Raw genomic sequence first — 72,089 nt, forward strand, 5'->3', positions numbered from 1 at the left:
TTTGTAAAAATGTGGCCAGGAAATTGAGTTGGCATAATTAATCGTCTATTAAGAGGCTGGGAGATTGTAAGATGGAAACCAAAACTGAATGTCAAAACACACAACAAAGTGAAAAGTCAAAAGAAAAAGTTCCAAATTTAAATTCTGAACTCTTACTATTGTTAATGCTTTTTTGTTTTAGAAATCATTCCAAAGCTCAGCTCAGTTTCAGTTTTTGTAAACCTTTCTTAAAACATGTTGTCTCATTGTCATTATGGGTTTTTGAGTGTAACCTAAAGGGCAAAAATGGCAAATTTACCCATTTAAAACTTCATCTACAAAACAATAAAATGTTCAGAAAGTGAAGGGGACTGAATACCTTCTGAATCCACTGTATAGTTACTTTAATACTAGCTGTGCTACCCATGTAAGATGGGTTGAAATCTAAATAATCAATGTAGACCTCAGTATTAATGTTTGCAGTGCACAATGCAATGCATATGTGTCTGTTATTTGCCATTTTGTATGGGCTTCATAAAAGCAATGTTAAGGTTTGTGATGTGCCATCTTTTGGAATGCCAGAAACATAGCAGCCGGACAGACACAAAGACAGACACACAGACACTTTTCTTTTTATTACGGTAGATTATAATTTATCATCAATGTTATAATCAATTGTAAAAGTGCATACAGTCTGAAAAGAAGATAAGACAGCATGTGTCCATGATGTGGTAGTGTCTTCTGATTATTTTTTTTACTTAGTTTTCAAATGAATTATTATAGGAATTGTGGTGTATATGCATGATAAGGTTACTGGCTAGACTGCAGTTTTTGTTTCCTTTTCTTCATATCTCTATTGACTCACCTACATGTGGACATAGTCAGCAGTGTGTTCAGCAACACTTGGGCCTGATACTTATTTTACACACTTGTCTTAGTGGCATATACATCTAACTTTTAGGGTGTCCAGATTCTCTTTTTCAAAGAGGAAGCCAAGAGGGAGGGATATAATCAAAACTTGACATATCTTCATATAAAACCTGCGAACGCTAGGGGTCGCTGTTGCCCCTTTAATCTCAACAGACAGACGCTCAGGACACTAAGTAAAAGCACCAAGAATTTGTTTATTAAATATTTCTTCTTCCACAGTGCTCCTAAAACCCCACAGCCACCAATACACAATCAATAAACACAATAATAAATCACTATTCTCTCCTCCACACCTCCCAGCAAGCTCTGTCCTCCACCTCCTGACTCCGGCTCACCTGCTGGGTTCCCATCAGTTCTTTATATAGCACTGACATTTTTTTCAGCCTGGAAATACTTTGGATCTTCTGACCTCGTGACTACCTCGTACTTCTGGGCTATAAGGAAAGAATGAGTCCCCAGGATGTCCTGCGGGAGTCCGGGGCACAGCTACACTCCAGGAGAGCTTCTATCTAGCATCTTGAGGGAGGCGGTGTCCAAAAATATCTGCCTTTCCCCATCCTTCCCTTCTTTGGGCGTCCCTGCAAAGTTAAGCTGCCAGCTGTCCCTTACGATCTTGATTAATACATCCACTCACCTACTTATGGCTCTATTTGTCCATATGTTAAATTGGTTGTATGTTGGTCACAAAGTGTTTATAGGTCATTGCAATTTTGGTTCTATGGGTCTGGTGTGTGTCATGGGTATGCATCTTTACCTGCCAGTGTGGAGTAGCACAAACGGATCTTTGCATCTCTGCAGTTGCCCGTCAGGTCTGTGTAAGGTATTGTTTTTCAACTATTGGATCGTGCTACCAGTGGTTTGTGGGTTGCCATTTTTGGATCACAAGTGGGTTGCCTAAGTCAGAATTTCTCAACCACTGGGTCATGACCTGGGTGGCTTTTGGTGGGTCATAGGTTACCTGCTTGGTTTGCAAGTGGATCAACTTGTAGTGGTGCTACATGATTAACGTTGTCATAAGCATATTTTGTACTGAGTCACGTCTTTTGTTGTCCTGTTTACATGGTGTTTGTGTCTATGTAAATATGCTGTCCTGGGAAACAAAGGGGGAAGGATTATACCGTGGAACCGTGGTCCCTCATGATAATTTGTCCTGTCAATCCCAAAATCTGCTTCTGGGACATTCACTATTTAAACAGGAGGTCAAAAAGAAGAAGAAGAAAAAATAAGAAATCATGTTCTACTATACCACCAATTCTTTGCAGAGCCAGGAGAAAGCAGCGATCCAGATCATTACACTTTTTTGTACTTGCCACTTTCAACGCCTTCAACAACTTTACCGTTGCAACGCAAACCGCCGGGGTTCTGGAGTATGCCGACATACCAAGGATAAGCAGGTCGAGACTGTTTCTTGTTGTTTGGGGAGAGGAGCAAGCCATCATTTTCATCCGTATATAATTGCCGTAGGACACTTTTTCCAGCTGAACAAGGTTCACAGATGTTATTCATTTTAATCTTCTGGATTTGTATGCGTGTTTTGTGTTTTCTGTGTGTCTCATTGATTTCATGTTTAGTGTGAGGCCAAGGGAGGGTGCGTGTTGTATATTAACTTTTTGCTGCACCTTTTTATTATTGCATTCTGCTAGTCACTTTTAGAGTTGAGTGTTATGTTGGGCCTGGTTGGGGTGTGATAAATATTTATTGTTTGGAGTTTGTTTCATTTCTTACTTTATTAATACAGGGGGCCCTCGGGTTACGACACAGTTCCGTTACTACAACAGTGATGTAAACCGAATTTTGGTGTAAGTCGAAACTCACCTTTAGCCTAAGTGACTTACCTATCCTAGCACATTTGCAAAATTATAATCTAGAACATTAAAACACAACTAAGCCACAGAAAAAGGAAAAGGACATAAATATACTGTATGCCTACTGCACACTGTAAAAAAAATCCTTACCTTTATTCCTTCTCACGTCTCAATTTTTTAAAGTTTTTATGGGAGTGAGCGTTGTAAACTCGAAACATTGTATGTCGAGACGTTGTAACTCGAGAACCTCTTTATTATCTTATATATTGTTTGTCTTTTGGCTTATCTTTGATCATCGATTGAGGAAGTTTATTTGGAAGAAGTACGGCTTGTCAGATCTAACGTCCTCAGTTTGCCAGGCCATGGGTCTTGGTGGTGTAGCTGCTGGTTAGGCAGAGTGAGTCAGCCGTTACAAACAAAGCTGCCAGTTAGTGAATTGGCAGCACTACATAATATGTTTCCCCATTTCTGATTGAACGTGTTTCACTAAAGGGTACACCCAATTGCTCTTGGTTAACCGAGGGGGTTGTTTGTAATTGCTGCTGGTGGATCATCAATGAACTTAAAAATGAAGAACTGGGGTGCAGGACCATAAAGTTTGAGAAACACTTTTGGAAGGAAGGTGGTGCAGGCCGAATGATTAAGGATTATTCATGTGGAGCAGCACAAACAAACCTTAAAGGACTCTCCAAGAATCAGAAAACATACAAGACCTTTTGAAATAATAATAATAATAATAATAATAATAGTGAAATAAATATGTACTGTGGCTGGTTTTGGCAATTTCCAGAACATTATTACCCCATTGCTTTTCTATGGCCCTCAAAGTTGTCAGCCATAAATCGGCACATGACTATATTTCTAATCAAGCAGTTCGTTTATGTTGAACTACTTAGTAAACTTTTTAAGGACGTACAGAGTTAGTATTTCTCTTTCATGATAAAAAAAAAATTGGAAACAAATAAATTTAATATTAATGTTTTTTAACATAGCAGATACCTTAACATTTGAAGTGGAAATGAAGACAGCTACACACATCATAACTTATAAGATGTTTTCATTGGTTCTAAAAATGATCAATTTCAAAGGAACACTTTGCAAACGTACTGAAACTACTCCCACCAAAAAAATCAGTTTTGTGCTTTTCAGAGTGCACATGAGCTTTAAGTCACATATACTGGACAATTTTAGGCATTTTATATGAACTCTAGCCAGACTGCTGGCCTGGTCACTGTAAATCTGTTCATCCCTCTATTATGTTTAAAAAATGATAGGAATAGATCAACCCTGACTGCATTGTAAGAAAGAAAAAAAAAGTCACAAACAGATTTACTAACATCTGTTTGATTTTTTTCCCCTTATAGATTCTTTTGTTGTAAGAATCCCCTTAGGACATGTTCTTAATTTAAGTGTATTTTAGAGAGGAAAGCAGACACACGCAGAATAGAACATTCCGAAGGAGCGGGATGAAACTTTGACAGGATGAGTTGGGAGCAGGACTGAAACATCAGTACCGCACAGATCTCCGGCCTAAGTGAAGGGCAATCTTTTAAAGCATGCCTGTTTGGACAGTGGGCCATTTAATACCCTCTTCATCTCTGTTACTAAGGCAGCATATTGGACTGGGATGACCAAGCAAAGAGGCAAATGTTAGAAGAGATGGTGATGGCTGAAAACACTCTGAAATGGACTGGCCACTCCAGATGGCCTATCTACAACTCTTTAATGGAGAAATGGATGGATGGATTGATTGATTGATTAAAGAATTAAACCTGAATGATGATATAGTGCCAACACAACAGATAGGCCATTTTATGAAGGGTGTCATTGTCACTTTTTTAGAAAGTCATACTAAATTTTAATATGAATACACCAAACATCATAAAAAGGTGTCCAAAATATAACTTTTGAGATGTCAAAAAATATAACACTTCTATGGGATAAAACCTCGGAATAGATACAACCTGCAAATTTCAGACCTGAATCCTCAGAGAAAAGACTTCATTCTATTCAAAGAAATGACAAGTATGAAATTGGGAAATTTGTGAGATTATTGCTGGATGAGAAGAGCTACAGATGGGGAAATGTAAAAGATACTTATCTGGAGGATTATGACTCTGTAGTCTTATTTATTTCTTAGCCAACTGAGCTCACTAACATTATTTCCGAGTGCTTTAGGAGGCTCATTTTCTCCCTGGACAAAGGTGAAAAAATCTTCTTAGGTATAATAATTGAACATTTATGCAGATTGATTTCACAGCTTATAAACTTTTGGAAATAAACTGCAGCTAAGTTCAACATATCACAAAACCATATTTTCATTTGACTAAGTGAAATCAGAAAATTAATATCAATGAATTATATGGAGATGGAAAACTCTCTCTAGAGTGAAAGAAGCACAATGTCATCCTGCAATTAACTTTAATCAGGATCCAAAAATTGCGTATAGCATTGCAGAGCTCAAGTGCTGAAATTGTTCAGTCCTGGTATACTGTATATGTAGAGCTATAAGAGCAAACTGATAAATCTCTGAGGAGGATAAATGGACTCAGTAAGAAAGGCCATTGATGGGACTTCTTTAAGTGATGCCTGAATTATCTTTAACCCTACAACTCAACCTCTATATTCCTAAAGAAATGACAAGTCAAAAGGCCCGTGTCAGCAATGAGTTAATACATTTTCATAATGGGTTTCTAATTTTTATTGCTATTTTAGTGATGTCATTTCATCACAATTTGGGTGTTGCACTAAATGATGATTATGGTTGCAGCCTGGGTTACATCTCTAACTCAAGTGCTTATTTAATCTTTTTGTTTTTTAAATATTTTTCATTTTATGCTATTCCATTTTTAAGTTTTGTTCTGTATGTCATTCATTTATTTAATATATTGCTGTTTAATAGCTATATTTTAATTTTGCATCATATATCAAGTATCATGCACTATATCTCTTTAGTTTTCGCTTATCTAACTTGCCCCATGTATATGTAGCCAAGGGAGGCGAGGCCACCGGATAGTGCAAGTAAGGGACTCCTCCAGCAATACAAAAGGAGAAGCCATAGGTTATCCTGAAGGTTTCGTGTTGCATTTGACTTCTGGAGTTCTCATCTTGTTTTTGAAACTCCCTTTCCTGGTGAGGGTTGCAGTGACAGCAGGGCAAGCAGGTTAGCACAAAGTTTCCTGTACCCAGCTACACATTCCAGCTCTTCTTGAAGAATTCCCAGGCCCCCCGAGAGACATAATCCCTCCAGAATATCCTGGGCTTGCCATAGGGTGTCCACTCAGTGGACCTCAGGAACAGGTCTAGGGGGAGTTGTCTTGAGTGAGTCCTTATGGCAGGCCCAAACCACCTCCACTGGCTCCTCTTGATCCAGACTGTCCTTATGGGATTTGTTCATTCTTCCTGTGTTCACAGTAGTATTGTTCCCACATCCATGAAAAGTAAGTAAATAGAAAACTCTATAAGTGAAAATATGTGTTTGTGTGTGTCTATGTCTCATCTGGGGTTGCTTCTTGCATTACTTTTGATACAGTTGAAACAGGACCTAACCACGATAATTCTGAACTGGATTAAGCAGGGCTGAAAATGAAAAGTTGGATGAATGAATAATTATGGGTGTGTAAGGATGTACCTTGCGATGTCTCAGCATCTCATTCACAGGTGGATCTTGCCTTGGATCCTTTACTGCGGATGCTGCTTTGCCAGATGTACAAGTCAGGCTACAAAGACTGAAAAATACTGACCAGAAAATGAACATAATGAAAATGCTTAAACTAAAAACAGTGTGGTGGAATTCAGCACAATAAACAATTGAAAGTTAAAAGAGCCTAGCGAAGGTTCAAAAACGGAGAAACCTGTCAGAAACAAACACTAAAAAACTTTTTATGAAAATCCCTAAATATCAGATGCTGTTTAGTGGATGGTATCAGTTTTTATTTATTTTTTTTAACTTTATTGAATTTATTTAAAACATGCAACATTCCATACAATCACATCAAACTTAACAAAACTAAATTCAATTCGACCCCCACCAATTAGAAAGAGAAGAATGTAGTAAAGAGGGAAAGGAGTCCTTCTCCCCAATGTAAGGGCTTATTCTAAAATGTTACTGATCAGATCCTGCCAGGTTTAAAAAAAGTTTTGAACAGATCCTCTCCTTTTAAAGCATCACGTCCATTATGTCACAAAGTGTGATTTCTGGAAGCCTTGTCCTTAGCAATGAAATGTCATGCCATGGAAATACTAATGAACAAACAAAAATTCGATGGTAAATGTAACATTACGGTACTTTAGAGAGAAAATCCGAAGGCAAAAAAACAAGAAATTCAGAATCCAACAGGTTCAAAACCTTCAAATAAATAAGAAGTACAAGAAAAAATTATAGCAGCTACATTTTTTTTTAACTTTGGCATATTGTAACAGCAATGGACTTCAGTGCCCACAAGTCCAACAATAATATGACACTGTCAGACATACTTAATCCAGTTCAAGGCAGTAAGGAGGCTGGAATCTATAATGGCAGTACTCTCACAAAGATTTGGACAAGGTGCCATTCTAATCGCAAGATTCTACTCAACGACAGATATGGCACAATTAAAAAAAAAAAAACAAAAACAGACAGATGGCTAGTCAAAACAAAAATGTGGCAATGTTGACCTCTAGTGTATGAAACATGAATAGGTGAGGTGCTGATTATACACGAAATGTACAGTCACTTGAAAAAGTAAGTTCACCCCATGGAAATGGTTAAATTTTTCAACATATTTGAACAGCAAAACATTACGTCAACATGCAAACAGTGACTACAGATAAAGGTGATATTCTTGAAAAAAATAGCCTTTTCAGTCATGTATTCAACAAATAATACATCAGTACTAGGGAAAACGTTAAGTACATCCTTAGCCTCAGTGGCTGGTATTGGCCCCTCTGGCAGAAATGACTTCTTGTAGGTGTTTTTCATAACTTCCCAGCAGTTTCTGGGAACTCCTTCAATTCCAAGATGTTTGTAGGTTTCCTTGCATGTAGCATCCATTTCAACACGCCCCCCCAAAGTGCAACATTTCAGTTACACTCAATTCATGTCTTTCATTTAGGCCAATGCATAATCCTTAATTTCTTTTTCATGAGCCATCCCTTGATGGGTTTTCTAGTGCGCTTTTGATCATTATTGTGGTGAAAAGTCCAATTCTAGTTAAACCTTTGGACAGATGACCTCACATTCTTCTCAAGCACACTTTGATATGATGCAGAATTCATAATTGACTCTGACTGCAAGCTGCTCAGGCCCTGAGGCAGCAAAATAACCCTAAACCAATTTCATTTCCACCATCATGCCTCAAAGTTGAGACGAGGTTCTTCTCCTGAAATGTTGTCCAGGTTTTGTACTTGTTACTGTGGCCAAGCAACTTGAATCATCTGTCCAAAGTCCATCATTCCAGTAGACCTAGAGTAGAGCTTTTCAATTACCAATTCAGTTGGCCCAGATATTCAAACCAAGAAATTTAACTGGTCCAGACATATTCAACAACTGGTAAGCTGCAGGTAATAATTTTTAGGCCAACACAAATGAATGTATTGAAAAAAGAAGTAATGTTTATTCATTGTTTCCTTTTTAAATTTGGTCACATCTGACACACTGTAGCCTTGCTTTAATGATTTTTTTTTTTTTTTGGCCAACAAAGGCTTTTTCCTTACAAACCTTGCATGCAGGTCTAATTTCTGCAACCTCTTTCCAATTGTAGATGTATGCACTTTGACATCAAAAGATTTTCAAAAGTTACCTGCAGATCAACTAGTGAAATTCTGGGACTCTTGGAGACTTCTTCTGGTATCAAAATATTAGCTCTTGGGAGGAGTATGCAGTCCCGGACAAATTAGCAGTTGTTTGAAATCAATGCCACTTGTAGATTATTTTTCTTTGCAGTGGAATAATGGACTTTAAATAATTTGGCGCTTTTTTTTAATCCCTTGCCAGACACATAGGGATCCACAACCATCTAACTATAACACATTTTTCCCATCATCTTCTGTCTGTTTGTATTCTTTTGCCAATTGTTAATATTTATTTTTATTTGCCAGATTCAGATATGGCTTTTTAAATTTAAGGTATAAAGCCAGCTTCCTGGAATTGTTCTCTTTCAGATGACACTTGTATTTGATTTGTATTTCAGGAGGAAGCCAACTGAGGCCCTGTACAGCATTTGTTTCTCAAACTACACACTCTGATATTCTCATCTTCTTGTGAAGTTGTGCATCCGGGCATTCTGTTTCTTTTTCTATACTCGTTAGATCCAGTTTGTCCTCTTCTCTCAAAACAAAACTATACGTCTGTACAAAATCTTCAGTTTCTTGGCATTCTGTCACACAGAATAACCTTCATTTGCAAAAAAAACAAAAAAACAAAGGACTGACATATTTCTTAAGAAAGCAGTTTCATGTTGGCCACTTTTGAACCCACAACTGAATTTAGTAATGCTAGTACCTTGCAAACCAACATAAGACAATTAAGTTACTTTACTGAACAGAATAACAGGTTTCACCAGTGCTAACTTACTTACCAATGTTTCCCTAATATCCAATAAGCATTTAAACATGATAAATTAAGGATAAGAGTTTTTACAGGACATGTAAATAAACGCTGCTGAAAATGGTGCTTTGCAGCCATATGTGAATAATCTCTATATATAATCTTCATTTGGATCTTGATTTTTGTTTGTCCACGAATGAATTAGAAGAAGCACTAGATGGCAGTAGAGAGACAGCTAAAACATAGGCATTGCATTAAGAATCTCCTCCAGGCTTATACTACTGAAGACTGTAGTACTCCACTCACACCTCAAAACACAGACATTCAAACTAAACAAATTGTTGTGCTTTAAATTAACTAATCTTTATATATAATCTTCATTTGGATCTTGATCTTTGTTTGTCTGCGAATTCCACGCATGCGTAGACCACATTCCAGTTTAGTACGTTGTTGTTACTCACGGCTGTCAACAATGTGCCGGAATAACGAAAGGGGTGGTGGACAGTGTTACGCTGGTTAGCTCCTGAGGCCTGGTTAGAGAATGAGATTGCTGAAGATAAAAGGTACGTGCCTACGTAACAAATGAATGAAAGAAAGACAGTGGGTAAAATGAATGACAACATAACAGCACGTTCTGGAAATTATTATTGTTACGTTGTAGCCGGCGAGTGCTGCGCGTCTCACAGTCGTACCATGGCTTGCTCACATGTCAGTGAAGTGATCCCTATTTATGCTTTAAAGAGCCTGGATACCTATGTGTCCCCCTTTTATAACCATTGCTCCGTGTATATTGCCTTACTCTTTGGATTGCCACAAAGCAACCTGCGAGATTGGAGAAAGGTTGAGAACAGATCGTGAGAGGAAACGACAGCATCGTGAAAACGAGACGGACTGTGAACAGAGAGAAGCAGAAATGCTCCTACACCACCACATAATTACTATTCAGACAGTGATTCCGAGTAGGCTGTTCCTATCGAATCAATGTCCATGGGTTTTCTTTTGTAATTTTGTTTCCCTTATAAAAAATCATAATGCTGTGCGACGAAGGGCCCAGTTCACGACTGGCAGCCGCGTTTAAACAGGGAGCCCTTCACAGACAACTTTAACACGCGCAACGTAGTTGGGCGCACATGGCTAGTCTATATATATAATTCACTAAGGCAGCCGACCATGGCAGGCAAGACAGAGACCATGGGATACGCACGACAGAGCCCCACCCGCCAACAATTCACTAAGCAGCCGACCATGGCACGCAAGACAGAGACCATGGGATACGCACGACATAGCCCTACCCGCCAATTCTAACCCTCCTTCCGTGTCCACCCTCGCTCTCGAGGCATGCACACTGCCTGCTCATGTGCCAGCACGCAACACCTCACCAAACACCACCTTAGTCGCTTCCGTCTCTGTTACAGTCCACATGGACCTCTGAGCCACGTTGACTTTTCATTGTTCTTTTCGGTTCCGGCTGCTTTTCTATATATATAATCCACCAAGTCACCTGACCATGGGATACGAACGCACGCAAGACAGAGCCCCACCCGCCAACTCTAACCCTCCTCCTGCATTCACCGCAATGTACTGGAGTGTAAGACTATTGCAGCTGCTACCTCACAAACTGTCCTTATTCCCCGGATATCCCGGACCCCATCAGATTCAAATTTGCCTTTTACATTTACACGCAATTTCCTGTTAGATTGGCCTTTGCAATGACAATTAATAAGGCACAGGGCCAAACTTTCAAAAAAGATATGCCAGTGTCTGCCAAAACCAGTTTTCAGTCACAGACAATTGCATGTTGCTCTCTCCAGAATTTTCATTCACTCAAAATCGTATCCTCAAACCCACCCCATTTGGACAACTGTGTCTTTCAGGTAGTGTTCACCCATCAATAAATAATTATGCGGCGTATGCTACGACGCGAGTTGGCTAGAAAATTATAAATCAGTTATTTCAAGCAGTAATGGCCATTTGCAACACTAGTAATATGTTGGGTGCATTTTTATATCAATTTAATGGCACTTTGATAAAAAAATAAATTAAAAAGTATCAATTTCTATCAAAAACAAACATGTCTGGATGATACCAAACATTTGAATGCTAGTTTACAAATGAGAGAAATCTATACATACATCTTAAAGATTAAGATTACCAAACGTAATGTAGTGCATGGACTGTATGACATGCACTGACACAAACAAGCGCCTCCGAGCATCCCACTCCTTCAGTCTTACTTTTACTCTAGTTTTGCCAAACTTATTAGTAAAACAGGAAAGACGGATCATTGAAGTAACAGCTTATTTATTCATTTCACACATATTGACATTTTCAGCAGCTGGCTGAAGATGACTTACCTAGGATGCACTTAGTGACATTGCAGAACACAATTTATTTATTTAACTATAATAAATCAGTGAAAAACAAATCAGATAAACTTCAGCACCCTGAGCAGGTTACACTTCCCAACAGGTTTTTGCAGTCTTTATCGCCAACTTCTTTACCATTTATTTTTCTCAAAAAGGATATGTGAAATAAATACATAAATGAGGAGGTATTGCATTCTTAAAATTAGGACAACTTTGATTTGAATAGCACCCTCCAGTCCTCTGCTTCCTTCCATACCCCAAAGTGATGACTGACAGGTTTGAATGGCCACACTAACAATTTCAGGGTCTAGTATGCAATGTTTGGCATTATCCACTAGCTGGCAGCAAAGGTTGTGCCCTTCAAGCATTCAGTTTTGTCACTGCACCACATGGAGGGGGAAGAAAAAAAAGGGGAAAAGAAACAACTGCAGAAATGTTATGTATTTTTGGTAAGTTGGATCCTACACTGTCATGAAGATTTTGGGCTGTTTGAAAAAAGTGACAATGGGAGTGCTGCTGAAGTGTCCCCAAGCACAAGTGGGAGCAATATTGCCAAACACATTTTCAGCCACCTTCGAGAACAAGAAACACAAGTCTGACTCTACTGTTTGTGGCAATGGCCAGAAAACAGAAGGAATTACTAAAGCAGGTAACCTGTTGCTCTGAACTGTATGGTTTACATATTTCAAACTAACTAACTAACAGGTACACAGTGTTCTTACATTTGGTAGTTGTGTATTTTCCACTTTTTATGTATTAAATAAGACTTGACATTTTCTTAAAAAAATAAATAAAAAAAGAAGATTCAATCTACAGTTATAGCTAGGCAACATATCAGCCACAAAAGATTTAAAACAGACGCTTCCTGGGCAGATGTAGAACTGTCCCATTTCTTTAGGCAGGTTCCTGGCTTGTGCCCAGCACTGCTGGTAAAGGCTGTGGTGCATCATATGCCCACACCTGGATTAAATAGCTTTAGATGTAAATAAATGTAGTACTACTGTCACATGTACAGGGTACATTTATTTCTTAATTTGTATGTATGACCAATATACAACAAGCTGACACTCTCTGGCATCATTGTAACAAAAATGTATTACCAAACTGCCTTAGTTCATTTTTGGGTTGCCTGGAGGAAAGGGGAAAACACCTCTAATTAAAATGGCAAAATGTAAAAACTAGGTTGGACAAATGTACATAATAGATTAAGATGAACCCACCCCCAGTATTGTTAGAACTATATACTAGGATATAATCATCAAGCTCACTCACAAAAAATAACTGCTGAAATGGAAAATTACAAACAAAATGGGAATTAAGATAATACTGCAAAAACGGACACAAAATTTTCAATAAATAGATATTTTATTCACCACCATTATTACATAGTTTAGATAACATAAATCATGATAAAAAGTTTGTGTGCATACTTATTTTTTAAACATACAAAAATTTTGTTCATCATATTTATTGTAAGAAGTGTGCAAACTAAAGGAGATAACATCCAAGTAGTCCTTACTGTATAATTTGGTCATATAGAATATGTACATGATTAGAGTAAAGTAGTTCATTAGAAGAAGGCAGTTTCATTGTAGCAAAATGAACAGACATTATGACAAACTGCAATTTGAATGTTTTGAATCTTGATTCTGGAAGAAAAAAAAAACAATTTGATGTTGACCATTATCATATATAACAAATGAAATGTACTGTAATAATCTTTATACCACTGAAAATTTCAGGAAACAATGTGTTCTATTTCTGCACCTACTAATCAGTACATTTGGAGCTCTAAAAATACAGTATACCAATTTAAATACTTTATTTGGTATGCATTTATTTGGTCTCCTCAAATTACAAACTATTTTGTTAAATACTGCTTAGTTGAAGTAGATTTAACACCAGTAGATAGTAAATATAATAGGTTGAACATGGCAAGGTTACTTTAAATATGAGGTCTGGTATACAAGACACAAATTTAAAATGTAAAAGGCTATTTACATATGGTTTTTGACCTACAGGTATAAAGAGTTCCCAGCTGTATACCCAATGATAAGGTCATATGGCGTTTTTATTTTGATATAGATCTTACTAATAAAAACTCAACACTACAGTGATATTAATCAGCATATGATTGACATGTGCAAAGAATATAAAATGGACTGTTTAAACCTCTAATTATGTGAATTTATCTAAATAATTTGATAAAAAGAACAAACATTTAAGAATAGTAATCTATAGGATTAATAATGAAATATGTTAAAAAAAGAAAGTACTTTAAAAATAACATTTCTATCAAGAATTGTGTTGCTTTTTGAGAAGCTTAAAAGGGAATGTGTACAAAGCCAATCTTGAAGTATGTGAAGTTTATCAGTGAAACTTTAGCCTGTACAGAAGTTAAACTGCTGAGACGAGAAAGGCTGAACCTGTCAGATCGCTATTTGGTATTATTAATAAATTTCCAAAAATATCACCTACAGGTCTCTCTGTAGTATGTAAGAAGGTATATGTAACACTAGGTTAGAAACTTAACCTGGCCCAACAGATACCACAAGGGATTTCTCTGTTTATATACTGTATTTCTGTAACAGGTGTTAATCTAGATATTATAAAATTTAAATAATTTTGGTAAAGGCATAAGATAGGGGAAAAAAAACTGATCTACCCATTTAAAAAAAATAAAAAAACTGCTGTTTTACTTAATTGTATAATTAGTACTACGACCACCAGTTTGAAAGGCCTTATTATTAGCTTTATTAGAAGCAACACAAAAAATCAACGAGTCGTTTCCTTTACAGTTAGGTAGATGGATGCCACAAATGACTATCAATAATACACATAGCGTTTCTCTCTGCTTCTATTTTTTGCCTGATTAGTCATTTATAGATTTCAGTCTATCAATAAAGTGAATTTTGCTCTTCTGAGTTCAATGTATTCTTAAAACAAAAACAGTAAATGTTTAATTTTTGTTTTGTTAAATGGCATATGGTAAATATGTAATAAGTAAGCAAGCTTGGGACCTGGTCCTAAGGAAGGAAAATGTAAAGCGTTGATATGGCTTTTATTGGCCTGAAGTCTCTAATCTCCTTATATGTGTATACTAAGTTACAGAAAGGTACTAACTGAATATGTAGTAAAACTACAATACAGTCATTTTATTCATCAGAAACCAAACCCTTAACTGCATATTTTCTTTCAATTCTGTACCAATATTATAGATCAATTTTTGTAAATCTCTGCCATTCAGCAGTACTTACAACCAAAAAAAGATAAAACGTTTTTCAATGCAGAGGAAGTACCTACTTCAAAATCCTTTATCATGCTATTGACTGGTAACTTTTCTGGATACCTGTTGTCTCTGCTGCTGCTGCTGCCGCCGTAAATATTCTTCCTCGCTAGCAGCCAATGCTTGAGCCAAAGCCAAGTCTTCTTCTTCCTGAGGGCTGAGCAATTAAGACAGACATAACAAATGTATAGTGAATATTCTCCAACGGCTTTAAGGATATTAAACTTTAATAAAGGGTACTGTACAACTAGCTATGGAAATAAAAACTCTACTATAATACGAAAGATCAATACAGCTACATTTCCATTTACAGCACTTTAAATTAAACAAGTAAACTCCTTTAAGCCCAAATGTATTCCTAGCTGAAAAAGCCAGGTAAAGAAGACAGAAAAAAAAAAAAAGCGAGTTTTACAGCTCACATGAAACTTGGCCAATTTGCACTTCAGGGAGCTCATAGATGATGTGGAACAGACAAATATCCATAGATCTTACAAGGATTTATGTGCTTATTTTTTACTCTATTAAGAAGAGCTAAGCAGAAGCATGATGCAAAATAACAACCAAACTTAAAGAAAAAATTCTATTGATTAGTAAACCCATGTTTTTATCATTCGCTTGGAATGAACCATGCACCATTTCTAAAGCATTTGCATAAAGCAGTGGAAGACCATTGTTGATTGATGTGTACATCGTGGTCTCAAAAACAAATAAGAGCCCTGAGCTGTGTTTTCAGCCCATTTCCTGAATAAAATGGAGAACAGCAGCTCCTCTCACTGCTTTATCTGTTTGGGGAGGTCAGCACAGTATGACAACTCCTCCTTTACATTTTGTGAATATTCCTTTTTTTTTTTTAGTGTGGCTAAATATTGTGGTAATGAATATAAACAAGGGGAAGTGACCATTTGTGAATCATGAAATACCACTGCAAATTTAGAACATTTGCAATATATGCAATATCAGGTGAAATGTAAATACAGTATAATCATGTCTCTGAACTATGAATGCAGCATATCCATTATAGGTCTTATAATTCACTTTGTATTACACAGTGCATTTTTAATTATGTCACCGATATTATAAGCTGCAGTAAAAGTTGTTTTAAGATTTGGGAATTTTGGGGAGATATATATATGGTTACTGTTAAGGATTTTTTAGTTTGTGCATGACTGTTATTTTGTTCAGGGTAACCCAAAAGCGCTTACAATGAGAAACTGAGATTTTATTTTTAGTAATTAGGCAACTTCATAATAAACTCTTAGTTTAGTTAACATGAATTGATTTATTCTTTCCAAAATGCTTTAATGTATTTAAAATGTTTCAAAATTTTCTTTAATCATATGCTGCAAAAAGAAAAAAAAAAATCAACTCATGTGCATTCAATTTCAATTAATTTCATCAACTAGTTAGACTCAATCCAAGTTTAAAAATGTCACTATAGTTACATGTGGACTCATATTTCAAACAGTAAAAGTATGTTTTACCCCAAATTTTTAATATGTAATACTTTTTGGGAATGCAAGGAACTGTGTATTTGGTTACAATTAATTAGGTGCTAAATAACAAACAAACCAGAAAATTATACCTCGGGGACTGTTGCTGTCTTGAAGTTTCTGCCAAAGACATTTGTAAAGCTCTTTGCAAAGCCTGTTCTTCAGTCTGTACAGAGAAAAAAAAATACAGCTATTACAGTTAATAAGGACCGATATCTGGCTTGAGAGCACAGAAGAAAAAGTCAAGGTCTGGCAAATTTAACAATTTATATTAGAAGTACAATGTAAAACACAAAGCAAAACCTGAGTTAACCTTATTTTATGAAATGTGCTGGTGTTTCCAATCTACTTATGACTGATCATGCTACGTAAAATAATTTATTCTCCATGTTCTGTGTAGGGGAGGGGTCTCAACAAAACAGCCAGTGAACTAACTGCAATAAATCTTACGTCATGTGTAAATATGAATGTGAGCAATTTAAAATAGTAAATTCAGCTGCACTGCTTTATGACAAGTATGTTTATCTTTCAAAAGTGGTATAATTTAAACTTTTCCTTCTTTTCACATAATAAGCAGTACAACTTTTTGTAAAAGAAAGCCACTAGCACGCAAACGTCAAGTACAGTATGCTTAGGATCAGGAGAAATTTTTTTTTTCCCCCCCACACAATAGTGTACTTTGGTGAAATATTCAAAACGTTGGACTGCAAAAATATAATAAACATTATTTCTCATTAATTAACACTATGAGTTGGTTCAGGGTCAGGGAAGTTTAGCTAAGATACTGACAGCCCTAGGTCACATGTAAAATATGGAGTAAGAAGAAAAAAAAAAAACACACACACAAACGCCACTTTAATTATTTTTCATACGTTTTGGAAAAACCTATGCTGGGAATGTCTAAACCTAAACTGCATTTGTGAAAGGACATTTACTTTCCTCCAGGTTCTCTCTCTCTGTTGAATTCAACTATTGATTCAACCTCTCCCCCACTCCAAGGAAAGCAAAAAACCTCATAGATTTTTTTTTTTGTTTTTGTTTAATTACGTCTGGTTAAGTCACCCAAGCGTATGAAGGAACTGCAGTTGTACCTCCTTTTACAAGCAATTATACCATTTCAGTAATAGTTTATACAGTAACCTTTGGCAAGAATGATATATAAGATTATTAAAGTGAAATCATTAGATTAACTTGTTTGCTTTTCTTCTGCTTTACAGATATTATGAGATGCATCACCTTCAGTTTATGAACTACACCACAAAACATTCCTGCCTAAGGGTGTGTTTGTGTGCGCACATAAATGTATCCTGTGAGACAGGCTTTGCCTCTAATGTTACCTCAAAAGCCACTACATGTCTGCATCCCTGAACTAATTAAACAGGTTCTGAAAATAAATGGACAATTTATACTGTAAAATAAATGACTCTTCCACCTTAATAAAATGACCAGTATCTGTGTATGTCCGTCCAGTTGCTATGTCTTTGTTATATGACATTCGGCATGGAGTTTATAAAAGTAGTACTAAATGTTTGTGATACTCCTTCTGTTGGAATGAATGCATTTTAGTACTACATACATTAAAAACACATTCCAATATATAGTGCACTACAAACATTAACACTGAATACACGGATGTCTAATTGATTACTGAGATTTCAACCTGTCTTAGAGAAGTAGTAAAGCTAGTATTTGAATAAAAGCATAATTTAACAGTGTTTGCATATAGTATTGCAATATAGTCTTACATTGCTGACCAAATATAGTAAATCCTTAGTCCCTGTGCAGCCACTTTTCCTACATAAATTAAAATGAACTTGTTTCTTGCCTTGTGTAATACATTCCTCTAGATACAAAGTATATGTTGTTCATGTGCACAAATCAATCACATATTTGGGGCTAAATTTTTGGACAGTATAGTCATATTTTGTAATTCTAGGTAAAAAAACAAAGTAAAACAAAAACCATAGGCAGTGAGATAGGAACCAAAAAAGTGGCATTCAAGGCATCGTTTTTACTCTTGCACTATCAATGAGTTTTCTATAAATGAACAGGCAATTATTTTATAGTGCACAAATCTCATTTTAGAATGCATGACATCACAGCAATACAGCTGCTATAATATATTCACACTTTGGATTGTGTCAAAAGTAACCTGAAATCAATGGATGGTTACTTGCAGGCTGATGTAAGTATCAGGCAGCTACTGTGACACTTTTCACCAGCTTTTCATGGGTTGTTTTTTTCCCTTCTTTATTTTTATTTATTTATTTTAATTAAGCTTGGCAACACTACAAAGAAAGGCTTTGTAAATCACACTCTTTAGGTTACTTCACTACTATCTACATTGCTTTATACCACTAATCCATCTCTTAACAAGCAACACACACAATATAAAGCTCCATACACTATCATCTGCTTAAACTTTATACTTGGAAGAAGAAAGAAATTGGAGGTTATTTGTTGCTGCATTGTCACCACACAGCAAGATGTTTCGGCAAATTGAATTTTATATGGGTTTTAACCACACTGAGACAATTTAAACAGCTTCCCCTATTTTCCTAAAATTTCTAACATAATTAGATAATCGTAAGATAATTAGAAATTTTACTAACATTGCCATACACTACTGTGTAGTTTCACCGATACAAAACACACATGGATTAGATGTCAATCTTTCGCAGATCATTCAGTCATACCAGCCCAAATGAGGCATGCCAATAAATCAAACATACACACTTTCCTATTGGATGTGGAAGGAGGGAAGGAGAACCGAAAGATCCACATATGCACATCGTCAAAGTCAAGTCATAGCCAAAGCGAACTTTATTGTCATCTCAACCATATACAAGTATACAGACGAAATTGCAAAGCTCAGGGTCCACAGTGTAACAACATGAAGTGCAAATAATAAATTAAAAATAGAATTAAAACTAAAAACACAAACAAGACAAGACATTGTGTAAAGACAAGACAAAGAAGTAACAGCAATATTGACTTGTAAGTAAGCAATATCAACATTGATGCAATGTATGGTATTTGTAATCTAGATACATAAATATAGTTAATAGATATGTAATATAATAAATATATAAATAATACATATCATACACTGATAATACAGAAATTATCTATAATAGTTGTTTAAGACATGTGTAAACAATGATAGGTCAGAATGTTTCACAGCAGAAGGATATCAAGAGTGTCAAAATACTTAAAGGTCTTTATAAGATTTTCAGTTCTATTTTACATGTCTTAAATAAACAGAAGGCACGCCAAGGGTACAATCAAATCTTAAAACTGTTTCCTGAACTTAATTTATATATTTTAACCTTTAAATAAAACTTTTGAAGTATGATTATCCAAACTACCATATTTACCAAACTGCAAGTATCAGAAATATTTACTTACCAATCCAGCCTGCATAGAGGTTGACGGAGGGATTACTCTTTGTTGTGGTGGTGCGGACACCCTAGACACATTCGTTCGGTGAGTGCTAAAAACAACCAGTGTTAAATATTAATAGATATTAGAACCGCTTGGTTATAGAGATGTTGCATCATTATTCACACAAAATGCTAGTTGGCAGTGACCCAAGTTTACAGGCTATATGATTTAATTCACAGTTTAGTTCACAGTTTTGAGCTACTTAAAAGGAGAATAAACTGTAGGTAGTAACACCTTAAATATAAAACTAACAAAAAACAAAACAGTCTGGGAGAAAACAACCTCCTACAGTTATTTTAGGAACACTTTCCTTCTTTTTCTAAAGAATATGAATGAGCTAACTTTGAAATTATATATATATATATATCTTTATTTTAATAAAAACAAAACTTTTACCTGCTTTGTTGTGAACTTGCATTCCCACTCAAGCCATTTGGAACGGACCTAGAGAATGGTTTACTAGATGAAGCTGTAGCAGATGTTGAGTTTGCTCCTTGGGATCTCATTAAAGCAGCATTTCTAAAAAACATCCATATCATTAAAACAGTATTCAACTTTACTGAGGTGAAGAATAACAACTACATCACTTATCGCGCATAAGGAGTTGCAAGACTCCCTTATGTACCATTAGTAAAGTCTCAGCGATTACACTCCAAATGAACACATAAGTGCCAAATCTACTAAGCTCCTTTCTCAAATATTTTCTAGATAATACTATATAAAACCAATAAAAGGCTTCTATAGCAGTGTGAAAAAATGTAAATTACCTCATAAAATAAAATTGCAAATTTACTATTAAATATATTTAATAAATGATTAGACCAACACTGATATTAAACATAGTGGTTAAAACAGAAAAACTGTCAAACAATTTTGAAAAAGTATTAAGTATTAGCTGTCCATTAGTGATTTGTTGACAGTCAGTGAAACTGTGTTGTTAGTTGCATGTTATCTATCTTAAATTTCAAAAAAATCTTTTGAAATGGATTTTTTGAGAGAATAATCAAAATTACAGCTGGCAGGGTTTAAGGGAACAGAGTGTATAAGGTGAATTCAAATGCTGCGCGCTGCCGAGATTTGATTCTACAATAAAATTAAATAAAAATAAAAAGAGTAATAAAATCATCACCCCAAAAGTGGATAGTAGACGTCACGTAGTATATGTGTACCAAATTTCAAGTCAATAGGTGAAACGCTTTGAAAGCTACAGGTGATTTAAAATCCTGGACAGACAAACGAACAGCCACGGTACCGTATTATAGAAGAACATTGACGATGCTTTTAGTCACCTAACAAGTCAAATCAAGTTGGGGAGCATACACGGGTACAGTGTGTTGCCGCACCCACTACACAACGAAACAACTCAGGATCCAGGTTTGCAACCCCCCAGGCAGACACGCGGTCCAGTCCCACTCTCCAGAAATGACCCTCTATCTGCCTCGGCCAGGTGTTACGTGGGTGACCCCTTGGTCTGGTGCAGCCACTCGGGTCTCCAACAATGAGGATCTTACGAGACGGATCACCCTCAAACCCAAGAGGTCATTAAAGGCCTGGATCTTTGTTTTTATCCAGGACACTCGCAAGCCCAAACACTCAAGACTCCTTTCTCAGTCTCTTGAGCGCCCCGATCAGAGCCTCCATTGCCTCCGCGAAGATCACAGCATCGTCAGCAAAGTCAAGATCCGTGAACCTTTCTTCACCAACAGATGCCCCACAGCCGCTGGACCCCACGACCTTGCCCAACACCCAGTCCATACAAGCATTGAACAGAGTAGAAGCAAGAACAAGAACTCACAAGTTTAGAAAAGTAAAAAACATATTTTCAGCATAGCGGCAACATTTTTATCCTAGATTATGTTGTTATTTCCTACAATAATTCCACAATACAATATTCAATTGCACTCAGTGCTGTTGGATAAATGTTACCTGGTCCTAGAAATCCGTGTTTGACCTTTTTAATCCTAGCATTACTTCACTCTACATAGGTTAGCATAGTTTAGCGTGAAAAAGATTAACATGGGAGTATTTGCTATTTTTCTTTTCTCAATAATGTTTTTCCACAGCTGTTCTTGATATACTTCATGCTGAAAATTCTTGCACTGCTAAGATGCATTTTAAGTAATCTCTGTCAGCTAGAGAATCTGACAGATATTAGAGAGATGCAAAAGGCCACAGACATCTAATCTCAGACAGCAATGCTTTGTATGGCATCTAACTACTGCTGTTCTGGGCTAAACAAGGCATCAAGTCTGCAAAAAAAAAAAAAAAGTTCACAGTACATCAGCTACTGCTTGCAGGCTGCAAATGAACATTATAATTTTATTGAAGCATTACACAAAGAGATGAGAAGTGAAGCTGACAGAGTAGTGTCAATGTTTATTATGAAAATGCGTTCAATGTTTACAAAAAAAACACAAAAGGATGCCATTTAGAGATGTCTAACACTATATTATTTTTAGCCATGAACATTATCTAACAATATGGCACAGCTGACATGATAGTAATTTTTGATCTTGGCATTTAATTAGCACCCAAGATGCCTGCATGAAACATAAATCAACCTTTCACTCACATTCAAGCACATAAGAATGATGCTTAAGTAAAAGAAAAAAAAAGGCTCACAAGAAAATCAAGCAAAGGGAACCCCTGAGAAGATGCACAGTCAAGACTGATGGACTGTGATCAAGATCAAGCCCCACTGATGGTTAACAAATAAATTATGTTGGTACTCAGAATTAAACTGTGTTCAATGCATTTTTCTTGTTTAACATTAATGAAATCTAAGAAATTAATGAATGAAATACCAGCCTCAAATATTGCTTCAAATTACTGCCCTTTCCCCTCTTGATTTTTGAAGCTAGGCAATTTAAAGAAAACTCTCGATACCTAGTGATAAAATAATATACATACTCGCACGACAATAGTTGAAAATCATAATGAACCAGAAAGCTTACCCTGCCTTAGAAAGGGGATAACCATCTGTTTTGCAATCATGGTCATTAGGATGTCTGTGTTTCAAGCAGAAGTTCATGTGGCACTGAGAACAGGTCACTTTAATCATTTCTTTTTGCTTACAACCCACTTTGGAACATTTATTAACAAAAATCTACAGGAGAGACAACAAGAAAAGCAAAAAGAAACTCGAATAAGATTATTTTCTAAACTAGCCAAATAAATATTAAACTGTAGTAACTGAAGAAGCACACCTTTCTTTTCCTTTGAGCGGGATCTGACCTGCAGTCTCTATCAATGTGCTCTCCCACCTTTATATCTGGCATCTCCCCTCTTTTAATAGGAACTGGAGTGTTACAGAGCGGGCACACAGGGACCTGGATATCCTAGGAAAGTTAATGTAATTCATAATTCAGTTTAATTCAAAACATAAACAATAGGAACAACTAAACTTAACATTAACTTTAAAACATGACAATCTTATGTGATTTGCATCAAGATTGCTAACCTTTTTATATGCAGAAGAACAACTGTGATGCACATAGATAATGTGATCTTTACAGAAAATCTCTTCACAGGCATCACACTTCATTGGAAGAAAATCTGAAGGACACAACAGAAAAAATGTGAATACAACTGCATATGTATAGCAATTAAAAATTCAAGAGTAAGCAATCGTAGCATCAGTAACCTAAAACAACTCACCCAAACGTCTGCATGTCTTTTCAGAGCAGTGCTTTCCCAGATCTGGAAATTCCATGTTGAAACAGCTTTCCTAACACAGATGTGCAAACACCTGAAAACAAGGTGATTTCAGAATAAATAACCAGAACACAATTTACCTTACAATATAATCTATTACATATAAAAATAGACTTATTTAGAAGCTTATTGAGAAAACCTGCTGCATCAACATGAGCACTAAGAACTTCTATTCTGCAATTACAAGAAAAAATAACACACACAAACCTCCTAACACCATTTACTTTAAGCATTAATGTTACATAACCTCTTATACAGTAGAGAGAAATGAATATAGAAACAAGGGAAAAAATTAAAATACAGTACTGAATGTAATTTATAGCTGAAATGAGGAAACTCAATCTGCATCAATATTTTCCATTTCAATAGACCTTTTCATTATATGATAACCTTGTTTACAGCCTGCAAGTACAAAATTATGTTTATAAATTTTCAGAACTTGGTCAATTGAGCACAATGGAGCACTGCCCTTTTTGCTAACCTTGGATACAAGGTACGAATCAACCCAGGACAAAAGAAGCCAGAACACACACACACCAACATAATTCAAATAGAAATTAACTTAGCAGTATGTGTTTAACACTAGAATTACCAGAGTCTACGAAAAAACTCGTAGATCCGGCCCACCTTAAAACCGTTCTCACCTCTCTTTTGTCTTCTAAATGTGCCGATTAAGAGGAGCAGCGAGCAGCCGGCTATTCCATCCCGCACCGTCGCAGAACGTTCACTAAGTTTTCCCAGCTCATGCCTTGTTTGATTACCTGGGAGTGACTGAACTGCTGGAGTTTTAGAATAGAAATAATAGATCGCTATTTGGAATACATGCATTTCATGCGTGTTCCATTTCTACAGTAATCTGTGTAAACACATTGCTAAAACAAACTTTTTCATATTTTAGTAATAAATGTTACAAAATGTAGGCATAAACTATAGAATGTGTAAAGCCCGAGTTCCTAAGATCAAATAAACACTTCCACAAAAGCTTCACACACCATATAACAGTTTCCGTGGCGTAGCGCGCTAAGATTTGCCTCTCAGACTGAGTAGCTTTTCTCTGCCTTACAAACATGAGTTCAATTCCCCGCTGGGGATACAGTGTTACTTCTTTTTTTTCTTTTTAACCTCAAACGGACATAAAATTTGTAAATTGGTATGCACTGTCAGTTAATGAGATCGTTATATTTTCATGTGGGATGCTCCTTTTAAAATATTTTTTTAACAATTGAGACTGCAATTAACATGAACAACTGTCCTTATAACTTATTTTTTTCAAGATCCATAACACACAGACAGACAGAGCACTGCGTAATACAGAGACAGACAGGCAGAGATATACAAACAAACAGGGAAGGCACATGTACTGAAAGAAAAAAAAAATCAACATGTGAGTTGTTTCTGCGGCGCTGTTACTTAGAGAGTCAGATCGGGGGAGGGGTGATGTTAGAGCAGGTGAGCTCATTCAGTGCTGCAGAAACAACGCACATGTTGATTTTTTTTTTTCTTTCAGTACATGTGCCTTCCCTGTTTATTTGTATATCTCTGCCTGTCTGTGTCTGTATTACGCAGTGCTCTGTCTGTCTGTGTGTTATGGATCTTGAAAAAATAAGTTATAAGGACGGTTTGCTGACTTGGAGCACCACTGCCTTTGCCACAGAGACGCGAGTTCGATTCCCAGCTTGGAAGAAAGTGTTTTTTTTTCCTCAAACGGACATTGAATTTATAAATTGGTGTGCACTGTAAATCGTTAACTTTAAAATGTCAATCGCAGTTATTTCTGTTGATTAATTCATGCTTTTTTACTTAAGAGTCAGAACAGGAGCTTTTTCAGCTTATTCAGCTTCTGATCTGACTCAAACAGCGCCAGTATAACTTCACACCCAACCTGACGCTGTTCATTTTCAAATAATATTGCATTACTTCGACGATGTTTTCTGATTGGTACTATTCGCGTCATAAAATGATTTCTTCAAAACGTCACCTATATTTGTCTCTTTCTTTTTTTAAAATGTGCGTTGTAGCACTCAGCAACTGGCCACCTGCATGTTCTTGCACACACTAAATCAGACAGCGCTATATGCAATCATCAGATTCAAATGTTAACAGTTATATAGCACAGAATGGAAATCAGCAGTTCTTAGCATTCCACCTACTGTAACTTGCTTTCTGTTTTCTTCGGTTATCTATAATAATAAAAGGCAAAGCCCTCACTGACTGACTGACTGACTCACTCACTCACTGACTGACTGACTCACTCATCACTAATTCTCCAACTTCCCGTGTAGGTGGAAGGCTGAAATTTGGCAGGCTCATTCCTTACAGCTTACTTACAAAAGTTAGGCAGGTTTCATTTCGAAATTCAAAGCGTAATGGTCATAACTGGAACATATTTTTTGTCCATACACTGTAATGGAGGAGGCGGAGTCACGTATTGCGTCATCACGCCTCCTACGTAATCACGTGAACTAAAAACAAGGAAGACATTTACAGCACGAGTCGCACGCGGGAACGAAGGTAAATGACGTTAATTTTTGACTGTCTTTTAATACTGTGTAAGCATACATATTAACACATGTGCAATTAAACGTGTGCATTTACGGGGTGATTTCTCAGGCTTAAAAGCTCACCTTTTATCAAACGCGGGAACAAAGGTAACTGACGTTGTTCACTGTCTTTTAATACTGTGTAACCATACATATTAACACATGTCCAATTAAACGTGTGCATTTACGGGGTGATTTCTCAGGCTTAAAAACTCGCCTTTTACTAAAAAAGGTAAATGCAAAACTATTTTCAATGAGTTTATTGAAACGCTCCCGTTAAGGATTGCAATAACATATTCGCGAGATAAAAGAACGAAGTAGGGGGAAATGGAGGAAAGACCCGCAAACAGCGAAGAGCAAAAAATTAATTAAACAATTGAGAACGGAGCGAGTTAAGCATACAAGCATGTTCATAAGGGAAACAAAGCACGGTGTAAAACGTAAGTTTAAATTAAGTTTATAGAAACGCTCCCGCTGCGGATTGCAATAACATATTCGCGAGATAAAAGTTTAATGAGAAGACACGAGGTATAAACAAACCACACGCCGTGGCGCAACGTTAGGGGCAACAGTTTCAACCATTCTATGATCTGCTTCTCGCAACTGAAAGACGGCACATGGCGGATGTTAGCCGACTTGCTGACCGCAACGTTAGGGGCTTCAACTATGGCGCTGACGCCACATCTCAGTGCCAACACTTTGCAGACTCTACTTAAAAGACACGCCCTCCTCACTGGACAGTTAAAAACACCAATCAAACTAACGATGACATCAAGTATTACCCAATCAAAAGTAGGAAAGGAGGCATCTTCATAAAATGCGTGTGGGATGATTTGCATGAGACGCTGCTTTAAAAAAAAAATGATAAAAAAAATACGGGATAAATCCCGTCCAGTATTGATTCAAAACGGGACGCGCAATTTCATTCTCAAACGCGGCACGATTCCGTATTTTAAAGGACGGGTGGCAACCCTACAGTGCCAGGTAACCACCCATACAATCACATTGTGATTCAGACTAGGAATGCAATGAATATAATTACCCCGATCTACATACAAGGCGAAAGTCTTGCAACATTCAAAGATGATGGTTTGGGATAAGTACACCATACAACATAAAAGAGCTTATGAAGCCTTGAACCGAAAAAAGCAAGATCTCAGAGATCGTAAAAAAAAAAATAGGAGGTAATGTCGTTTTACTCGCTGTAGATTTTAGTCAAACATTACCAGTTATTCCACGATGGAGACCAGCAGATGAACTCAACGCGTGTTTAAAATCCATGCTTCTCCCACGCTCGGTTATATGTCGCGTGTTCTCCGGTAGGTGCACCAAAAAATGTATACATTTAAGCATGTAATGGGCAAACAAAAAATGAGGTATACCCGAAGGCACTGCAGTAGTACTTAATGTAACTTTACTTCTTAAATGTTAATGTTTTACTGTTTAATAATTTATACGCTTCTTATATGTTGTTCAAATTCTTTTATCAAAATACCACTGACAGCGCAATGCACGATAACATGGAGTGAATACACCATACGCATCCGCCCACGGCTGCCCTGCTGTGCGCAGATAGGAGTGGATTCTACAATAAAATAAAATAAAGATAAAAAGAGTAAAACAATCATCACCCATAAAGCGTGTGTGTGTGTATATACAGTGGTGTGAAAAACTATTTGCCCCCTTCCTGATTTCTTATTCTTTTGCATGTTTGTCACACAAAATGTTTCTGATCATCAAACACATTTAACCATTAGTCAAATATAACACAAGTAAACACAAAATGCAGTTTTTAAATGATGGTTTTTATTATTTAGGGAGAAAAAAAATCCAAACCTACATGGACCTGTGTGAAAAAGTAATTGCCCCCTTGTTAAAAAATAACCTAACTGTGGTGTATCACACCTGAGTTCAATTTCCGTAGCCACCCCCAGGCCTGATTACTGCCACACCTGTTTCAATCAAGAAATCACTTAAATAGGAGCTGCCTGACACAGAGAAGTGGACCAAAAGCACCTCAAAAGCTAGACATCATGCCAAGATCCAAAGAAATTCAGGAACAAATGAGAACAGAAGTAATTGAGATCTATCAGTCTGGTAAAGGTTATAAAGCCATTTCTAAAGCTTTGGGACTCCAGCGAACCACAGTGAGAGCCATTATCCACAAATGGCAAAAACATGGAACAGTGGTGAACCTTCCCAGGAGTGGCCGGCCGACCAAAATTACCCCAAGAGCGCAGAGACGACTCATCCGAGAGGTCACAAAAGACCCCAGGACAACGTCTAAAGAACTGCAGGCCTCACTTGCCTCAATTAAGGTCAGTGTTCACGACTCCACCATAAGAAAGAGACTGGGCAAAAACGGCCTGCATGGCAGATTTCCAAGACGCAAACCACTGTTAAGCAAAAAGAACATTAGGGCTCGTCTCAATTTTGCTAAGAAACATCTCAATGATTGCCAAGACTTTTGGGAAAATACCTTGTGGACTGATGAGTCAAAAGTTTAACTTTTTGGAAGGCAAATGTCCCGTTACATCTGGCGTAAAAGGAACACAGAATTTCAGAAAAAGAACATCATACCAACAGTAAAATATGGTGGTGGTAGTGTGATGGTCTGGGGTTGTTTTGCTGCTTCAGGACCTGGAAGGCTTGCTGTGATAGATGGAACCATGAATTCTACTGTCTACCAAAAAATCCTGAAGGAGAATGTCCGGCCATCTGTTCGTCAACTCAAGCTGAAGCAATCTTGGGTGCTGCAACAGGACAATGACCCAAAACACACCAGCAAATCCACCTCTGAATGGCTGAAGAAAAACAAAATGAAGACTTTGGAGTGGCCTAGTCAAAGTCCTGACCTGAATCCAATTGAAATGCTATGGCATGACCTTAAAAAGGTGGTTCATGCTAGAAAACCCTCAAATAAAGCTGAATTACAACAATTTTGCAAAGATGAGTGGGCCAAAATTCCTCCAGAGCGCTGTAAAAGACTCATTGCAAGTTATCGCAAACGCTTGATTGCAGTTATTGCTGCTAAGGGTGGCCCAACCAGTTATTAGGTTCGGGGGGCAATTACTTTTTCACACAGGGCCATGTAGGTTTGGATTTTTTTTTCTCCCTAAATAATAAAAACCACCATTTACAAACTGCATTTTGTGTTTACTTGTGTTATATTTGACTAATGGTTAAATGTGTTTGATGATCAGAAACATTTTGTGTGACAAACATGCAAAAGAATAAGAAATCAGGAAGGGGGCAAATAGTTTTTCACACCACTGTATGTGTATATATATATGTTGATATGTGGATGTGTATATATATATATATATATATATATATATATATATATATATATATATATATATATATATATATATATATATGTAGATATGTATATATATGTGTATATGTATATATATGTTTATATGTGTGTGTGTGTGTATTTTATATATATAAAACACAGCAACACTCATAACAATGACAACACAATTACATTGACAATCATGTTACGTTATTTTTAAAATGTTTCCTTTTTTTTTCATAACCTCTTTAACACACTACTTCTCCGCTGCGAAGCGCGGGTATTTTGCTAGTAGTCTTGAATAAAAGTGCACTTGTTTTGTTATACTTTTACATCAACATATGTTCCTGTGTTTGAGCTACATGGGCATGCTCAAAAAATACACGTATAATGCCACGAAAAGTGCATGCAGACACTTCAGTTCGCAAGCATTGGTACGACAATGCAGTCACAAGTACACTGCAGGGCTTTAGCGCGTCTTTATGTGAAAACAGCATCAGATGGGGAGTGTCTGATGATTGCATATAGCGCTGAAGTGACTGCTCTTTACTATGCTTTCCTCTGCATGTCCTGGAGTACAAAAGAAACAGCATACAGCAACACGTGGGGACTGGCAATACTGGGGGAAAAAAACACGCGGTCATATGTATCGTGATACACTGCAGAACTATAGCGCGTCTTTATGTAAAAACAGCAGTGTCAGGTGGGGGGCGGTAGGGATGGATCCTGAACGCGACTGAGACAATGAAAAGTGAATTTAAAAAAATTAAAGCTAACCTTTACAAATATCATAAATTACACCGGCTGTTACAGACTGAAATCAAATGTATCATTTTATTCTAAAATAGTGAAAATAAGAACACTTTCTCAAATGGGAGTTGTGCAGGATCGAACTCATGACCTTCTGATTCCCAGTCAGCGACTGATACTGTTACGCCACGGAAGCAGCAATAGTTAATTCATATCAATGTCTCACACTAAGACGGGTTTTTTTGGCGGTGGCTTTTTTTTGTGCCTTTTGTGAAAGTGTTTCTTTGATATTTGGACTTCAGGCTTCATACATTATATAGTTTATGCCTACATTTTGTCATTTGCTACTAGAATATTGTAAACCGTTTCTGTTTTAACAATGTGTTTACACAGATTACTGTAGAAATGCAACACATATGAAATGCATGTGTTCCAAATAACAATCTTATTATTTCTACTCTAAAACTTCACTTCACTCCCAGATAATCAATCAAGGCATTAGCTGGGAAAAGCCTGTTTACGTTCTAAGTCGTTGGGGGGATGGAATAGCCGGCTGCTGGCAGCTTGTCTTTATCAGTATATTTAGATGACAAAAGACGCTGGCGGAGAGGTGAGAAAGGTTTTAAGAAGTGATTTAAGGTGGGCCGGATCTACGAGTTTTTTTCGTAGGCTCTGGTAATTCTAGTGTTAAACAACAATGTGTAATGCATTTGTCACATTTCATGTGCAGTTTAAATTTTGTCCTCTACTTTCAAGTGTTAAAATTTGTAATGGACAAATGGTCTGAAACATTATAAAGGCTACTATCTATTTCAGAGATTTTTTAAATATCTTACTTTTTTGTTGTTTAAAATGTGTGGAGACCACAAGGAATCCTCGTTTCTTGTTATGAAAATACATTAATTTACAAACAAGTCATGGTCTTTATTTATTTTTTTACACTTTACCAGTAAAAGACCCTGTTGAGTTTACTGCAATAGTGCCTTTGAAGGTAAGGTTCTGTGAGGTCGTGCATGAAAACAACAAAAGATTTCCTAGACTAAACCTACCTCCTCAAAATAGTATGGATTGCATTCCTGTTTAATTTGATTTTTCCACATTTACATGTGAGAGTTTCCAGAAAACTTCGTCCCTTTTTCTGACCTGTTTTGCAATTCAAGATATGTGAATAAATTAACCTAGTCATAAGGTTTTTTTTCCTTCCCTCTTGTGGTGGTTTGGGGTGATCAGATTCCATACACATTTTAATAATATTACTGTATTTTTTTTTATTAAAGATAAAAATGTGTGCAGCATAGGTAAGGGCACTGTAAGCCCAGCACCCATAACCACTGGTTGAATTCTGGCCAAGTTTACAAAAGGATGGAGATTGCAAGCTCCCCCTTTCCCCTTGTTTCCTAACCCGTAATAGAAGTATAAATGTGCAATAACGACAGCAAGACAACCCCCAAAAGGGGAATGGTTTTGCCAGTGGCTTCCACAAACTCTTTCCTTATCCTTCCTGCTTAATTCTTCCCTAGTTTTGGGTTTTGCTAGTGTCCTTGTCACTACTGGTAGCATGAGGTGACACTTGCGGCCAATTCAGGTTGCATAGGTAGTCCAACACCTCCAGGATGGCACATACATACATAAATGCCGTTGAAATTAATAATAATAATACATTTAATTTATATAGCACCTTTCCCATGTTTAAGGTTGCGATGTCTCCCAGTAAAATCTCAAGAGCATGGAGGAGTTATTACAGACTCACGTATAAACGGTGCATATACACAAAAATGTTGTGTATGCAACGTCCATGCTTACTTCGAGATGTAGAAAAACTAAACTTGGCAAAAAGCCATGCACATTTTCACAGCAGCCTCGCACCATACATACGCACTTTTCTGCTCAGTTTTGCAAACAGGCGGCACCTAGTGTCAAAGCAATGCTATAGTTTCAATGTCATTTGCAAACAAGCGGCACCTAGTGTCAAAGCAAAGCTATAGTTTCTATGTCATTTCCCTTCTTTTTCATATTCACATCCATAAAACAGGCTTTATCAAATACACAGAAATTAACTGCATATCATTTACAAATTTAATTCACTTGATTATAAAGATTTTGTAGGAACATAATGGTGCATGAAATGGCCAAACTATTCCAACTACCATATCTGCTTTAGTGTTACAATGCAAATAGAAGAATTAGAAGAAAACGCATATTTATAGATGATGACGACTGGTTTCTAAGTCGATTTCAATATCCAAGAGCTATCCTCTTGAAGCTGTGTGCTGAACTGGTGCTGGCTTTACAAATGCAGTCTTTGAGGAATTGAGCTCTACCTGCTCCTTTGCAAATTCTGTCCACCCTCGGATTTTTAATCACAGGAGCTTTGCAATGTGATCTTGCTGACCAATCTGGTATTTCACAATCATCACTGAGTCACGCCTTGCCAGCTGTATAGGATGGTATTATCCGCTTGTCGTTCAGATATATAAGATTTCCTTACACTGTGGTTGAACTGAGAAACATCAAAACACAATTTGCAGCAATGTCCAGTTTTCCAAATATAATCAAAGTGGTCAGCAGCAAGCACATTGCTGTTGCAACAGCACTGGACAAGTTACATCAGCCAGGGATGAATCACCAAAAGTATGAGCTGGCAATGCATTAACTATAGCAGGAGAGCCTATAAAGATGGCAACTCCACACAGTCGCTGGTGCTTTTTCCAACTAATGTGGCAATAAGCAAGCTGTCCTTTAAAGGACTGCGAGTCACCTCAAAGAGCAGAAAATCTATTTGTTGTGGCGCTTGGTACCAACGCTACACTATAAAGGCGCCTTCAGAGAATGAATTTTTTTATATAAATAGAAAGCATTTCCACTCTATTAATGTGCTGCTCTATAGTACACAGAAAGTGTGTCGTATTGTACAAGCATGTAGTGTGCTTCATAATGTGGCACACAATAATGGCTTGCCCGTACATGAAGAAATGCAGTATGACAAACCTTACCCTGACCTACCAAATGATTAGCCAAATCGAACAGCGTTATATCATTTGAATGTAATTAGCAGAATATAAAAATAGGTAATCAGATGCAGCATTTATTTTTTAACCAGCTTACACCATTTGTGGTCAATATCACATAATATAGTCATTACATTCCTTATTTAATTGGCCACATTTCTTATAGTATCTACTATTGCATTTTGTGACTCCAGGACAGTGTTCGTCAGCACATAGCCAGATGGTCACCCAGTGGTTTCCAAGGCAGAGGTGTGTGTGCAGCCAGTGCCCAAAGATGAGCTAGGCACAGCAGCACCATTACTGTGTGGATTCACATACTCGGCATGGGCGGTCAGCTTTTGTAATATTGTCTGAAACAGAATAAACAAATGGTGGGCCTTTTCATGTCGACATTGATATCTGAACATTTTTTTTTTTTTGTGCACTGTGCAACTTTCTGAACTTGAACTTTTGACTGTCTCTGTCATACTGTATCAATCCATCACTTTCCTTTAGTTGCTTATACCACTATTTAAGAAAACAAATAGCATGTTTTTCCATGCCTCCACTTCGCATTCACTGAAATTCTTTTTTCCCCCCCATCTGCTTTTGCCATCATCTTTTAACAAAACACTGAACGGAAGGGGCTATTTATATTGATTTGCATATTGAAATATGTGAGTCGGAGTGGGGCCATAGGCCTGTGCAAGTGTGTTAAATTTCCCATTCATTGGGATTTATAAAGGGGAAGTGCATGGAACTTGGCATATGCACAGTTTTATGAATCTGAATTTTTTTTTGTGTGTACGCACATTTCCAGTTTTGTCCATACATCATGTTTTAGTGTGATTTCTACACAGAGTATTACACAAGGTCCACTGAACAGGGACACAGAAGGGCATCAACCCAAGCAGCAGGGCCAATATCTGCTTCTTTATGCAAGGAAGAACAGGAGGAGCACTGCCACAGCCCTACAAAATGACCTACAGCTGGTTACTGGTGAGCATGTTTCTGAACAAACTGTCAGAAACAGAGTCCAAGAGGGTGACATGAGGGCCCGACATCCTCAAGTGGATTTGTGCTCACAGCCAATCACTATACAGCTTGATTGGCATTTGCCAAAGAATACCACAATTGGCAGCTCCACCACTGGCACCTCATTCTCTTCACATAGGAGAGCAGATTCACACTGAGCACCTGGGACAGGTGTAAAAGACTCTGGAAACACCATGTTGAATGTTATGCAGCCTGCAATATCATATAGCATGACCGGTTTGGCAGTGATGATCTAGGGAGACATATCCTTGGAGGGTCGTACAGACCTCCATGTGCCACACAATGGTACCTTCACTGCTGTTAGGTACCTCAGAGCCATTGTCAGATCTTACACTGATGCAGTGGGCCCTGGGTTCCACCTGGTGCAGGACAATGCCTGGAAAACGAAGGTAATGATGCCATTGACTGGCCTGTATGTTGCTCAGACCTGATGGCAATCGAGAACCTCTAGGATGTTATGTATTGGTTCATCGGATACTGCCAAGTAGCGCCTCAGACAGTCCAGGAGCTCTCCGATTCCCCGATCAAAGTCTGGGAACTGATCACCCAGGACACCATCCACCATCTCATCAGGAGCATGCCCAGACATTTTGGGGCATACACACTACTTAGTTACATTAGCAGTTACTGTAATTAAATTCATGCAAGTTAGATCAGCCTATGATTTAAATTTTTCACTTTGATTTTCAGTTGTGATGTTTATATTTTTTTTTTAGAAAAATTAAGTGGACAGGACTGGCGAATTGCCTGTTCTCGTCTTGATTGTTCTAATGTTCTAAAAAGTCCAATAAAACTTTTTTTTATCCATTTTAGTATCTTGACTTGAAAGAAAAAAAAAAAATACACATACTGAAATAAAGAGAACAGTCCATATTGCATAACATGCCAAACAATTCTAAAATTATAGTAAGTTGACTAACGTAGTTAATACAAATACTTTCATCAGTTTTAATCTATCTAATCGTTGTCATCAGCATTTCTAACAGTAGTCTTTTCCTGTTTTTTTGTGGTCAACACATTTTTGCTGAATCACTGCTACTGTCTGGCCAGGTGTTAGGTAAAGCTTTGTCATGTTTACCATGCTGACATTTACCTGTAACAACACTGCACTTGAGATCTTTTACTTACCGTTTAAAGAATATTAAAAACAGGTAGGAGAAGACGAACAGTGTCAAACGGAGTCAAAATTCAGTTTTAACATTAAGGATTAAAGTACAGTAAATGTGGAAACTGTAACCCCAGTTCACTGCGTGATCTAAAGCGAAAACGACTAGTTTTCAAGAAAGTATATACTTAATAACGCTATATTGGAAAATGAATCGCAATGATCTGGCTAGTGTTCACACTGATACGTTAAGTAATTTGTTGTGGTACCCAAAAAGAAAGGATGATTATCAAAGTGTGCGATCACCTTCGAAAAGAGCACAGATTAACTGATTTAGCAAACTTGATAGATGAAAACAGCAGCGTGAAACACAAAGCTGAATGTTTTGTCCATCAACAAATCCAAAACCATCCCGCCGTGACTTAAATAGCACTATGGTGATCATATGCGAGTTATTTTTCTAAAAGGGAGAAGTCAACGAACTAATTTGTATAGTGCCGTAAATAAACAATCTTCAGTAGTCCAGTTAAGGACAGTGTAAGAACTATAATTTACAACTGGTTGTTCACTTACATTAGACTTCACTGTTGTCCCACAGCAGACTTACGAAATCGCGTTAAGGCTTTCTTACGCAAATACACACACACCTTAAACAGCTATATCAGACAATAAACCAAAGATCGTACTTACCCAGACTATCAAATATACTCGTTTCCAGATATCTTGTTTAAAACAAGGATGTCGATTTTGCCACGCCAGATACAATGACTGCTATGAAAAAGTAGCGTTTAAATTGCTAAATCATTCAAACCTCGAGTCATCAGCTTTTGAAGCAGCTTTTCCTTTTCTCCTCCCGTCTTGACGCGCTTCCGGGCGTCGTCCGCCACTGACGTCATGAGGTCATGTGCCGCACGAAGCGTCCAGAAGGATCTGTCACTGCCCATCTATGATGGGAAATTTGGAGAAATATGGACGCTGAAACGGGAATCAGCAAGCACTTCTGTCCTAAAGAATAAATGAGTGTAAAGGATTACAACGTTGGAATGTTTTGCTTTTCATGACAAAGTATGAGAATCACTAACCAGCATATTAATTTCGGATTGCATGCTAACTTTACCGCCCGGTCGAACAAGCGATGCTTTCTATAGGGCGCCATCCGGTGACGTAATATCAGAGCTATCGGTAATCGACAGTCGCCCTACAGGTTTTTTTCTTTTTCTGTTGTTTCATTTTTATTATTTACTGTATCTAACGGGAGTAGCCGAAAGAAGAAGATACTCAAAAAATTGCAGTCGTAAGCAAATGTACAATACACTCGCATCAGCAAACAGATATTAAGGATACATCAACTTACTTTTTTTTTTTTTTTTTACATAGTTCAGTTGTCCTCATCGCCTTATTGTTTTTCATGTTACTTAATGAATTTAAACACCACTGAAATTCAAATTTAAATGTAATAAACAGTGGAGGACGGTTTACCCATTTAGTTCTGGGTATATGAAACCTGTCACTCAACAATATCAAATGAATCAGGTCTACCAATCCTCCAGATGAGTTGTTCCTCAAATAACATGGTGAAGATCTTTAAAGTTAATATTAATCTTATGAGTTCCAGACATATACATTTTATTTTCCACCTATAGAGATTGGATATAAATACAGGTAGCAAAAATGTAAGTTTCTTTTTCATTAGCACAAAATATACAAAGGTTGTCTTGATTGTTGTTACATTTGGCCAGAGTTAGCTTAACTAGGTCATTGTTTGTACAGTTCTGTAAGTGACTTATTTGACCTTATTTGTCAGACATCATTAATTTGGGGTTGTCCAACCAGTTTTCTAGTCAGTAATATCAAGTTTTGCAATACAAAAGGAAATAAATGAAGGCATTATACAATGGTTACACCATTTCCTTATTGAGTGTTACATTTTCTGTCAAAAAATGTAATGTTTTCTATATATAAATAATTCAAATTAAGAGTGAGGGTACACAATAACAAATCTGAGTGTCTTGATAAAAGTGATCACCTTGACAGGAATGGTACTAACAATGGTGGAAAGTGGGACATAGGAGGCAGGAATTTGAAATTTATTTAAAATTTCTATGTAAGACAACCTGCTCTGCATATTTAATAACTGATTGAACAACCAAATATCATAATTAAACTGTGGGTGTAAAAATAAACTGTTGTTTTTATGTTTATTATCAATGTTGTCCCAAATGTAATACTTAACAAGGATGAAACGTTATGTTTGTAAATTAACATTTGTGACAACAAATCCTGCTTGTGAAAGTTAGAACATCTGATTGGGAGTTTGTTTATGTGAAGGTATATCTTAAGAAAAAATCTAAATTGCCAATATTTTGAAACACTAGTTTTAGAATGAGATTCCAAATTACCACGCATCATCCATCTTAATCTGTTTATTTTAAATGTTATATTTGCACTGTAAAGATCTAAAACATTCATTCCACTTTATTTTTGGATGGATTTCCTTATATAATGAAGATTACTTTTCCATATAAAATAATTAAGAGGTTTATTTTCTACAATTATATTGTTGGAAAAATCTAATGAAAGGGTCATATACATGAATCATAATAAAAAGGGTTATATGCACAAAAAATTAATAAAAAACATAAACAAAAAAAAGATACCCTTCTGTGCAAAGTTACAGTCAACCTACGAATCCGACTTTTTAAGCTAGTCTAGATACTAGAGTCAATAACTTAAAAAAGTAAAAAATAGGAAGCACAAAATACAAACTAAAACAATGGTATTTTACGAAAATGATAATGAAAGTTACAATTTATTTGATGAATTAAAAATGTTAAAAAGAAAATAATAATAAAAGAGTAAAAGTGACATAACCCGCTGAATCCGAACACAGGGTCACGGGGGTCTGCTGGAGCCAATCCCAGCCAACACAGGGCACAAGGCAGGAACCAATCCTGGGCAGGGTGCCAACCCACCGCAGGACATACACACACACACACCAAGCACACACTGGGGCCAATTTAGAATCGCCAATCCACCTAACCTACATGTCTTTGGACTGTGGGAGGAAACCCACGCAGACACGGGGAGAACATGCAAACTCCACGCAGGGAGGACCCGGGAAGTGAACCCAGGTCTCCTAACTGCGAGGGCAGCAGCGCTACCCACTGCGCCACCGTGCCGCCCTTTGAATTCTTGTTTGGAATTTCTTTCTCATTGTTCCTTGCAGATCACTTCCAGCTATGAGATAACCTTGGGTTGTCTTGTGCACATAGTATATTTAAGAACTACCCACAGATACTCAATGATGTTCAATTTTGGCCAATACAAAATCTTCACCTTTTTTTTTGAGTTACGTTAGTAGATTCTGAAGCTTGTTTTGGTTTTTTATCTTGCTGTAGAAACCATCTCTTTTCAACTGCAGTTTCCTTATTGATTTTGTAACATTCTTCTGGATGAATTTGTCAACATTTAATGAAATACATTCTTCCTTATACTTGAGCAATGTTTGATGTGCCACTAGCTTTCACACAACCCCAAAACATAATAGATTTAAATAGTTGGCAAGGTATACTTTTTTCAAATGCTGCTCATTTTTTTCTCCAAGGAAATGTTTGTGCTTGTGACAAAAGAGTTTGATTTTAGCTTCATTTGTCCTCAGCACTTCATTCCAAAGTCCCTATGTCTTATGCAGATGTTGTTTTGCATACTATATATATATATATATATATATATATATATATATATATATATATATATATACAGTGCATCTGGAAAGTATTCACAGCGCATCACTTTTTCCACATTTTGTTATGTTACAGCCTTATTCCAAAATGGATTAAATTCATTTTTTTCCTCAGAATTCTGCACACAACATCCCAAATTGACAACGTGAAAAAAGTTTACTTGAGGTTTTTGCAAATTTATTAAAAATAAAAAAACTGAGAAATCCCATGTACATAAGTATTCACAGCCTTTGCTCAATACTTTGTCGATGCACCTTTGGCAGCAATTACAGCCTCAAATCTTTTTGTATATGATGCCACAAGCTTGGCACACCTATCCTTGGCCAGTTTCGCCCATTCCTCTTTGCAGCACCTCTCAAGCTCCATCAGGTTGGATGGAAAGCGTTGGTGCACAGCCATTTTAAGATCTCTCCAGAGATGTTCAAACGGATTCATGTCTTGGCTCTGGCTGGGCCACTCAAGGACATTCACAGAGTTGTCCTGAAGTCACTCCTTTGATATCTTGGCTGTGTGCTTACGGTCGTTGTCCTACTGAAAGATGAACCGTCGCCCCAGTCTGAGGTCAAGAGCGCTCTGGAGCAGGTTTTCATCCAAGATGTCTCTGTACATTGCTGCAGTCATCTTTCCCTTTATCCTGACTAGTCTCCCAGTTCCTGCTGCTGAAAAACATCCCCACAGCATGATGCTGCCACCACCATGCTTCATTGTAGGGATGGTATTGGCCTGGTGATGAGCAGTGCCTGGTTTACTCCAAACGTGACGCCTGGCATTCACACCAAAGAGTTCAATCTTTGTCTCATCAGACCAGAGAATTTTATTTCTCATGGTCTCAGAGTCCTTCAGGTGCCTTTTGGCAAACTCCAGGCAGGCTGCCATGTGCCTTTTACTAAGGAGTGGCTTCTGTCTGGCCACTCTACCATACAGGCCTGATTGGTGGATTACTGCAAAGATGGTTGTCCTTCTGGAAGGTTCTCCTCTCTCCACAGAGGACCTCTGGAGCTCTGACAGAGTGACCATCGGGTTCTTGGTCACCTCCCTGACTAAGGCCCTTCTCCCCTGATCGCTCAGTTTAGATGGCCGGCCAGCTCTAGGAAGAGTCCTGGTGGTTTCGAACTTCTTCCACTTACGGATGATGGAGGCCACTGTGCTTATTGGGACCTTCAAAGCAGCAGAAATTTTTCTGTAACCTTCCCCAGATTTGTGCCTTGAGACAATCCTGTCTCGAAGGTCTACAGACAATACCTTTGACTTCGTGCTTGGTTTGTGCTCTGACATGAACTGTCAACTGTGGGACCTTATATAGACAGGTGTGTGCCTTTCCAAATCATGTCCAATCAATTGAATTTACCACAGGTGGACTCCAATTAAGCTGCAGAAACATCTCAAGGATGATCAGGGGAAACAGGATGCACCTGAGTTCAATTTCGAGCTTCACGGCAAAGGCTGTGAATACTTATGTACATGTGATTTCTCATTTTTTTTATTTTTAATAAATTTGCAAAAATCTCAAGTAAACTTTTTCCACGTTGTCATTATGGGGTGTTGTGTGTAGAATTCTGAGGAAAAAAATGAATTTAATCCATTTTGGAATAAGGCTATAACGTAACAAAATGTGGAAAAAGTGATGCGCTGTGAATACTTTCCGGATGCACTGTATATATATATATATATATTATATATATATATATATATATATATATATATATATATATATATATATGAATGGAAGAGAAGGTCTGTGATACGGTTTGCATATTTGCAGCTGGAGATCCACAAAGGGAGAAAAAATGAATCACGTATCATAAAGTAGTTTTTATTCCTGAGCTTTCAACCCCTGCCAGGGGTCTTCATCAGAGGATAATGCTTAGACTTACAAGAATCAAAGGCAATATATAGCAAAACATTATGTGGAGGGGGTGGCGGGGAATATTGGGTGTACAGTTTATTTATTATGAACATGTTCTTCTTAAGTTTGCATATGCTGGATTTATGTCCAAGTGTCTGTTGATGGCATTCTCATTTGATAGCCAAGATTCGGCCAGCTCTTTGGCACTTTTAGTACTGGCCTTAAATTTTACTTGTACATTGTCCCAGTTAAATGTATGTCACCCCACCTGGCACTCACTCCCTTATCACCACAAGGTGTCTGAAGGCACAGCGCGCATCGTGGCCAAGTCAGGTGTCAGAATAGCACACAAACCCACGAACAATCTGCGCACGGTCCTGTTTACTGCTAAAAACAAGAAATCGATAGCAGAAACACGAAACGCAGTTTATAGCATTCCATGCAGTTCTTGCTCAGCGGTATACATAGGACAAACTTCAAAAAGAATCACAACACGTATACAGGAACATCGCAACGCCATCAGAAGAAAGGACTCACTTTCATTGATCTACACGCATACTAAATCAACAGGACATACATTTAACTGGGACAATGTACAAGTAAAATTGAAGGCCAGTACTAAAAGTGCCAGAGAGCTGGCCGAATCTTGGCTATCAAATGAGAACGCCATCAACACACACTTGGACATAAATCCAGCATATGCAAACTTAAGAAGAACATGTTCATAATAAATAAACTGTACACCCAATACCCCCCCCCCCCCATCACACTGACTTAGCCACCCCCTCCACGTAATGTTTTGCTATATATTGCCTTTGATTCTTGTAAGTCTAAGCATTATCCTCTGATGAAGACCCCTGGCAGGGGTTGAAAGCTCAGGAATAAAAACTACTTTATGATACGTGATTCATTTTTTCTCCCTTTGTGGATCTCCAGCTGCATATTATATATATATATATATTATATTGTATAATAAAAAAAAATCTTGAGTAGTACATATTCCGCGAATAACAGACACAAAAGGAGATCTTGATATGCCATTCATATTAAAATGTTTACAGTTTCCCGTGACAACAGCTTTTGCTATGACAACAAATCACAGGGACAAACATTAGAAAAAGTTGGTTTTTTTTTATTAGGGCAGTTATATGTTGTATTGTCACGATCTAAGTCCAAACATGATATTGAAGAAAAGTTAATTCCAAATATTGTTTTATTGAAGTTTTAAAGTAAAAGTGAAAATAATGAATTTGTAATAATTCCCATGAAAATAACAGTCTCTTTAAATTGTATATACGGTTAACCAAACCTGGGGGTTGTAGGGCGAGTGAAGCCCCCTACACACACACATACATACATACATATACACATATATACATATACATACATATACACATATATACATATACATATATACATATATACACATATATATATATATATATACACATATACATACACATTATATATATACATACATACACATTATATATATATATATATATATATATATATATATGTATGTATACTGCGGTGGGTTGGCACCCTGCCCAGGATTGGTTCCCTGCCTTGTGCCCTGTGTTGGCTGGGATTGGCTCCAGCAGACCCCCGTGACCCTGTGTTCGGATTCAGCGGGTTGGAAAATGGATGGATGGATGGATGTATGTATATATATATATACACAGTGCATCCGGAAAGTATTCACAGCGCATCACTTTTTCCACATTTTGTTATGTTACTGCCTTATTCCAAAATGGATTGAATTAATTTTTTTCCTCAGAATTCTACACACAACATCCCATAATGACAACGTGAAAAAAGTTTACTTGAGGTTTTTGCAAATTTATTAAAAATAAAAAAACTGAGAAATCACATGTACATAAGTATTCACAGCCTTTGCTCAATACCTTGTCGATGCACCTTTGGCAGCAATTACAGCCTCAAGTCTTTTTGAATATGATGCCACAAGCTTGGCACACGTATCCTTGGCCAGTTTCACCCATTCCTCTTTGCAGCACCTCTCAAGCTCCATCAGGTTGGATGGGAAGCATCGATGCACAGCCATTTTAAGATCTCTCCAGAGATGTTCAATCAGATTCAAGCCTGGGCTCTGGCTGGGCCACTCAAGGACATTTGGGACACTCAAGGACATTCAAAGAGTTGTCCTGAAGCCTCTCCTTTGATATCTTGGCTTTGTGCTTAGAGTCGTTGTCCTGCTGAAAGATGAACAGTCTTCCCAGTCTGAGGTCAAGAGCGCTCTGGAGCAGGTTTTCATCCAGGGTGTCTCTGTACATTGCTGCAGTCATCTTTCCCTTTATCCTGACTAGTCTCCCAGTCCCTGCCGCTGAAAAACATCCCCACAGCATGATGCTGCCACCACCATGCTTCACTGTAGGGATGGAATTGGCCTGGTGATGAGCGGTGCCTGGTTTCCTCCAAACGTGACGCCTGGCATTCACACCAAAGAGTTCAATCTTTGTCTCATCAGACCAGAGAATTTTCTTTCTCATGGTCTGAGAGTCCTTCAGGTGCCTTTTGGCAAACTCCAGGTGGGCTGCCATGTGCCTTTTACTAAGGAGTGGCTTCTGTCTGGCCACTCTACATACTGGCCTGATTGGTGGATTGCTGCAGAGATGGTTGTCCTTCTGGAAGGTTCTCCTCTCTCCACAGAGGACCTCTGGAGCTCTAACAGAGTGACCATTGGGTTCTTGGTCACCTCCCTGACTAAGGCCCTTCTCCCCTGATCGCTCAGTTCAGATGGCCGGCCAGCTTTAAGAAGTGTCCTGGTGGTTTCGAACTTCTTCCACTTACGGATGATGGAGGCCACTGTGCTCATTGGGACCTTCAAAGCAGCAGAAATTTTTCTGTAACCTTCCCCAGATATGTGCCTCGAGACAATCCTGTCTCAGAGGTCTACAGACAATTCCTTTGACTTCATGCTTGGTTTGTGCTCTGACATGAACTGTCAACTGTGGGACCTTATATAGACAGGTGTGTGCCTTTCCAAATCATGTCCAATCAACTGAATTTACCACAGGTGGACTCCAAATAAGCTGCAGGATCATCTCAAGGATGATCAGGGGAAACAGGATGCACCTGAGCTCAATTTTGAGCTTCATGGCAAAGGCTGTGAATACTTATGTACATGTGCTTTCTCAATTTTTTTATTTTTAATAAATTTGCAAAAATCTCAAGTAAACTTTTTTCACGTCATTATGGGGTGTTGTGTTTAGAATTCTGAGGAAAAAAATGAATTTAATCCATTTTGGAATAAGGCAGTAACATAACAAAATGTGGAAAAAGTGATGCGCTGTGAATACTTTCCGGATACACTGTATATATATATATTTATATACAGTATATATGTCTTATACACACACACACACACATATATATACACATATATATGTATATTTTGTTAATGAGATTGCAATCAAGGTTTCCTTCCATGAAGGAAGGCCACGTCCATGTACGTAAGACTGCACAGTAAAGCAATGCACCGCCACTCCTTTCCCAGCTTAACCTTTCTGCAGGTCCCTTTCAGTCATAGCGGATTTTCTTTAACTTCTGCAACAGTATACAGGTTGTTCTAACTTGTCAGTTTTCTTGCTCGTCTTAAGCATATATTTATTTAGAATATAAAAGCTTTAATGAGTTGCAAGTTACCTATTTATATCTTTATATTCCTCTTTCTCTGGCCCTGGTGAAGGAGTAGTGATCCTGAAACATGTTGTGCCTTGCTGTGTTTTGCTCTGAATTTTTATTTTCAGTTTTCTTGGTTGTCCACATCTTGTATTGACCTCCACAGTTCCTCTTAACTGCCATTTCTTAGTGACATTTTGGACTATGGAAATTGCTGGCTGAAAGTGCTTTGATATCTTTTTATAGCCTTTCCCTGCTTTGTGGGCATCAGTAGGTTTCATTTTCAGATCTGCCATTAGTTGCTTAGTTGAGTGCATGGTTTGTAGAATGCTTGAAACATTGGCTGACAATTCCTAATGACAACTCTTGATAAGAATAGACTAACAACTTGATGAATTTTAAGACCTTACAACTGAAAGGGTACCTAAATGTTTACAAATGGCAGATTTGTTCCCTTTTTAAACATTTCTTCAGGCCATCAAATAAATGGTAACTGTATGTTAATATTTTTTATAAAATTCAGCATGCACTTTTACCCAAAGGAACTTAACAAAGCAAACAATAATACACACAATATCAGTGATTTGAATTTGCATAACCAATGGATATCTAAATTCATAGTACTTTGAAGTGAGTTTTACAATAAGGATGCAGGGAGCACAGCTGGAAGCCAAAAAGAGTAAACTTGACACAAATGGTAGAACATATTTTTCATACGTAGAACCATAAATGTGTTCAATCAGAGCACAGGGTGTGCCTGCCCTGCCGAGTATCAAGTAACTGCCATATTTTATTTTGACAATTCAGGTGCATATGCATCAAGCTTTAGTGCATACCAACTACTGTGCTGGCTGGCTTGTGAATCCATTACATATCCTTGAGATGGGAGCTCTCTCCACTTTCTTATAGTTTACTGTTTTTTTTTCTGACTGTGATATTTGAACATAAACAAAAGTTGGCAATGCTGCAGTTATATCATCTTTCAGTATATTGAAACTGAAGAATGAGCGTCCTCTAGGTCTAAAAGCCAAATGAAAAATAATGAGTATTGTCAAAGTGTCTTAGGAAAGGTAAGAATGAAAACTGGTTTTTACAATGACTGAAGTTCATGCTGTGAAGCAAAATAAAGCAATGTACTGTTTTGTAAAAATGCATTTCAAAAGAAAAAATTACCATATGATACTCATAAATATATGTTATCATCTGGCTAAAAATTGGAATGCTGTAAACAAAAACTTATAGCAAGCAGCAATCATCTAATACTCATTACAGCAGCTCATGCGTTTTGTTCTGAACACCTTAAGTGGGGCGTAAATCTGCAATTGAATGGTTTTCACTGCATACACAATAAAAAAGATATCAGGCTGTAATTTCAATGGCATGTTGAATTTCAATAGAAATAAAAGAAAAATCAAAATTGCAATGTTTCTGTAAAAGCATATTGACAATGCCAGAGGAGAGGTAAAGAAAGAGAAATTTTATCTAGAAAAAGTAAAGACAGGAGGATTTGAATTCTGTGGCTTTTGTAATTGGTATGAGGAGGGGAACGGAATTCCATTTTATTGTCCCACAATTAATTTTTAAGCTGGATTTTGACCCTTTAAATTTTTTTATTATTAAGCTGGGTTTTGACCCTTTAACATTTATCAGTCACAATCTTCAAACTGTGAAAATGTGGCGTTTACTTTAAAATGATAATGTACAGTGTGTACATATACTATAACACAACTTAAGTGAAGTAATGTGATCTAGAAAACATTTATATTTATATTATAATATTTCAGAAGGAATATGGCGAATATTTTATATATATATATATATATATATATATATATATATATATATATATATATATATATATGTCAAGAGTCCATTGTCTGGACCCATTTGGTCTTAAGAAAAATGATTAGAGCAAGTAAATCCTTTGTAGTTATTTATGAGTGTACTTTATGTATTCCTATATTATAGGCAATTGAAAGTCTGTCTGAATAAATTACACATTTCAGTTAGTTCCAGTATAGTCCTAAATCAATGGTCCATGACTCATCTTAACATCTCAGAAAGTATAAATAAAGGTGCATAGATCAATCCTTCTGCAACATTGACAGGAACAGACTCTGAATGTTTGTTTTATAGTGTCATCAACCAAAAGTAATATCTGTGGCAAATGTTTTATGTTGGAACAATGAAAAGACTAGGATGGTGGCCTTAGAGGCAGAATTACAAAGAGAAAGACACATCTGAAACTGGCAAATAAAATAAAATGGTTAAAATGAGAAAAGTTTGGAAATCCATTCTTTTGCCCAATTTAACCTTTTCTTTTCACTGTGGCAGATGACACTGGGATCTGGCTTATACTATTTAAGGACGCATCCAATTGAGTACCTGAAAAGCATCTTCTTCTCAAATTACAGACTCTGATATTGTTATCCTCTTATGCAGTCATGCAACTTGGCCTTCCCAATTTTTTGTTCTATCCTAGTTTGATCCAATTTTCTGTCAAGACAGTGGTGGACAGCTTTGTATGACATCTTCAGTTTCTTGGCAATCTGTTGCATCAAATAATCTTAATTTCACAAAGCAACAGTAGACATGTGTGCTTCTCTAGAAAGCTGTTTTGTTTTGGCAGTTTCTGAATCCAGAATTGAATTTTAAGGATGTCAATGTCTTGCAATCCAAAGAAAGATAATTTACTTGCTTAATTGTACTGAATAACAGGTTTTATCTGTGTTAATACAGTTACAAAGGTTTATCTAATAAACAATTACCATTAAATATGGTTAATTTATGATGAGCTAAGGGAGTTTACCATTAGGACATTAGAATAATGGCTGCTGGAAATGGGGCTTTGAAGTTATAAGTGAATAATAAATTATATATAAGTACATGTAATTTAAAAAAATAATAGATATTTGCAGCATAAATTGGCTATCTCTCTGTATATAAAAGAAAATCCTGGAATGGAAAGCAAATGCAAGGCTACGATACGTGATAATCTTGTAAGACATTTTAAAGACCCGCAAGACCAAAGACACGCCCTACTTACAATCTACCCGCGAGACCAAAGACATGCCCTACTTACAATCTATTAAATAGGACAATAGGCAGCAAAACATTCAGTCTTGTGAAGGACTTGAGCACACACAGATCCAGGGCTCTCAGCGCATATAAAGCCTTTAAGGACAGTACAGTACGTTATAAATTAAATGTTGACATCTAAACGAAGAAGAGAGCAGCGCGGAGAAAAGAGACTCAAATGTGTTGGACAGAAAAAAGAGCAAAAAAGAATAATCGAGGTGCAAATTCAGAAAATAAGGAAAGTAATTATCAGCCCGGAACAAGTGGAATTGAAAAAAAAAGCACGTCCAATCCGGCTCAGAATTAAAAGACAATGAGTAAAAGAAAGTAGAACTTCATAAAGACATTTACAAATGTTGGCGCTAAACAAATGCAGAGCAGGTTAGGGACTATGAAACCAGTGAAATTAGAAAGGCTCCAAAAAAAAAATGGCACTATACACATGTGGAGAAAGTTAAAGGACATGAAAGTAGGAAAATTAGAAAATATTAAAAAAGTAAAGATCGCAGTAGCGCAAACAAACAAACTGCCTCATTTAACTATGCACCAGTCTAACTTTGGTTTTGCACAATAATTACTACACTATTGCACCTTAACACTTAATTCTACTTTATTTACATAATTGTACTTATTTATTATGTTCTACTATACTGTTACCTTTCAATTTATGAGTTTTTGTTAATCTAACTGATATTCTTCTAACTTTGCACAGTTTTTGATAAGCGGATCAGGATGCATTTCACTGCGTGTTGTCCTGTATAACTATGCTTGTGATAAATAAAGAATCTTGAGAATTTCAAAAAGCAGAGTTTACCGCACATGCATTTATTGGTTACTTTGTTCATGTATATATATTTATCTGTCTGCTTATTTAAAAAGCTACATTTACCCCAGGAGTCAAAAACGTTCTGTCTAGCCCTTGTACAAAAACCTAGACAAAAGCTGGGGTATCACCTTGGTAACCCCATGTACTTTTGGAACTGTGAGAGGAAAATAGCACGACTTTACAGACAGGAGTCCAATGCAGAACTCTACTTACTTTTTTACTTTGTAAAAAAAAAAATAAATATTAACTGCTGATGATGTAGATCGTTTTGTCTGTGCTGAAATTCCCAACAGAGAAACCTATCCTGACCTCATTAAAAAGATTCAGCATATTGGAACTCGCAAGATTACAAATACTGTTTTTACAGAAGTTCTGAAATAAAAGTGAAACTAATGAAATAGCAACAATTCAAAGAAAAAAAAATCTTAAAAGTGTGTATCCGGAAAACAAAACACGGGGGTTGGCGAGCAGGGGGCGAAGCCCCCTAGTATTCTGAATTTCTCTCACCAGTCTCTATTTTTGTACAGTTTGTTCTTGAGCAGTTTCTCTCTTTTCTACTTTCTTTAAGTTCAGGTTTAATTTGTTTTCAGTTTGTTTGAAGATCTTGTTTTTGCATAATACTCCTTTCTCTTCTCTATCAACTTATTTTACTCAAATAACTGCTTATTGCCCTTTTCTTTTTTCTTTAATAACTTCCTCTGCATATTCTGTGACCTTTTATTTTTTAATTTCTACATTTTTCTGTTTTGCATGCTACTGTCATATGCCTTACTTGTTCACATTACCTACATGCTTTTGGTTGCCCATCATAAAATATGAGTCCCCTTCCTTTGCCTTGTTATAATATAGGGGGCAAATATTTAAGATTATCATCTTTATTTTTCAAAAACTTCACCTGAAACTAGATATACCTGTTCTTAATATCATTCTCATCTCTGTCTATCATTTTCATCTATGTTATTCTTGGCTTTCTTACTTAGAACTTCTACTCTCGCTTTTCCACAGCTATATAATTACCATTTTTCCTTTTCATTGCAAAACTGTCCAGTGCTGTTGAGAATTTCTTTTTCTCTCTCTATGTCTGCAAGCATTTTTGCACCCATTTGGTAAGCACAACTCCCGGGGCCTCATGTATAAACGGTGCGTACGCACAGAAATGTTGCATACGAACGTTTTCACGCTCAAATCGCGATGTATAAAATCTAAACTTGCCGTAAAGCCACGCACATTTCCACAGTACCTCATACCCTGGAGTACGCAATTTCTCCGCTCGGTTTTGCAGACTGGTGGCACCCAGCGTCAAAGCAGTGCTACTGTTCCTGTGTGGTCACCCTTTCTTTCTTAGATCCACATTCCTGACATGGCTTTATAAATACACTGAAACTAACTGCATATTGTTTATTAGTGTAATGCATCTGATTGTAATTAACCTGCAGCAATATAATGGTCCAGGGAATAGCCATAGTATTTCAAATACCATAACTGCTTTAGCGTTATTACTCTCACTGCATCTTCTTCTTCTTTCAGCTGCTCCCGTTAAGGGTTGCCACAGCAGATCATTTTTTTCCATATTACTCTCACTGCACCACTCTGAGTATTTATATCACTGCATCTGAGTGGGGAATCACAGCAGCAGCTGATTGGAAAGAGAATTATCGGTATACAGCAAGAAGCAGACGCTGCCTCAGCCACAGCAAAACGCTTCAGAGACTTTCCTGTACGGACTTTGCGGTTTAGAAAAAGTTTCATCCCAAGAACTATAAACACACTCAATCAGTCCATCAAGTGCTCCATGTAGAACTGTTTGTACTTATGAGTACAATTACCTCACTGTAAACTTGCACTACAGTTATAATATTGCACAACCTGCACCACTTTATAAAGTGCGTGTTTACATATGGTGACGATATCATTTTTAAGATGAAATGCAGAAAAATATGTTGATTATATTATACAGATAAAACTTTAACTTCATTTAAATAATCTGTATTGTTAATAATTAAACATGTGAGGACACGGTGCCGCAGCGCTAGCTAGCTCAGGGATTGTTCCTGCATTGTGTTGTATTCTTGCTGGTGCTGATGCGACACTGGAAGGATAGACGGATAGAATAATTAAACATGTACTATGAAGATATTTCAATGTTCCTTAAAAGTTTTGAAGAATCGGCATTCTAAGCTTACAAATGGCTTCACGTCTATTACAGAGCTGATTGTGTGGTGATTGGTTATTTGGAGAAAGAAAAGTAAGGACAGGAATTGGAGGTTAGTACGTCTGAAAGAGACAGTACTTCTGTAATAAACTATTTCATCGAAGGTCGCACATGGCGCATGAACAAGCACATGAACAAGCACTGCGCCACCGTGTTCCCATGTTTAATAACATGCTTTCATTCCTATCATCATGAAAAAGATATCACGTATACATCTCAGTATTTTAATTATTCAGAGAGCTGTAATATCACGAATGTAATGGATTATGTATCCTGTCGGAGAAAGAGAAAGCCCGTTTAAGAAGCAGGTAGTGATTCACACACAGAGCACATAGAAGATCAAATACAGAGCAAAGCATTTAACGTGCTACTTTAGTTACAATGGGATTTAAGAAACTAGTAAATTAAACGATTTTAAGATGAAGTTTATGATGTTCTACTTTAATGGCAAAATAAACTACGTGATTAAAGTGGAAATTTCGAGATTAAAGTTGACATTTCGTGCTTTTTTCCCACTGTGTGCCTATTTTTTTTTGTCTGTACCCTAATAAGCTTTCATATGACACTCAGACGGTGGGCTACGACTCGCCTTTTCACGGTGACTTTGATATGTGACTTCTTTTTTATTTCGGGCACTGTGCAACTTTGTGAACTTGAGCTTTCGAGTTTCTCCGACACTCTGTCACTCGATCAACTTCCTTTTGTTGATTATACCACTGTTTAAAACCAACAAATAGTACGTTTTTCCTTTGCCTCCACTTGGTATTCGCTGAAATTCTTATATTTTCCCAGTGCTTTTCCCAATGTCTTTTCACAGAAGGCTATTTATATTGATTTGCATATTAAAAGAGGCGTAATTCAGGGAGGAGTTGGGGCGGGACAGAAGGCGCGTGCACGTACGTTACTTTTCACGCTGATCGGGATTTATGTAGCGGAAGAATGTGGAAGTTTGCATACGTACAGATTCCTGCATCTGGATTTTTCTGTGCGTACACACATTCCTGCTTTTGTGCTTATGCCATGTTATAGTGTGAGTTCTACGCACGGCGTTATACATGAGGCCCCAGATGATTAGCACATGCAAGTAAGAATTGAGCTGTACTTTGTACACATGGCAGTCATCACTCCTGTATACCTATAAAAGAGCCCTTGTTCAGCAAGAGCAAAAAATAAAGACCAGTTGCCTGCAGATAAATCTAAATGTTTCTAGAAGGATTCCAAAATGACATTGCTTTTACCTCCCTGTAAACTGAAACATTTGTTCCTACTTTTCTCCTGCTCCATCCTCACCCATTGTCAATTGAGAGATGTTTCTGTGGCAGTTACATTCTCTTTTCCCACTAAAGAAAAGATCTGTAAAAGAACCAAAAAAATTGCTATGCACCCTAAGAATCAGTTAGAGCTGACCTACTACACACTTCTCCACTGACTGTGAGGCTTATATCTGACCAAAGAGATATCAGCTACATTGCCAGGCAAGTAAGAATGGGGATTGTTTATTTTTTGTAGATAACTCTGTAAAATAGTTCCTGCTTCTGTGCCTGATTTGTCACCTTCAATCTCACAGACTGCTAGGGACTGCTATAACGTACAGTTATTATTACTTAAATGACACCTTTAACCAATATGGCTTACAACATTTGAGATACAATTGACTACATTTTGTTTTTGTTTTGTTTTCCTATTTGAGTGCAGGCAGGTTCAGTGATATGTCGTGGTCACACAGTGTTAGTAATGGGATATGAACCCACAACCACGGGCTTAGAAGTCCAAAGGTTTAGCCACAAAGTTTTTACCATTACAATATTAAACTATACACAAAAAACGCATGCTGAAGACCATTCACTGCACTCTTGATATCCCTGTGGTAATTCTGTGTCATTTAACATTAAAAAGCATCTTTACCCTCCTGAAACACAGTCGGGTGACTTGACTGTTCTGCATCGTACTGTGGTTGAGATCATGGCATTTGTAACAGTTTGTGAGGCACCAGAATTGCATGTCAGAGATGGTGGTCAACAACACTGGTGCATCACAGGTAACTGTCCTTTCTCCCTTTCTCTTCATCCTTTCATTGCCATTTTTCAGTACAAACCCAATACAATATATATCATTTACACTAGTAAACAGATAAGGAGGACACTTATAGAAATTTGGGCCTTGTTGTGTACCAGAACATTACAAAGACAGCACTATGAGGAAGGAGGTGGATGTTATGCAGACTTATAAATATATTTAGGTGTTTGTGAAGAGTAGACTTAATTGGGTGTACAACACAGGCCTGGTGTTCAAAAAGAATCAGCACGCATTTTTGTCTGAAGCCCTTTAAAGTGTGTAACACGTCGTTGGGAATCTGGATTAGCGGCTGGTGTACTGCTTCACACTGTGGTTTGCTAGGGAGGTAATACCAGTGTCAAAGATAACAGATGCCTGAATAAGCTGTTCAAGATCCCTTTAATCATGTTGGTGAATGGAAATGTGTTTAAGCTTATTTTAATAAGAAGTGATAGTTGGTTTACATATGAGAAGTATTGATTTATCAATAGATTAAATAATACCAATTAAACACCTTTTTAATTAAAATACTAATAACTCTATGGACTGTCTTCTAGCTGAAACACGCTAGTTGCCTGAAACCTAGTGTGCCATTGCCTGTTCTCCCAATTTGTGACAATGTCCCATAAGGTGTTCACACTATTGGTAATCAGCAGAGTGCAATATTTTACAACTCCTTATTTTTCTGGTAGATTGAAGACAGTAATTTATTATTAAATCCATACTTATAAAGAGGTTATGATTTGTTACATTTTCCTGGAGATAAACATTAACAGTCTACTTTTATACTGAATGACCCGTTTATTTTACTGCAACTAATAAGTTACACTGGTCTACAAAAAAATATTTTTTGTTTGCCACTGCGAACTTCAGACCAGCTCTCTATTAAGTTTTTTACACTGATTTCATATATGAAATCGGAATTAAGCTAGCACATCAGATTTTTGAGATACACATCATTGCCGTTTTGACACTTTTGAATATCAATATAATATATCAACACAATATCTGGAGTTTGAACTCTGTCCCACCAAAATTGTTTGAATGTGTTTATTATGAAAACAAACCAGAAGGTGATACCAGCAACACTTTAAAACATGTTTATATCAATTTACCTCAATATAAAAGCGAGGTCAGTGTGCTCAAAATTGTCTGAGGTAATTGCTTTTGCGCTTGTACTGCACATCCGTCTCTCTTTGCATGAACCAATAGTAGTCACCCATCATGCTTGGAGTACATTTTCCCTGATATCGGTTTTCCATCACCTTTGTATCTTGATGAAATCTTTCCCCATGCTCATCTCTGTCATTGCTTAGATTTGGTGGAAAAAAGTTGAGATGAGAATGTAAAAAATGTGTCTTCAGTGACATTCTGGCTCCCGTAAGCTAATATACTTTCAGCATATTCTCCACAAGCTCAGCAGAATTCTCTGCTTTGTGACTGTCAAGAAAATTCTGGACAACCTGCACGAATAAGGGTGTTTATTCAGTTGGCTTCAGTTTAATTTTGAACTCATTGTCAAGCATCAGTTAATGGAATTCAGGGACAACAAAAACACTTTCCTTAATATTGGCTTCAATTTTCTCGAGACCAAACCTGTTTCTTAAAAGGACTGTCCAGTCAACCTAGTTGTCCAAGACCTGGAACATCATAACTAAAAAAAGAGACGTGCTGGACGAAAACGGTTTTCATATTTGGAGTCAGCAAGTAAAATTTGTGAAAGTACAGATGAAATAATTCCAGTAGCAAAATGCTTGTTGACCAGTGTTATTAGAGTCACCATTGAGATGCATTAAACATTTTTTTTCCGTAAAATAGACAAATTGCTACTATGATTTTTGTATTTGCCATTGTCCAACTGCTTTAAAGCTCATTTGCTTTAAAACAATTGTATTGTACAGTATAATAAACTGCAGCACTGGAGCACAGTCTCTAGTGCTGTTGCCTTATAGCTGTAGGATCCTAAAAACCAAAGGAAATGTTAGTTAGTTTTGGATAACCAAGCTAAATTAGTCACAAATCAGTGACTGTGGATCAATGCATATGTGTGGTTAGTGTAATTTGCGATGAACTGATGCCATGCCCTTGGCTGCTGAATGATTAATGCAACCAAGAATCTAAAACTGAATTAAGTGGCTTAATTCAACACATGAAATGGACACAATAAACACTGCATTTGGCGATATACAATTTTGTAAATGTCATATCCTTAACATTAAGCTCATTGCCCCTTTTTTAACTAATGCTTATTTGTGGCTATGCCAAATGTAAATGACCTGCATAGTGTGTAGTTGTGTTATAGGCAAAGCAACCTAGTGACTAAGTTGTTCATTTCCAGGACCCCAGCATAGACTAACAGTGTAACAATCATTATGGTACTTAGTCTCTCACAGAACAAAATGTAGAAATATGGAAACTGTTATACAGCTTTTAATTGCAAGACACTTTGGATAAAGATTTCATTTAAATAAATAAAATAAATAAAAACCTTTAACCTGAAAGTAAGTTTTCTTCATATTGTGACTGTAGAAAGTAATCCCTCCTTGGAATGTAGTAATCAAATAAAATGTTAAAAGTCCAAGTGGAATAAATTTTTTTCTGTTCGTGTCCAGAGTATCAACATCTGGAGTTTACTATAAATAAAAGCTGACAAGATTAGATTTCACTCTAAATGAAATGATATAAAATTAGTCTGATGAAATTTACAATAATATTGTGAGTGATATTAACACTGCTTGAAAATTTGTTTTCCTTTGTTGCCGCTTTCACAGACTTTTGTAAGATGTTACATTTAGTGATTTGTTGTTCATCTTATTTCCTAACACTGAATAGCATAATTCTTAATTTGTGTATGAGGTGTTTATAAGCTGTACATATTGAACCTGAATCTGGCCTGGACTGCAACTATCTCCATACCCATGGTATATATACAGTGCCGATATAGTGCCTAAGTGTATTCACCCCTTTGGAATAATTCACAATTTATTGTAATACTGTACAGCTATAAATCACAGTGGATTTATTTGGCTTTCTTGACACAGATCAGCAGAAAAAGATTCTTTAATGTCAAAGTGAAAACAGATCTCTGCAAAGTGATCTAAATTAATTACAAATATAAAACACAAAGTAATTGACTGCATAAGTATTCATCTCCTCTAATATTACACTTCTAAATCATCACTGGTGTAGCCCATTGGTTTTAAAAGTCACAAGGTTAGTTCACCTGTCTTCACCCAAGTTGATTGTAATTTACATTCACCTTATCTTTAAGCTTCAACTTGTTGTTAGTCAATATCATGGCCCAATGAAGACAAAAGAGCACTTCAAGCAACTCAGTGAAAAGATGATTGAAAAGCACAGGCCAAGCACAGTCAATCACTCAACTTAAAATCCTTTATTTTAAAATTGTCCAAAATGTTTCTAGGACAAGATTCAATCTGTGAACGTTGCAATCAAGCTCCAGCCTCACTGGCCTACATGTTCTTGGTGGACACCAAATTAACATCGTTTTGGACAAAAAAATTTGAATGCATATCAGACAGCCTTGGTGTCGCAATCACTCTGAGCCAATTAACAGCTGTGTTTTTTTGTATTCCCTGACAGGTTTAAAGTGGAGAAAGACAAACAAACTGTTATTGCCTTTACCTCACTAGCACATAGACTTTTCTTGCTTAAGTGGAAGAATCCCACCCCACAACTTTCAAGTCAGTGGGTAAGAGATTTTCTATACTATTTGAAATTGGAAAAAAAAATTCTCTATAAGAGGATCTGTTTAAAACGTTTTTTAAAAAATATGGCAGGATCTAATCAATAACATTTTAGAATAAGCTTCCAATTCAGGGAAAAAAGATATTCTTCCTGTCTTGCTGCTTTTAAAGATTAGCTTTGGTTGTTGGCTCTCCTCACTTTCTCTTGGGTGGAGGTTAAATTTTGCTTTGTTAAGTTTGACTTGATTATATGGAAAGTTATCTGCTTCTCATTAAAATCAATAAAAAAAAGAAAAGCACAGGTCAGGGGATGAATACAGAATATCCAATGGAGCCAAGGTAAATCAATCATTAAGAAATGGAAAGAGTATAGCACAGCTGTAAATTGAACTAGAGCAAGCTGTCCACAAAGACAAGTCACAATGTAAGTAGAAGACTAGTGAAGGAGGCCATCAAGAGACCTATAATAACTCTGAAGGATTTACAAGGTTTACACTGGAGACTATACAGACAACAATTGGGTGCTTCTCCAGTTGCAGCTTTCTCTCTTTTGTGGGAGAGTGGCAGAGAGAAAGCTTCTGTTAAAAAAACGCATATGACGACGCATATGGGAGACTCTGAATGTTCTGATGAGACCAAAATTGAGCTTTTTGATCAGATTTAAAGTCAAATACTGTACATTATCAAAAACAGACCATCTCCCCCATGAAACATAGTGGTAACAGCATTTTGCTCTGTAGGGATGCTCCACGTATGCTTCTTTGCACCAGGCCCTGGAAAGCTTGTGATGGTTGAGGATAAAGTTAATGCAGTAAAATAAAGTGAAATCCTGGAGGAAAAATCTCATGTAATCTGCAAGAAACATGCACCTTGGGAAAAGATTCATTTTCAGTAAGAAAACAACCCAAAGCATAAAGCCAAAGCTACACAGGAACTGCTTAAAAACAACAATTTTAATGTCCTGGGCCTCACATATAAAAACTTGCTTATACTCCGAAACATGTGTAGGCTATTTCTTATGCAAAAGTCTTCGTTTATAAAACATGAACTTGCTCAGATATTTTTACTGTTGTCATTTTAGCTACTTTTGGTTTCGGGACTATGAAATGAACAAAATTTTTGTTTAATTGAGCATTTCAATGTTGTGCCATACATATTCTGATGTGAATCTATCCATCCACTACTAAACCCAGCTGGCCTAAACCTGTAATGGAATTGGGTTCACATAATTTACATGTGATGGTTTCTGTAATTTAGGCTCCAATTTAGCACAAAACTCCAAGAGGACAGCTCCAGGAAGTCAAAATCAACTTGTAAGTCAGTTGTCATCGTGAAATAGGACACAAGTACTATGAACGATATTTAAATGACAGAAAACTTTGTTTTTAAGTTTGTTTATCTATGTATTTTAATTGTGGCAAAATAAACACTTTCTTATTATAACAAATTAAAAAATGTACACAATAACATTATGGTGTTTCAGTTAACTGAATTAAAAGTAGGAGCGTTTTATTGTTATTTACTTGCTTCATCAAAGAGATATATATCACATTTTTGTTTTTTAAATATTTTGTCAGAGTGATAACTTTGTAGTGGATTTTGCCCAGAAGTCAGGAACCCCTGCAGATTTTTTTTTTCCCCAGCCATCTGGAGTTTTTTTTTTTTTTTCTGTCCTCCCTGGCCATCGGACCTTACTTTGTCTTTTTTTCTCCTTTCTTCATCATGTAAAGCACTTTGAGCTACATTATTTGTATGAAAATGTGCTATATAAATAAATGTTGTTGTTTTTGTTGTTTTCTTAGGATTGGTGATGTGCAAGTGAAAATTGATTTGTGCAGGACAGATTATAGTATTTTGATTCATCCATCCTCTAAACCTGCTGATCCAGGGCAGGGTGCAACTAGAGAGGATTCTGCAGGCAGAAACAACATCCGGACAGGATGCCAGCCCATAACATGGTGTACACACATGCACACACAAGCACACACAACAGAGGATGATGTAGCATTGCCAGTTCACCTAACTTTCATGCCTTTGGACTGAGGGACAAAACTAGAGGTAACCACATGGACCCATATGCAACACTTGGGATCCCTATACTGTGTACTACGAGGGAGCAGCTTACCACTGCATCACTGTATTCCTAATTAGTTAATTAACATACTTACATTAACTGTAGATTCAATATTTGAGGAATAAATACCACTTTTTTGAGACATATTTTAGTAACAAATTGCATCTTTTGGGGAGCCACTCCATAAAATCTGCCAAATGTCAGTAATGCCTGAAGTTCACATTCACCAAAGTTTAGTTTTTTGTGTTCTCCCATAATTTAAAAAGTTAAGACATGGTCAAATTTGCATGGTGATTAGGTAATGAATATTCAAAACAGGCATTTTTTAAAGTTGTACATGGTTACTGGCAGGATAGAACAGCAAAGTGTCTGAAAGTGAGGCATGAGCGGAGAGTTTTAAGTTATTTTGAGATTTATAAAGGAACATAAATTGGGTCTGACTTATTTATGCTTTTATAAATCTGTTTTTTTGTGTATATGCCATTTTTGACTTTCTGGTATAAGCAAATTTTTTGTATAGAATTTAAGCAAAGTTTCATACATAAGGCCCCTGGAGTGGTCAGTCCAGATCTCAGTCCAATTCAAAATTTATGTGTGGACTTGACAAAGCCTGTTCACTCACAATCCCACTGCAACCTGACAGAGCTTGAACAGTTTTGTGAAAAAGAAGGATAAAAAATGTCAATGTCCAGAAGGCTTGAATGGCTGCCATGCATGATTTTGTTTTTTACATCTGCAATTAATCTAGAGGACTTTGCACAGATCTTTTATCATTTTGACATAATTAAAGAACATTTTTCTGTTGATCAGTGTCAAAAAACAAAATGAAATTAACTGTAAAAAATGTGTAAAACAATAAAATGTGAAAACTTCCATGAGGTGTATACTTTTTATAGGCACTATACCTTGACAATTTTGGAGGTTTGGTTGTCCTTCTTTGTTGTTTTGTATACCTTCATTCAATTGTGTGATTAACAACATTCAGACTACCCAGGACATTTACTGTATTTGTTTATTACCATGGATAATGTTTTCCTATTCCACTGACCACTAATTTAGATACATGAAATCTGGTAATTTACAGTTTGTTTAATCTTTTCAGAACAGTAATTTATTGAGGTTTTTGGAATGCTACATACACTACAAAACTGTGGAATATTTCATAGAGTTTACTTAAGTTATTATTTAACTTTCCTAATTCTCAGTTGGGAGCTGAAGATCAGTTATTCCACTTCTGTAACAATTACTAGAAAAAAAAACTATTATTAGAAGTAAAAAACTGCAAACACTGCTGTGTAGTAAAGCCTTAATGTATGCCAAGAATCGTAATATATAAAAATTAGGGTGACATAATGGTGCAGTGGTATCACTGCTTCCTTGCTGTAAGAAGACCAGGGTTCACATTTCTGATCCTCCCTGTGTGGAGTGTTCATGTCCTCCCTGTGTCCTCATGGGTTTCATCCCAAAGTCCAAAAACATTCAGGTTAAGTGGAATGGCAATGCTAAATTTGCCCATATGTATGTGTTGACCCTGTGATGGATGTTATCTGCTTCTCATCAAAATCAATATAAAACAAAAGAAAAGCACAGGTCAGGGGATGAATACTGAATATCCAGTGGAGCCAGGTAAATCAAGCATTAAGAAATGGAAATAGTATGACACAGCTGTAAACTGGACTACAGCAGGCTGTCCACAAAGACAAGTGACAATTCAAGTAGAAGACTAGTGAAGGAGGCCATCAAGAGACCTATAATAACACTGAAGGATTTACAAGGTTCTGCCTTGTTCTCAATGCTTGCTTCCTTGTGAGCCTGCTCTGGATAAATTGGCTTGAAAGATGGATGAATATAAAAATTATGTACAGTATGTCAGAGCTTCCCAAACTAAGTCCTGGGGACCCACTATGGCTGCAGTTTTTGTTCCAACTCCTAGCCTAATTAAATGAGCTGTTATTTCCCAGTTTCTGTGTTTTGGAGTCAATGGAGAAATAACAAAACTAAGGTTGGTAATGTTTTTTTTCAGCCTGATTTTCATTCTGCTTTTACAGGTGTTCTGATTGTTTAATAATCATAATAATAATAATAATAATAATAATAAATTGTATTTATTTGTAGGTGCCTTTCTAAACACTCAAGGACACTGAACAATAGACAAAACACAGATTATAAACAAAAGTAAAATGCAAAAGTTCAAATCAGACAGAGCAATTGAAGAGCGCAGTTCCAAAATCAGCTAAGTACAAAAGATACATTTTGGAGATAAATAGGAAAATTTGGGTCCGTAAGCAGATTTTGAAACTAAATCCCTAAAACTATACCACTACACTGTTGCAATTAGCAGGTTTTGAAGCTCAAGCATATTTTCGGCGCATGACCATCTGCATGAAAAGTCACAATCACATGTTCACTAAATTTTACCAAAAGGTGTAATTAGCAGATTTTGGAACTCACGTCTTCAATTGTAATCAAAGAGAAAAGGCAGTCTTAAACAAATGAGTTTTAAGTTTAGATTTGAAAAGTGAAAATGATTCAATATTTCTAAGCTCAGATGTTAGTGAGCTCCAAAGCTGGGGAGCAGAGCAACTGAATGCTCTGCTCCCCATAGTGGTAAGACGGACGAAGAGGACAGTCAAGTGGATGGAGGAAGAGGATCTAAGGGTATGGGAGGGAATGGCAACATCGAGGAGGTCAGACAGATATGGAAGGGCAAGGTTGTGGATAGCCTTAAAAGTTAGTAGGAGAATTTTGAATTGAACTCGGAACTGAACTGGAAGCCAATGAAGCTGCTGCAAAATGGGAGTGATATGGTGAATAGAGGGAGTTCTAGTAATGATGCGGGCAGCTGAATTCTGGACCAATTGAAGCTTATAATGAGATTTGCGAGAAAGACCAAAGAAAAGGGAATTGCAATAATCCAGACAAGAAGTGACAAGGCTATGAACAAGGATAGCAGTGGTGTGGGGAGTGAGGGAGGAGTGAATACAAATAATGTTACGCAAGTGGAAATATGCAGACCGGGAGATGTTATTGATGTGGGACTGAAAGGATAAAGTACTGTCAAGGATGACACCCAGACTCTTAACCTGTGGGGAAGGGGAGATAGAGGAATTATCAATGAAAAATATAAAGTGATCAGTTTTGGATAATGTTGATTTTGTACCAATGAGGAGAACCTCAATTTTGTCACTATTTAATTTAAGAAAATTTGAAGAAAACCAGGATTTGATTTCTGCTATGCAATCAGTAAGTGAGGAGGGTGGAAAGGAAGCAGTAGGTTTGCTAGTGAGATAGAGCTGGGTGTCATCAGCATAACAGTGGAAGCTAATGTTATATTACGAAAGATATTGCCAAGGGGAAGGAGGTAGATAATGAAAAGGAGGGGCCGCAGGACAGAGCCCTGGGGCACACCTGAAGTAACAGCGGTGGGTTGGGATGTGAAAGTTTTAAGCTGAACAAACTGAGTACGGCCTAAGTGGTAGGATCTACTAATTAGTGGGTCTGACGCTAAAGTTATTGCAGCCTTACATCATTTAGTGTTATTTACCTGGCTGTCAGTTTTGTTTGTTTTAATTATCATTATTAGGATACAATGTAGGATGAAAACTGCACAATAAATAACAAAACAATAGGACAACAACAAAAGAGTGGTAAGTGTTTAAAGCAAAAGTAGAAATATTTTTAAAAGTCTTTTAAATGTAAAAATCATACTGCTGTGCTTTTCTAAAGGCAGAATAAGAGAAGGGGAAAAAGACCATCTTGATCAATGAGATCAATTATTATCACTAATTGTGAATTTGGCTGGAATAAAAACCTTCAACCACAGTGGGTCCTCGGGACTGAGTTTGGGAACCATTGGCATATGTGAAAATGAAGCAAACATCCATTCCTTTCTTCATTTACAATCCTTTTTAATCTGAGTATAGTGAAATATAGAGTGGAGTCTATCCTGGAAGGATAAAGCACAAGACAGGAGTCAACCCTTGATGGGATGTCGGTCCATTGCAGGTCATACTCATGCATGCTAGGGACAAATTAAGATCACCGATTAGCCTAAAATGCACATGGACTTGTGTAAGGTAAACCAGAGTTCTTAGAGGAAAGACCACACAAAAAATGATAACACATGATAACATAAATATATTATGAAAATTATAATTAGAATTAGGCATGTATAATTATACTGAAAACTAAATAAGTAAAATAAAAATTAGCTAAAATAAAATTTTGGGTTTAGGTTATTGCTCTAGTACACACACAAGCAAAAGAAAAAAAATTGTACATTAGAAGTAATTCAAATCACTCATAAACAAAATCTCTTGCTACTGGCATGTTGTGTTAATAAAAAACTTTAATTGTTGATAATAAAAAGAAAATGTCATAGTGATCATCACATACACAAACAACACAGAAGCCAGGACTTCCCAGCAGACAAGTTATTCAATTGTCCTTTAGTACTAGTAATATTACAATGTGGAGAAGATACATCTTTTTTTAAGCATTACAGAAGATTATAATGTAATTTTAACTGCTCATAAAAGTAAAAATTCCCAGCTTTCTGTTGATGTAACATAGGCCAATATTTAGTGACCCAACGCCAAACACCCATCCATTTTGTAACCCTCTTATCTAATTCATTCTTGCACTGAGCCAGTGTCTGTCCTAACTGCACTTGGCACAACACAGTGTCCAGGCCTGTGGTACAGTGCCAGCCTTCACAGAACATATTCACTAACATGCTAGAGTTGCCAATTAATGTACTCTAAAATGCTTGTCTGGGAAGAAAAACCACAAAAACTTGAGGAAGGCATGCAAACTGCACACATGCAATGTCTGGACCTATGAGTTATAAAGCAGCAGCAGTAGGCTTGGCACTAGCCGACACCCTGCACCAAACCTGATATTGCTGTTTATGTCATTTGTACTTTTTCCATGGAAAACAATTGGACTACAGAAGCAGAACTAGAAATTCAAATCAACTAGAAATCATTTTACTTGCAGATGCACTAAATAAAGGCCATGTTTCTTATTTTAAATTAGTTGGTGTCGTTTATTGCTTCCATAGTTATACTCTTCACCACTGATTGCAATCATTTACAGAGATGTGAAAATTGAAATGACTTTTTCATTGCTTCACCTTTATTTCACTAAATGTAGGAATCAGTGTGGGTGTACAGATGTTATTTGTTACACACGGCTATGCAGTAAATGAAAAGCCAGCAGAACATTATATTTATAGGCATGCTGTGTTTGGTATAAATAGTAAGATTTAAAAATGTATTTAATTATGCTTTTGAACAGAATGCCTTTTGATACAGAAAATAAAGCCTGAAGCTATCATCGCTAAGCATTTTATTTTTAACAAATATAAGTGGTTTTTTAATATTATTAAGAAAAGGTTATGCTTTTGGCGGTGTTGTGAACAAAAAATATCATCTCCTCAAATTCAGACATAATTTCTATTACATATTAGGACAGATGCCTAGGAATTAGACTAAGACACAGCATATGCTGTTAGTAGAAAATACAGTAGTGTTACTTTAGTAGTTGGTCGCATCCATCATTTCATATATCTATTGTCTGTACCCATGTTGTCAACACAGTAATGATTCATTGAATGACCCCTATTAATCTAGGTTTTGAATTGCAGAGAGCCAGAGACTACCCCACCATCACTGGGTCAAAGGCAAATAAGAAAGTCAATGTGGCACTTGTTCATCGCAGGGCCCACTTAAGAACATTTATTCATAATGAGTTGAAAATCCAGTAACACTTTAGTTTAGGTACTGTAAAAATGCTTTGATTACTCACATACAGGTATATAACAAGACCATAATAAAAGTAATTTTTGCTTTTATCAACACTTATAAAGCATCAGTTATTTAGTTATTCATCAGTGCAGTGTGGCCAACAAAAATACCTTCACTTTGGGATGGTCAGACGTGACTTAAATGAAACATATTTCTCATGATTTTGTACACGTCTGTACAAGACCTGTGAGTCCTGAATTTGCCAGCATATCAAAGACTCTTAATATGCCATCCTATGCAGAGAAGAGAAATCACATTACTGATGCTTTGTTAGTGCCGTTAAGACCGAAAATGTCTTTGTTAAAGTTTCATCACAAAACAGTATATGAGTAATAGGTACCTAAAAGAGAATAGTACCTAAACTAAAGTGTTACCAACAATCCACTTAACACACGTCCTACATTAACACAGCATAACGTTTTCAAATGTGCTCCATTTCAGGACTGTGGGAGTCTGGAGCCTACAATGGCACCACATGGTGTCAAGCCCTACATGTGGCACCAGTCCATCCTATGGCCCCCTCGTGTACACACCCATGCTCTCACATACTGTACATGGGGCCCAATTTAAACATGCCAGTTTTAGAGCATGAAGGCAGAATGCTTGGAGTATAGCCCATGCAGACAATAGGAAAGCACTCAACCTTGGATTTCAAGCCAAATTCCTGGAGTTGTGAGGCAGCTGTGATAACCATTGACCCAAGCACAGTCAATAAATAATTAAGGGTTATTTGTAAGGAACCCTCTCCTAAAGAGATCACCCCAAAGAGATATTTATATCATTACATCACAATGTACAGAATTATATATATCCATGAATTCATTCATTCATTTTCTGAACACACTTATTTCAGTAAAGTGTCTCAGAACACCATAACCTATCCTGGTAACATTGCGTGTAAGGCAACATTTAACTCTAGATGGGCCTTTAGTTCATCATCTAAAGATCATCTAAAATGCTGCATTTAGTGCAGCCCAGTCATAAATTTGGGCAGTGTTGGCAGATCCAAGTTCAATTCCTTTTTTGTGGCACCTTATTTTCAGAACTAATGGCTGACCACCACTATAGTGAAATTGTTGAAATAAGGAACTGGTCATTTGAACGAGTCACAATCCTTTCTGGTGGGATGAACATAAAGGTTTGTTTAATGGAATTAAATCATGTTAACTGTTGTCTGTTGGTGTACTGTAAAGAGTACATTTTCAGCTAACATATAATCTTTTTTTACAGTAGGGTTTAATGAAATGTCTCACCACAAGCTGCAGTTGAACCGAGGAACATCTGTGGATTCTTCTTCTTCTTTTTCTGGACAATGGTAAGCTGGCATCATAAATAATGCTCCATTACTGCCAACTATTGGATGGAGGTTCTAACCCACATTTTACTATTTTACTTATTATTACTTAGCCTTTCAAGAATGCATTATACATTGACAGGCAGTGTGTTGTTTTGGTTAAGGTTTTGGACTTCTGAGTTTGTGGGTTTAAATCTTGTTACTGACACTGTGTGACAAGGAGCAAGTCGCTTCACTTGCCTGTGCTCCACTTGGAACATCAACAAAAATGTTACCAATTGTATCTCAACTGTTGTAAATCACCTTGGATTAAGCTGTCAGTCAAATAATAAATCATCATTTCTATATCTTTTAGATACTCAGTAAAACATCTGAGAATCTGATGATTCCTTGTCCCCTCTTCTTTTTAGAAGTCATATATTTTTCTGCCAGTAGATGGGGTGGGTGAGCTTATTTGGAGTCCAAATGTGAAGTGATCATTTTTATGTTTTAAGTAGCAGCAACATATGGCATTGCCTCGATAAGTAAATTTAAGGCAAAACTATCAAATTTCTATAAACAGGGCTTTCTTTAAGTGTACTCTCCCAAAGACCAATTGCATTAATTTATTTCAGGGCTCCAAATCTGGGAAAAAAGGAACCGGTATTACTAGGGTCAAAATTTGGATTCCAAAGTAGTCTAATGTCTCTTCCTGACAAACTGGGATATGTGTGTAAAACTGGGATCAGATGGGACCAACATTCAGGAAAAGGCACTGTTCTTAAAACTCACTATAGTAAAAAGGACACCCACAGCCAAAGCACCTCCAGGGTCAAAATCATGGGTTGCAAAGTAGTCTAGTGTCTCTTTCTGACAAAGTGGGATGTATGTGGCAAATTTTGTTGAGGTTGGACCAAGGGTGTTGAATTGAATAAAGAATCAAACATTGACACACACACACACACACACACAAGCACCCCTCCCCCTCAAAAAAACACATACATACATATAGTTTGGGTTTTATATATTAGATTACGGATCTGTGATGTATTCACATTTACAGTATTAATTCTGAACTCTCTTGTTTTCAGTACTTTGGTACTTTTTTGACAGGCTGATATATATTGTTCAGTTTTACAGTGATTTGTTTCAATAAAGATGATAAATGTTGTTTCCTCAATCTTACCAGTACTTTGCCAGATATCCAATAATAATTAATCCTCTTGCTTGGAGTTTATCAACATGACACGGTCAAAGGTGTGGAGAAGTAATAAACTTTGCCCTTAGTTTAGATGAAAGAATGCCAAGTTTTTCTCATTAAAAATAATAAAAAGAACTGCAGGGGAATTCACACACTGAACACATGAATCCCATTTGTGAATGTCATAGATAGATAGATAGATAGATACTTTATTAATGGAATGCCTTTTAAAACACAGACAAAACTAGTCCATGACATGTCCTGCACTAGACCCCTCAGACAAAATAGCAATATTATACTTTGATCGATTGACTTACAAAACATATCCCCTATCATTAAATGGTGAACTTGTATGTAAGCTTCCAGGGTGTGTCTTTGAGAAGGACAGTTAAATACAGTAACTTGATCAATTAAACCTGATGACATCAAGATTTGACAAAGCAGCTAGATCAAAGAATTTAGAAAGAGTTACAAAATGCCACCAGGCTGCCTGCTTCGAGTTTGATTGTCTTTCATAGGTGTACCTCGTATGAAGAATTTGTCATCTCTTAGAAGACATATTGCAAAAGAAATGTCCGACGGTCAGAAACAGCACTTTTCAAGGAATGTTGCTGAGTACACTACACAACTGGCTAGCTACAGTCAGACAACTGACAGCTGGGCATCACAGTGGTGCTCAAAGATCCATATCAAAATTGAGTATGGCAACTGACATGCCCACTGAGTTCCACTTCTAACAAACTAGCACAACCACTGGGCACCATCAGATTGCAATACTATTGCCTGATCAGTACTCAGCATTGCAGGCTGCAGGTATTTAAATAGGTGTGTATTTAATAATGTGGGGTGTGTCTTTGTTGCCCATGCTAACTCCTTTAATATGTATAATCAGAATGTCACAGTTTACCTGAAAACTGTTGTTAGGCAGGTTCGGACCTTCATAGTAAGAAGCTATCCAAATATGCTTCTCAGTAAAATTAAATGCCAATGCACAACACTAGGTGACATTTGGAATTGTTCAAGAAACAGAACAGTCAATTTGTCTTAATGCACTATGTATAATGTCCTATATCTCAATTCACATCTTAATCCTGTCATAAACTAATTTGAAGCAATTATGGGGCATATTAGGCTGTTTGGGTCATCATTCTTATGTCACCTTGCCAAGTCCATGACCTGTTGCACTCATGATATTCTGCAGATAACTAGAGCACCAATTCATATAATTAAGTAGACACTTAATGAGGAACACTATTTTTTAATAAATCATCTGTTTCTTTCTAACTAATTAAAAACTATAAGGTACATTTAATAAATCAATTATATGTTATCTGCTTGTGTTATGTGCAAATAAAGTCAGATAAATAGTTTTCTATTTTTCTCTAAAATGCTCAAGTATAAAGACAAGTTCATGGTGATGTAATGATTCGGAAGCATCCAGATACTGTATTTGGATCTTCTCATATATAATAACCAAACAGCTCAGTTTTGCTCTTGGCTGTCTGTTGGTAAAGTATTCCAGATTTTTGCTACATAACTGCAAAAGGCCACCTCACCATTTCTTTTATGTTTGACTCTTATTATATTTGACATGGTCACGACTTGGAATTTAAGGAGATAAGCTCTCCAAAATATAGCAAGAAGCAAGATTATTTAAGGCTTTCTATACCATTAGTAGATTTTTTAAGTCAATTCTAAAGGACACAGGTAACCCATGTAAGGATGTTAAAACTGGCAAGTTGTGCTCAGATTTTTTTCTTTTTCTTTTTTCTGGCTAAGATTCTTGCTGCTGCATTCTGAATTAAATGCAACTGGCTGATGTCTTTCTTAGGTAGGCCAGTTATGAATGCATTACAGTAATCTATAGCTGAGTAAAAGCAAAAGCTTGAATTGATTTCTCAGCATCTTGCAGTGTTATAAGAGGTCTAACTTTTGCAATGTTCCTTAAATTGAAAAATACAGTCATAGTAATATGGTTAATACTATGTAATTTAAAGGTTAGGTCACAGTCCATGATTACGCCTAAATTGTTTACTCCTCCCTTGACTTTTAATGCTAAGGGATTGCATTTATTTCTAATACTTTTATTATTTCCATTTTTTATATATAACTAAAATTTCAGTCTTTTCCTTATTTAGCTTGGGGAAGTTACAACTAATCCATTCAGAAATACAAGCCACACATTGGATCAGACAGCCCAGAACATCAGGCCATCAGGTGCTCTAGATAGCTATAAAGCTGTGTGTCGTTTGCATAGCTGTGGTAGCCCACCTTGTTTTTTGAGATAATCTGAACTAATGGGAGCATAACAGTGGGCCCAGAATAGATCCTTGTGGAGCACCAAAGACAAATCCATCAAAGTAAAGCTTTCACAAATTTTTTAGTGGTCTGACCTCTGGATGAATTTATTGGTGGACTGGCAGTTAAATTCTTTGTAAACAGTTTTTCTCCCTGTATAGAATATTGGACTTCAAATTGCTTGGAAATTGTGTAATAACACCTCAAAGACTGATGAGTAGCAACAACTGCTTTTCTGCAATCATTAAAGAAGCCTTTTTGTTAGAGGTATGGTGTTAATGCATAGGTGAATGCTCCAAGCTGAACTGCCAGATGTTTTGCATTTAGATTGTGGTGTGGTACCACCTCCTGACCATCAGCTAATCAAGTGCATATTATTACCAGCACTTGGATCAACATGGACTGATATGGAAAAAGTAAGGACTCACTTGCGGCCCGGTGGTGCAGTGGGTAGCACTGCTGCCTCGCAGTTGGGAGATCTGGGGACCTGGGTTCGCTTCCTGGGTCCTCCCTGCGTGGAGTTTGCATGTTCTCCCCGTGTCTGCGTGGGTTTCCTCCGGGCACTCCGGTTTCCTCCCACAGTCCAAAGACATGCAGGTTAGGTGGATTGGCGATTCTAAATTGGCCCTAGTGTGTGCTTGGTGTGTGGGTGTGTTTGTGTGTGTCCTGCGGTGGGTTGGCACCCTGCCCAGGATTGGTTCCTGCCTTGTGCCCTGTGTTGGCTGGGATTGGCTCCAGCAGACCCCCGTGACCCGGTGTTCGGATTCAGCGGGTTGGAAAATGGGTGGATGGATGGAAGGACTCACTTACTCTTTGTTTATTGTTTATTTTTTGTTGAAGAATTACCAGGTAAGTAAAAACTTGTATGTTTTTTTCCACTCCAAACTTACCCTGACATTCTTACACTGCTTTCAGTTTGCTCTTTTTGTCCAGATGTTCAGAATGATTTGTGTTTGTATCACAAATTATCTTATTTATTCAGGGTTTCTTTTTAGTATCTGTATTTTGTGCTTTATTCTGATTTATTGTCTCTTATTCTATTTGAAAGCTTTCTGTTTCTTGCATTTATCTTTATTTCATGTTTTGCAGTGTTATTATTTGTATTCTTGTATGAGCCCTGTTGTTCATTCTGAATTCATGTGAAGTGCTTTGAGCATGGGAAAGGTGTTATATAAACAAAATGTATAATGCCACACCTTAATATACCATACCATCCACCAAGCATGTATAATTCTGAGCAGGGTCACGGGGAGCTGGAGACTATTTCAGCAAACATAGGCAGAAACAAACCCCAGCACAAGGTGCCAGTCCATCGCAGGGTGAACACAAACTCTCTAGGGACAATTTTGCATCACCAAGCCACGTAACCTGCATGTGTTTAGACTATGGATGGAAACCAGAGCACCTGCACTCTTAAAAATAAAGGTGTCAGAGTTCTTCTTCAGAGTGATGACATAGGGGAGCCATCTTTGTTTTCCAAAAGACCCATTCACATGAAGGTACCAGAAAGATCCTTTATTTATTTAGATCCCTAACAGGCTAAATACAGTAAATACCCAGGAATTTGTGAAATACCAAAGGCTCACGATTTTTAAAGGACTCTTGCCTCATACAATAAAAGAGACTAAGTCCAGGTTTTCTTAATCTGTTAGTGTCCTGCTAGGTAGCCCACCATACATTAAGAGTTAAGTTTTTTTTCTCCATAATAGAAATTTTTCAAAGCACAAAGAACCAATATCATATGCAGAGAACCCTTCCCAATGGTTCTTTGTCAAGTAATGGAGCTACAAGGAACCACACAACTCAGTAAAGAACTATAAAGTGGAATTAAAGTACCAGTATTTTCAAGAATGTGGAGAAAACATAAGCGAACATGGGGAGAAAATGCAAACTCCACATAGCGAAGACCCAAGGTGTGAACCGTGGTCTTCTTAAGGCAAAAAACTATAATTATTATCATTACTATTATTTTAATTTGAAGTCGGTATGTCAGTAGACAGCAGGCTGTGTTTGTGTATTAGTTTGCATCTGTCTGATACCTTTCTTTACATAGTTATAACGGACTTAAAGTACTTGCGAAATTATATGTGAAAAGTCAAAAAAAAAAACAAAAAAAACCCCGGAGTTTACCTAAATATCTGAATTGTATCCCTTTCTGAATATAGCATTTATTATAGCCTGTAGTATAAAATGAACCGCCGCCGGTATGGACTTTGAGCTCATTTTTTATCATTGGCACTTTACTCAAGCACAGCTTATCGGGCAACTTCAGTGTTGGGGATGCATTCGCTCCTATCTCCATAGCCCAACAACCACAGCCAGGTCCCAGCCCCACTGCGACCCTGAGTCTGAGTAACTGTTTTTGAGAACGTTATGTTTAATTTCAAAACGAATACTTTTTATTAATGTACACTGCGTTGCGCTCTTAACAAACCCTTTAGAGCAACACGTTTTTCATTACATTAGTTCACAGATTAAGGGAAGTTGGGAGGAGATCTGACATCAAAATCAGTGACTCTCGCTGAAGGTTCCTGTATTAGGTAGAGTGGCTTTATTCTTTGATCACTATTGTATCATTGTTAAAAGCGAAAAAAGAAAACTTTTTCAAAAGGAAAAAAAATAACATTGCCTGACCAGTTGAATTTTAATTTCTTAATCCCACTAAAACTTTTAGCTGGGTGAAAAGGCTCGGCTTCGCTCGGGGTTAGAACGAGCTACATGAAGTACTTGCTCAGAAATGTGTGCCCTGAATAACTTTGGAAAATACGTGCATCTACGCTGTTAATCTGTTTGTCACAGCAGATGTTAAGCCCTCGTATGGCGGCCGAGCGCTTTTCAGAAAGTTAACGGGCGCTGCTGGTGTCATCAATACAGCATCCAGAAATAAACGGGAGCAGTAAATGCGTCGCTTTTCCTCATGCCTTCTTTAACACATGCAATTACAAGTGTGAAAGACATCAAAGTGTTCTTTAATCCAGTGTGCGAGATTTGTTTAAAAAAATCTTTTTGACCAACTCGGCAAACATGACAAGAATAATATGCAATTAAATA

General features: G+C 37.0%; 1 protein-coding gene across 1 annotated transcript; it reads right to left on the reverse strand.

Annotated features, from left to right (window-relative positions):
* Positions 1 to 12,952: 12,952 nt before the first annotated feature.
* On the reverse strand, positions 12,953 to 36,145 carry zfand2a (zinc finger, AN1-type domain 2A). Its single transcript, XM_028813905.2, has 10 exons — positions 35,967 to 36,145; positions 23,484 to 23,574; positions 23,287 to 23,381; positions 23,033 to 23,164; positions 22,781 to 22,932; positions 20,223 to 20,345; positions 19,791 to 19,875; positions 16,475 to 16,548; positions 14,956 to 15,049; positions 12,953 to 13,255 (listed from the first exon to the last, which is right to left on the reverse strand). The coding sequence occupies exons 2-10, from the start codon at positions 23,536 to 23,538 to the stop codon at positions 13,217 to 13,219; spliced, it is 849 nt and encodes a 282-aa protein (XP_028669738.1). The 5' UTR covers positions 23,539 to 23,574; positions 35,967 to 36,145; the 3' UTR covers positions 12,953 to 13,216.
* Positions 36,146 to 72,089: the final 35,944 nt, after the last annotated feature.

This window comes from Erpetoichthys calabaricus, chromosome 11 (assembly GCF_900747795.2).
Source record: "Erpetoichthys calabaricus chromosome 11, fErpCal1.3, whole genome shotgun sequence".
NCBI classification, from domain to species: domain Eukaryota; kingdom Metazoa; phylum Chordata; class Cladistia; order Polypteriformes; family Polypteridae; genus Erpetoichthys; species Erpetoichthys calabaricus.

What these genes read in the sequence shown, in the direction of transcription:
- zfand2a (XM_028813905.2), bottom strand. Translation starts at nt 23,538, where the DNA reads ATGGAATTTCCAGATCTGGGAAAGCACTGCTCTGAAAAGACATGCAGA. An exon ending in GTTCTTCTGCATATAAAAAG is followed by an intron (nt 23,165 to 23,286) that starts GTTAGCAATCTT and finishes TAACTTTCCTAG; the next exon opens with GATATCCAGGTCCCTGTGTG. An exon ending in CCGCTCAAAGGAAAAGAAAG is followed by an intron (nt 22,933 to 23,032) that starts GTGTGCTTCTTC and finishes TCTCTCCTGTAG; the next exon opens with ATTTTTGTTAATAAATGTTC.